This window comes from Curcuma longa, chromosome 8 (genome assembly GCF_044706935.1).
Source record: "Curcuma longa cultivar G26 ecotype Majalengka, Jawa Barat chromosome 8, ITB_CL_G26_1.1, whole genome shotgun sequence".
Lineage (NCBI taxonomy): Eukaryota > Viridiplantae > Streptophyta > Magnoliopsida > Zingiberales > Zingiberaceae > Curcuma > Curcuma longa.
In genome coordinates, this window is record NC_133868.1 from 14,471,272 (window position 1) to 14,543,360 (window position 72,089).

General features: G+C 37.3%; 2 protein-coding genes and 1 pseudogene across 2 annotated transcripts; 2 read left to right on the top strand and 1 right to left on the bottom strand.

Moving 5' to 3' along the window:
- Window positions 1–7,878: 7,878 nt before the first annotated feature.
- LOC141833268 (protein SMALL AUXIN UP-REGULATED RNA 51-like) lies at window positions 7,879–9,066 on the top strand (annotated as a pseudogene).
- A 7,093-nt stretch (window positions 9,067–16,159) lies between these two features.
- On the top strand, window positions 16,160–19,472 carry LOC141834175 (F-box protein At4g35930-like). Its single transcript, XM_074721625.1, has 6 exons — window positions 16,160–16,235; window positions 16,332–16,402; window positions 17,370–17,783; window positions 17,893–17,967; window positions 18,871–18,980; window positions 19,067–19,472. The coding sequence occupies exons 3-6, from the start codon at window positions 17,427–17,429 to the stop codon at window positions 19,323–19,325; spliced, it is 801 nt and encodes a 266-aa protein (XP_074577726.1). The 5' UTR covers window positions 16,160–16,235; window positions 16,332–16,402; window positions 17,370–17,426; the 3' UTR covers window positions 19,326–19,472.
- Window positions 19,473–36,833: 17,361 nt separating this feature from the next.
- On the bottom strand, window positions 36,834–58,873 carry LOC141834156 (la-related protein 1C-like). Its single transcript, XM_074721609.1, has 6 exons — window positions 58,363–58,873; window positions 57,684–58,242; window positions 57,441–57,591; window positions 57,259–57,349; window positions 37,913–37,984; window positions 36,834–37,655 (listed from the first exon to the last, which is right to left on the bottom strand). The coding sequence occupies exons 1-6, from the start codon at window positions 58,666–58,668 to the stop codon at window positions 37,326–37,328; spliced, it is 1,509 nt and encodes a 502-aa protein (XP_074577710.1). The 5' UTR covers window positions 58,669–58,873; the 3' UTR covers window positions 36,834–37,325.
- Window positions 58,874–72,089: the final 13,216 nt, after the last annotated feature.

Consider the following 72,089-nt stretch of genomic DNA (forward strand, 5'->3'; position numbering starts at 1 on the left):
AGCACACCGGAGCCACGAGAAACTCAATCGGAGCAAGAGAAGCCAGGGAATCCAGTAATTGCCAGCTGAAAACGCATCGTACAGTGTCTGACTTGGCCGGAGAGGGTTTTTCCGGGCAATTCGTGGTGCTGGCGGCGAGCGAAACACTCCGGAGACCAGAATCAAGCTCCAGAGGGATCAGTGAACCTGAAATATTGGTTTACCAGCTTGTTTGACAAACAAGTTGTGAAGATGAAATGGAAAATGAGAAGGAGGGATGAGTTTCTGATTGTTTCTGTTAAATTTGGTTTTTCTGATTTCGATAGCTTTGAATTTGCAGCTATCAAGTTCTTTCAATTCCATTTCTCAGCAACTTAGTTAACATGGTTATGGTTAATGCTTAGTTTTGTTTGAATCCAAATTTGCTTTAGGAATTGGTGTGCCTTGTGTTATCCTTTTGTTCTAGCCACTGAAACTTAGCACTGTTATGTGCCAAAGTTGCTGTCCGTATCAGATAACCACTTAGCTAGGTTCAAGCCCGTTAAAAACCTTTGAATGCCGTGTGTTTTGGTTAATGCATGATGTTAGTATAGTTAGTTAGTGTTGTGCCAATTTGATTCTTTACTCAATCACTGTTCCGTGCCACATTAGTGGTGTGCCAATGTGTTGATTTAGGTTAACCTAGTTTAAGCCTTTTCCATTGCATTTTAGGAATTTCCTTAGAGTATAACTAGGGTAGGTTTCATTCTCTTACGGTGCATCGAATTGCATTTTAGGTTTACTTTGATACCTTTGTTTTATAGTTTCATTTTTTGCATTTTTCACTTATTTACCGATTTTAATTTGCATTTCATTTCAAAAATACAAAACCCCCATTTTTATGTGAAAACCCCAAAAATACGACACTTAAGCTCAATTCATTCAATTTTCTACTAGTCCTTGGAAAAATACGACTCGAGGCCCCTATACTTCATTTATTTGCATTAATTGTGGGTTTTCGATAATTATAAATTCTAATTTGCAACCCTACTCGTGACATTTCCATAGCAAATCTAGGGTTGTCAAATTTTGGCGCCGTTGCCGGGGAATAACTAGTAGGAATTGTTTGATTTGAGCTTATGAATAATTTCCTTTATTGTTGCTTTGATAATTGTTGGTTTCTAAGATGTATGGAAATTCTTTTTATCAACAACCATCTTACCAACAATCTGATCAACACAATTTTTATTTGCAGGAGCCATATCAAAGTTTTCCAAATGTGGATCAACAATTTCAACCTCAGAACCAGAATTTTCAGAGTGGGCAGTTTCAACAAAATTACAATAATTTTCAGCCCCAATTTCAGTATTCACAGCTTCAATTTCAACAACAATTTCAGCAACCATTTCAAAATTTTGAGGAGCCCATTCAAAGCTTCCAAAATCAGAATTTTCAATAATTTTCAAGTAATTTTCAGCAGCCCCAAAATCAAAATTTTCAAGGAAATAATTTTCAGCAACATTCATGGAATTTTCAAGGGAATTTTCAGCATCAAAATGCTTCTTTTCAAGCCCAAAATCAATGTCAATCATCATTTTCTCAAAGCGGTCAGATTTGTAATCAAATTCAGCAGCCCACCTATTTTCAAGATCAACAAAACTCATACCCAATCCAAGAAGACTATGAAAATTCTATTGAGTTTATTCAACAATAACAACGGCTTGAGGAGATGATGCAACAAATGCTACTGCAACAACAAGCTCAACAAAGGGCTGCTACAACATTGCAAAATCTTGAGAGGCAACTTGGACAGCTTGTAAGTAGCATGAACCAAATACAAGCTCAAAGATCAAGCACTCAAGAATCAGAATTTCATGAAGAAATTTCAGCAACTCCTTCTCCCATACAAATTAGCCTCGAATTGGATTTTACAGTGTCACGGGTTGAGTTTAGTTTGGAGGATGCATTGGTTACTGAGGAAGATGACATATAGCTTATTTCTGATGCAATTGCAGTTGAAGATGTTAAAATGGGTGTAGGGGATTGCACTGAGCCCCAGGGACCACCACTTTTGATTGAGGTATCAGAGGATTTTGAGGATAATTTAAACATGTTCAATTTGAATTTAACACTACACCAACACCACATTACCATAATAAGTTGAGAAAGTTTATTACACATCTCACATCAACTAAACAATTTCCATTTTCCATATGTACAACACTTAATCCTATCACAATCGAATCGAAGATAACTAATTGCACAACCAGCCAACGGTCAGTTGGCGCCGCCAGTGGCTAGCAGTTGCCGGCAGTGGCCAGCCCCCGCCAGCGGCCAGCCCCCGCCAGCGGCCAGCCCCCGCCAGCGGCCAGCCTCGGCTAGTCCCCGCCAGCAGCCAGCAGCGGCCAGCCCCGGCAAGGGCCTCCCAGCATCGGCCAGAGGCTGCCAGCGCCGGCCAGCGGTGGCCAACGCCTGCCAAATGCTGCCAGCGCCGGCCAGCGGTGGCCAACACCGGCCAGCAACGGCCGTGTGGCCAGCTGCCAGCGCCGATGCAGCCAGCAACAGCCGCGTGGCCAGCGGCCAGCGGCCGCGCAACCAGCGTCGGCCACCGCAGGCCAACAGAGGCCAACACGGGCCGCACGGCCAGCCACCACGATCCGCATCGAGCATCCCCTGCAGTAGTCCGTCGGCGAAAACAATAGAGAAGAATGAAGGAAAAAGGAGGAAAGCAACTTACCACACCCGAGGAGGGAGGCAAGATCGGGCTAACAATGAGAAGGAGGCGAGGAAGGAGACGCAGACGGAAGGAGGTAGCGGCTGGTTCTCGAGAGAAAGAAAGAGTAAAGGAGAAGGGGTATCAGATCTAGGTTAATGGAAATTTGGTGATGAAAGTTTTTCATCACCAATTTCGTTGTCAAATTGGTGATGAACAATGTGGTTCGTCACCAAATTGGTGACGAACGCACTGTTCATCACCGATTTGGCGACGAACGCGTTGTTCGTCGCTTATTCATCGCCAAATTGATGATGAACAGCGCGTTCATCATCGATTTTGAAGATCATATTTTGATTTGGCGACAAAAAAAATTTTCGTTGCAAATTTACGACGACTATGATTTTCGTCACTAATTTACAATGAATTTGGCAACAAATTTTTTTTTCCAACGAAATTTATGATGAAAATAATATGTTGCTAAATTAAGTACATATTATTTTTCATCATAAATTTCATTGCAAATTAGCGACGAAATATAAGTTCATTGCAAAATCTATTGCAAATTTGCGATGAAAAAAATTCGTCGTAAAAATTCATCCCTAAAATCTTATTTTTTTTGTAGTGTAGGCAGGAAATCCTAGTAGGTCAGATAGACCGAGGGGCAGGAAGTCCTAGTAGGTCGGGTGGACCGAGGGACAGAAAGTCCTGGTGGGTCGAGAATTAGGGTGCAAACATAGTCTCACATCTGAAACACATGAAAAAGATCATGTGTTTAAAAGGATGAAAGATATCTCCATTGAAATGAGGTCTTTTGGGTTGAGTCTAAGAACAAAATCATAAGAGCTTAGGCCCAAAGTGGACAATATCATGTCATTGTGGAGATATTTTGATTCCTTCGATTCTAACAACTTCCATCTCCAGGTTCTTGCAAGACAAACATACAACAACAAACAAACAACCTAGTCTACTCCTGTAGTCTGTCTAATCTATTAGACTTACCTAAGTCTTAGTCTGTAAGTTTAACCTATTAGGCTTCATGCTTGGAGTTCTTCCAAGAATTCTCACCGCCTAGGGTTCATTATGTCATATTTGGATTAACTCTTGGTCAAACTAACCAGACATAGGTATACTATTAAACATCAAAATTTCACAAGTTGATTGCACCCACAGGATTTTCTCAAGTTGAAATGCTTAAGGAAGAAAATTCTATGTTAAAATTGCAAGTGGATAAGTTGAAGAAGGAGATGGCATGATTCATGTTGGGTTCCAAATATTTAAACATGATAACTTGAAAGTCAACATGCCATTTATTGCATAGCTAGTGTAGGGTATAGGCAAGATTAAAAGAAAACTTATATCTATTTGGTTGATAGAAACTCATCTTTTTTGTATAAGAATACAAATACATTTAGGGGTGTTAGGAAGGGAAAGGTTGTTAAGAAGGGAAAGGTTGTTAAGACTTAGGTACCTAAAAAATTTTTAGATAACACTTGCAAAGCCAATGTTTGAGTACTAAAGAGTTGCATTTTTCTTGTTTAGGTACATGGTTTGGAGGAGCTCATGGATGAATGGTTGGTCAATAGTGGATGTTCAAAGTACATGACCAGGAATATAAATGGTCAATAGTGGATGTTCAAAGTACATGACCAGGAATATAAAAAAGTTCACCACATTCAAACATAAAGATAAATAAAATATCTTATTTGGTAATATTGGAGAACTCAAGGTACCAATATAGTTAATATTGAGCTAATTTCAAATTTTATTATTAAGAAAGTTTTGTTAGTTAAACGTTCAATGTTCAACTTATTGAGTTTGAGCCATTCATGTGATGCTAAGTACAAGGTTTAGTTTCACTAAACTAAGTGCTTGATAAAGTACAATGAGCTCAACACTATCATGTTAGTAGGCTATAGAAAGGATGACATTTATAATATAAATCTTCCTTGTGTTACTAAGCCTTCTACTAAGTGTTTCATGAGCAAGGAAGAAGAAATTTGGTTATGACATAAGTGGTTAGCTCACACCAACATGAGGCAATTGACCAAGGTGGCAATAGGAGAGTTGATGAAAAGCCTAGCAAAATAGAATCACATTTATATGTTAATATTGCTATTCACCCTCCTAGCTTGCCCATCCGGTCCTAACATGTTAGATCAATGGTGATGTTAGAAAAGGTGAATAACTGATCACTTTGAATGCTTGCTCAATTTTACAATTAGAGCTAATTTGCAATGGAAATAAAATAAAAACAAACAAACAAACAATATTAAGACGGAAACTTTACATGGTTTGGAATCTTGGCTCCTACTACATTGCTTATGATTCATCGGTGAGTCACTCCTTATAATACACTATCTTTCTCGTTTTAGAAAATCTTTTAGAGGTGGTAAAATCTCTTACTCTTTTCTCATGAGTTGTGTGGGAGAGATGGGAGTGTTTTCAAGATAGAAATGAAGATGAAAAAGAGGTACAAGATTGGAGTAATTGAGCACAAAGAAAATTGAGACAAGAATTTGTGAATGTGAGCACTTAAATAGTTTGCTTGTTGATCCTTTTATTAATATTTATAGGCAAACAATTCAGCTAATGACTTGATTTCATCATCCTTAACCTCAATTGATTGGATCAACAATCAGACTACTAAAGTGTTGTAGTTTCTCCCTTTAATTGACTGGATCATCATCTCAAACCATTTCTAAAATGAAATCCTCACATAAGTCTAATCACATGCATAACCTTTATATAGGTGCACTCAAATCTCAACTTCACAAGAAATTACTTACCAAGAGGTTGTGGCTCCAAGACTTCATGTGCTAAGAAACGTTGCTTTTGAGTCCTCTACGACAAGAGACTTTATCTCTAGTCTATCAAACATATAATCAATCTCAACCTATCAGAACTTTCATTATCAAACCCCTAATCATCCTTAACCTACCTAAACTTTCATGTGTCAAGCATCCAATCGACTTCTACCTGCTAGAACTTTCACTTGTCAAGTATTCGATCCTTGACCTACTTATATATTTTTTTGCTAAGTGTCTAATCGACCTCGACCCACTTAGACTCCACCCATTGAATCTCAATATCAAGTTACTTGCACCTACATACTTGACATACCATATCAATAATCATAATATAGTCCAAATTTACATATTTACTCAAACATCAAAAACTAAGGACATGATTACACCAACAAACTAGGCAATATCCTCAATTAGGTTTAGGCTATTGTTTTGTTAATTGGTTGACTCAAGCTAGAATAATAAGTCCAAAATTGAAAAAGTCAAACTTTAAGATTAAGATTTGATTATTTAGAAAAGATCTAAGAGAAGTTTACTAATGGGTTTAAGGGATTGAATATGGCTCTAGGAAAATAAGATACAACCATGATAGATTTTATTTGTGATACAAATCATCAGCACCAAAGGCCAATGACCCAACATATGTTAAGGTAGCATTTGATTGTAGTATAGATAAACCATTTAGGTTTAGAAAGACATTTGAACTTAGAAGAGTGACTAGAAATGCTACCTCTAGTGAATTTTAAAAATTGACACATTTATGTAATTTAGAAGCAAGTCAACTATCTTAGATACAAGTTGGTTAGCTTTGAGTTGAGGAGACTAGTAGTAGGCAGAACAATGTTTGCCTTTGTTAGTAAATCTTTTTTGATGCGTGTTAAAGGGGGAAAGGGGAAGATATTTAAATTAAAAATCTCACCATTGGGAGAAGGGAAGAGATTTGGAAACCACATCGCTTCTTGGGAAAATTTCAAATTATAGGGGAACTTAAGTGTAGAGGTGGTCTAATTTAGGTCTTATTTCATTTACTAGTTTTCTAATTTAAACAAATTATCAAATATCAAACAAGAAAGTTTGTTTAGACAATCATGTCTTAAGTGATCGTACAAAATCTTGAGTTTTGATATTTGAATAAAAAGTTTAAATTATGTCTTGCATATGTGTGTTAAGTTGTATGAAAACTTAGAAGAACACACATTGAACATGTGGAGCTTCTACCTAACCAAGTCGAGTATGGATGATGACTTGACATAGCCGAGGCATACATTCAATGGTTTGGAGGTCCGATGAAATTTTGAAATTGTATGAGGCATCCGAGGGACCATAGGACAAGAAACATTAAGGTGGTATTGGAGTAGATCATGAAGCTTGACTTGGTGCAACTAAGTTTGTTGACTCGATGACTTTAAGGTCCACTTGAGATCAGAGAAGGATAATATGAGATATTCAAGGAATCATAGGACGAGATGCATTGAGGCACAGCGTTGACGATAATTGAAAAAAAGTGAGTCATGAGCTTGATGCTTCCGAGGGATAAGTAACCTAGAAGGAGACAACATTAGTGGTGAAGTCATGTTATGAAAGGTGCACTCTTGTGTGAGCTATGAGAGTTAAAAAAAAATTGTATCCATGGGAGACAATAAATCTCTACTTAGTCAAATACTCAATGATTAGGAAGAATTGTAGCTATGATTCTAAATGACTAGAGTTAGTTCTAATTGATTAGTAAGCTAAGTTAACTAAGAAGTTAATTTAGGTTTGGTGGCTGATGAATAGAATATTTTTGTTCATAGTTAAGTCAATTAGACATTCGATTCATCGAGTTCAATTAATTGATGATGGACTTCAATTAATTGATGACTTAGTAAAAATACTAAAATGAGCTATTGATTGGTTGACCTAAGATCTATAGGAGAAAAGTTGATTGATGATGAAAATCAATCAACTTAGGTAATCATCGATAGGAGATAGATTGTAGGCAAAAATGATTTTAAAAATAATTGACTGATGATGAGTCGAGTGGATCCAGACAATTAACGAGTGATGAAATAGTAGAATTTTAAGTGAAAAATAAAAAATAATTAAAAACTACAAGAGAATTAAAAAAAACGGTTGAAAGTTAACAAAAATATTAATTGTATAATATTTAGAATCTTTCTATAAGAATATTGATTTAGGGAAAAAAAACTTGAATTTTGATCTAACATGATCAATTAACGTCATCATTAGATCAAACAGTGTAAGTCATTTGGACCCCATTGGAGACATTTGCTCAGGGCATTGGATGATCTACTCGAGAATGATTAATACTATTGTTTTTTTCTTTACAACAACCACTAGGAAGAAGGCAGTGAGCCCACAAAGTTAAAAGTGGACATTGCATGGGGCTGCCTTGGTAACATGGTGGTGAGAGGAGGGCCAGCCTTTGTCCTTCCCAGGGCCAACACCGGGAGTCAACCTTCAGCCCGCATGTTTCGGGAGCCCAGCACGCTTCCATTACTTCTCAACCTTCCACATGCCTCTGTTTCTTCCCTCCTCTATTTATATCTCCAAACAAAGATCTTCGCTGCATCCACCCCCACTCTTCTTCTTCTTCTTCTTCTTCTTCGTCTTTGGAGACGTACTAAACATGGGGAAGCCTGCCATCAAGCAGATTCTGAAGCGGTGCTCGAGCCTGGGCCGCAAGCAGGGCGCGGCAGGGGAGGCGCCGGACGTGCCGCGGGGGCACTTCGCGGTGTACGTGGGCGAGAAGCGGAGCCGCTTCGTGGTGCCCATCTCCTTCCTCACCCACCCGGAGTTCCAGCGCTTGCTGCAGCAGGCGGAGGAGGAGTTCGGGTTCGACCACGAGCGGGGCCTCACTATCCCCTGCGAGGAGGTCGCCTTTAGGACCCTGTTCACCGCCGCCCTCCGGTGAACCGAGGCCGTCAATTCTTTTTCGTTATCTTCCTGCTAGATTATGTACATGTGTTCTGGTTCTCTAGTGTACATGAGATGAGATGAGATGAGATGACGAGGAAAAAGACAGCCAAGTCGCCACAATGTTCGCAACCTCTGTCCATCTTCGGTTAATTCTCCATCTTCTCAAGATGAACTAAGCATCAATAACTTAAATTGCTCGGACCATCAGAACCACTGTTTTCTTTTACAGTGCCCAAAAGATCAACAGCTACTTTGCATGTCTTAATTAAGATCAAAGTTTTATGAGGGTAAAAAAACACAGTGCAGCAACAAGGCCTCTCTGTCTGTTGGCACAAAAGTAGCTTTTGGACTGGGGATCCTGTGGCTAAAGTTCCAATGGGCAAAGAACAGACGTCGAAAAGAGAGCTCCTTGATTGGCGGTATGCACGACTTCAAGCCTACTCTAATCCCTGAATGTGGCATCGTTTGACGAACTTTAGTCCAATAAAGAAGGGAAAGATAGATCGGATGACGTGACGCGAGACGGCGACGCAACGCTGATCCAGTAGTGGAATTCTTGCATAACTAAATCCCTTTTTTTTGTGTGTTCCAAAATTACTGCAACTTTTCGGCGCTGAGTTTTGTGGATTTATTTGGTTGTAATTTGATAGCAAGTCCATGTTCTGCTTCCATTAATTTCGATTAAGACAATTAGTTGTGTTTCAAAGAAGTAGGGCCAAGGGGTTTTGTGTGGGGAAATATGAGAAGGACCCATCTAGGCTTCATTTGTCAACTTACTTTTAGTTGGCTGTTGACCTTTTTGCCTAATCATAATTATTATACCTTGAATCATTTCGTATAGTTTTAGCAACAGTTTTATTTCAATTTACCTATTTACATATGGTTATAGGATCGATTATATGAAATTGCTAGGGTAGTAGATTTCACCTAACAACCTTATTAATTCAATTGACCAAATCACTTGGACTTTAGAAAATTTAAAAAATATTTTTAATTGAAAAAAAAAATCTAAATAATATCTCATCTTATTTTTCATCCAAAATTCTTTTGATTCAGTAGTTTTATAATAATTTTGACCAAATTATTATAATATATAACAATTTTAATCAAAATTATTACAAACAAATTAAACTCTACTATAGTTAACAAAATTGAAAGTTTAAGTTAGAATTCTTATAACAATGTTAAAATAAATTTAACAATATTAGAGTGCCTTAATTAAATTGGAATAGTTTTGATCAACTTAAATTAGTTTTAATAAAAATTAAAAAATAGTTTTAAGTAACGTTATTTGGAATATTTTTTATTCTACGTGCACATTTGACCAAAATTAGCATTTTTTAATGAAAATATAAAAGAACATTTTGATATTTTTTTCATTTTACATGCAACATAATAAATAAATAAATAATTCTCAAAATTTATAATATAATGAATTAATTAGTATAACCTTTGTACCTTGCTTTAAATCCAACATAAAATTTTAAAAAAATCACTTCTAGCTAGCTTAACATTTTTTTTCAAATATTTATAAATTAAATTTTCATCATCTAATTAATTATGAAAATGACAATGCAGTGCTAACGTGTCATTATGTCACATCTGCAAAAAGAAAAAAGTGTGTATATTGTGTCAAATGCATAAAATATAATCTTCCTTGCGATCTAATTTGCTTTAGATCTGATTACCTAGAAAATCTATTTTTAAACTTTGATATTTGAGTTTTTGATGTGCATGCAACCTATTTGTTGATACGATATAATGTCACATTAGCACCATATTGTTACTTAATGTTTGCTATATTCAAAATTAAAAAAATACATTATAATGTTTTTTAATGCCCAGTTTACTTGGAGGTGCGTGAAAAGGGAAACTGAGAAAAGTTTTCCTTTGCATGTATACATCCACTGTTTACTTTTTTTTAATTTTTATGAGAGGAGAGAAAACTAATCCATCTGTTGATGAGTTTTCTGCCAAAATTGGTTCCTTCCAAATCGGACGGAAAGCAAAAGATGGAAATAAAAATGACATAAATGTCCTCTGTCTCTCTCTTCCGGGCTCTCGCTTCGTCCTGCTCCAAATCGGGCGGAGCACAGCAGTTTCGAACTTGAGGAGGCGGAGGGCGGCGTGAGACTTCTGTTTGTTAGCTGGTGAGCACGGCGGAAGGATCGGAAGGGTTGAGGATAGATGACGCCGAAGAAGAGGAGAAGGCGCGAAGGTGCAGTTGGCGCCGGAGCTGGCTACGAACTAAGGCGGCGACTGCCATGGCGACCCCAGAGAGAGAGAGAGGATGTCCTCTGTCTCTCTCTTCCGGGCCGTGCGCAAGTGGAGAATCGGACGAAGCGAGAGTCCGGAAGAGCCCTTTGCAGCAGCGTCGACCACCCGCCGCTGGCTTCGCCGAAGCTCTGGTCGTCGACGCCCTTTGCAGCAGCGTCGACCACCCGCCGCGGCTTCGCAGAAGCTCTGGTCGCCGACGCCCTTTGCAGAGGGTGGCTTCGACGCGAGAAAGAAGAAGGTGGCTTCGACGCGAGGAAGAAGACCACCCGCCGCCGACGTCTTATTCCGTGTCAGCGCCGCTATTCAGAGGGTGGCTTCGACACGAGGAAGAAGAAGAAAGAGGAGGTATTCTTTACGGGTATTTTGGATAGGGATATTTTAGACAATAAAGATAAATTTTATTTTCCTTCCTTACTTGAGGTAAACAAAACAATTATAGGATGGATTTTATTCACCTTCCATTCCTTTTTCCTAGGTTTGTGTCATCCCTAGGTTTATGTCATCCCTCCATCATCCACTCCTCCAAGTAAACTGACGTAAAGGTTGTGCTAGATCATATAAACATTCATTTCATACTTGGATTAATTATTCTATCCTAAAACTTATTTGATGTGCATGTTTTGGTGTTCTTCCTTTGCCATAACATAATCAAATTGGATCTCATGCTCGCTTAATTTAAAAGGTAGAAATTGAACATGTAGGCTTATCGAGTCACAAGTTTCGTAAGCTCCGTGTGCATCCTACCAAGTCTTACACAACTTCATGACACATTAGTGACACTATAAATTCTAACTTTACTAATAACATCATGGTTGAGCACAACCACTTAGNNNNAGTTAGAGGCTATATCTGCTTGTCCAATTTGTGCTTTAAGTTTACCTATATAGTCTAATTGATAAAATGGATTGGCTAACAATTTAACCAAAGAGCTCAACTGTTAGAAAGAAAACTTTATATATATTTATATCCTTAATATTCGCCCTTCATTCATGCTTAGGTAAATATACTGCAATTGATTGATCCAAATGGGCATATACATTCAAGAGATAATATTAGTGTCTGAAAAAAAAATTGAAGCCATAGCCTCTGATATTAATTGGCTAATCACATTCAAAAAGCTTAAGCCATATGAAAGAGATGACAATTAAATAGTCCCTTTTGTACGAGTGGTCCCTTTCTTACAAACTAAGGTTTTGGAATAAAGTGACACAAAGTCTATCAATTCTTATATATGAGATGATAGTCTCAAATCAAGGATTGTTTGCAACCGCCTGTATGAAATTTCCATAGACAGTAGATAATTACCAAATGAGTTTTTAATAGCGAGCTACATTCAGTGAGTTGTTCACCAATCACCCCACCAAATATGTCTAACCATTACCATGCCCATAGACATGAGAACACTTACTGCTATCCAATAACAGAAACATAATATGTATTTATTTATTCGACACCCAATTTCAACATTTCTAATCCAAGAGATATTTAATATACTACTTAGATGCATTAGTATCATCTCACACTTTTTGATTTTGAATACACTAGTAGACTAGTATCATTTGGACTTGTTACAATTACGAAAATATATATAATAAAAGGCTAATTCTATTCATTCATAGTGGAATTACAAAAAAAATTGTGTATTCATACAGTATAGTATACAATATGATTGTCCTAGGGCACTCTCAAAAAAAAATGTTGGCATGAAAGTAGAGAAGTTTGATTGATATATTTATACAACCTCATTTCTCCATGAGTAAATGCTAGTAGATGCTTCAACCCATTTTCCTGTGGGGATATGACATAAGTTTTATAATCCACAATTATTATTGCTCCAATAGATATGCAGGTTAGATACCCATTCGTTAAGGTAATGTATGAGTTTCTCATTATTCTTTAGGTAATGTATGAGTCCTAATAATGAACATATAAGACCATATGGCCAACCAAATGTGACTTGATTAATATTGATTTAGTTATTAAATTTAAATTTAATTTGGATTGATAAATTATAACTATTAGTTTTTTTTAACACAAATTAGTTCATTATATCTTATCCGTGACCTTGATTTATTCCAAGTTCATAGCATTTGCACACATGACCTAGTTATTAAAGCATATGGTGGTGTTGAGTTAGTTACGCATAATTCTTAAACTCAACTAAATTAATAAATCTAGTAAGATATACCACCATAATAACCAATATGTATAAATATATAGGATGATACTAGTTAAAGATGTTGATTCAATATTTAATCTATAGGGAACTCAACATAAATTAACCAATCATTGCTATTTGATTATTTAACACAATATAACTTTATGCTTTTATTTATACCTTGATCGACCTATGATCTTCATAATAGAATAAAAGAACATGACCACTATGGTAAATTGATCGTAACCGACTTAATGCAAGATCTAATGATTAAGTCATGACTATTGATATTGTACTTCGTAAACTATACAAACACTCTTGAGGTACGATAATCTTAATTGCTACTCATGGTTGTGTTATAAGTCGGTGTAGTAACTCCTTAATAGTCCTCATTATATTGTCTTTAACCTGAACACTTGATATTGCTCTTATTTGACTTATAATAATGCACTCAACTTAGCATGCTTGAACAGTACTTGTTTTATGCCACAATTTTGTGAACTAGTATTAGTAGCACCATTATAGCCCCCATAACAAACTCTTTTATTTCCTTGTCTGCATTATTTATTTCCTTGTCTACATTTACATCCTTTAGGGAGATTAAGGAAAATATGACTAAGGCTTATGTTCTAAAACATTTTGACCTCTCTAAACGTTTTGAGGTGTTCTAAGTTGTCTCTAGGATATGGATAACAGGAACCTCAAGCCAAGAAAGGCATCTCATTGTATTTTTAGCAAAAATCTCTGAAATTTAAAAGTGATACTTAAGCTACGATAAAGAGTTTTGTGCTATCATTTAGGCCTTTAGGCCTTGACATCACTACTTATTACCTCTTGAGTACTCATCTTGTACTTTGAGCATAAGACATAGAGAATACTTTAAGAAAGCCTGTTATCTACCCTTAAACCAGCCTATTCACAACCCTATTTTCTTTTTACATGGGGAGGCCATATCTTGGAGTGATAGCATGAAGTTAATCCCAAATTTCCAATAGCACACCTTGAGAGCACGGTTGGTTTAGGATTATCATGATAACCTTAGTTATCTATCCAAGTTTATCAATAATAATCTTGTTTGATTTATATTATCATCAATTCGCAAGTAATGTAGCATCCACCTCGTGAGGGTTGGATGGAGGCATTACTCTCATCAGAGTAACGCAGCGGAAGCGTGAGGACGACATGTGCGCCAAATATCTTTGTGTTTCTTAGGTATCCATTTTCCTTAGTTATTTTAATTTGGGGACCAAATTTTTTTTTGTGGGGGAGGATGTTATAATTGGTAAAAAAAAATAATAATAATAATAATAAAAACCCCGGTTTGGTCGGTTAAATAAGGAAATTAGGGTTTCAAAAATTGTAATTGGGGAGGGGGGTGTGCAACCGTGCGTTGAGCAAGAGGTGGCTACGGGTTGTCTTCACATGGGAAGCAACAACCAAAGGAAGCGGATGGCATGGGTTGATATTCAAGGAACTTGGAGGCGTCAGAGGAGGAAGGGGAGCTCTTATTCTCCAACATCGTGGGGTAGAAGAGGTGTTCAGTGGAAAAAGAGTCTCTGATCGCAGAATCAGCTATCGGTGTGGCAAGGAGAAAGTAAGCGGTCTATGCAGCGATAAGCACCAGTTGACGTTTCGCAGACAAACAGAGGAGCACAAGCGCGGCGGAGATAAATCAACCATAGAGAAAAATAAAACTTAATCGGATGAGGGTTTTTGCCACCGTTAGGAGGTTCGATGGAAGAAGATTTAGAAAGGGGATACTTGAAATTGGAGAAGGGGATTTACGTGTTAGGATTTTACTTAAGGGAGAAAAAGAGCCATAAGGTTTTAATCTAAAGAAGAGAAGGATCAAAGATTTTCTTGGTGCCAAATCTTAAGACAACACCCCTAAAAATAAAAAACCAATCAAAATTTTTTTTTCTAATGTCATAGTTATTACCTCGTCATAGCTTTTCTCTCAGATGGAGTCGTGATTATCATTAATTCTTCCGATGCTAACCATCGTAGCGTCTCAGCTCAGTTTTCCCACAAACAGCCAATAATATACCGTGGATGATTCAGACACCGGTTCAGAACTGCTGACGTACACACTCTTCGAAGAGAATCACCCAGAGAGATGAGAGGACCTGAAAAGTACTAAAAAAAGAGTTAGAATGACACCGAGAGTGGATCCCGACAAGTCACTCTGACGCTCAAGTTAGTGTTCAATGGAAGGAAAGAGTTTAATGACTTGGAGAAATTAGGATAGATGTGTGTATCCCTGTGCCCATGGGTATGAGCCACCTTTTTATAGTAGTTGATTTCTGAAATATTAGCGTCCGTTTAGGAAATATTCCATGATATCCGTTCTAGTTTTTTTAGAAAGATTTCTGAAATATTTGTTTAAAATATATTTTGAGATATTTTTCTTATTCTTCGGGTTAAACGGTGTTAGAGTTTCCTAATCTTAAAGATGAATCAGTTTTATGACTTTATCCCGCATGACACGTGGGGGTAATATATTTTCGTCGCATCACAAGCATCCCCAATTAGTCTAGTCGAAGGAGGCGTAGTCCGACTAACTGGACTGTGTTAAGTTGTCGTTGAGATACCTTGATGAGGTGTCATCGTCATCGCCCCCCTATCAATCTAAATAATAAATATAGTATTCAAATATCAAAATATAAATCTTGATTTGTTGATATTAATTTAGGCCTGATTACAAAATTCTGATCTTGAGAGGACTTTTGAGCTATCAAGCCAAAACTCTCATGATCGTGCTAAGTCAAGTTCGACAAGCTTGAAAAGATAAAAAAAGATTGTATTTCATAATTAATTATAGAGTGGCGGATTTGCTGCAAGAACATTTCCACTGCTTCGCCGCCAGATGCCCTGTTGCTCCTCCCGTCGCCATCCCAGTCTCATCTGACCCTTACTTTTCCGTTTTAAAATTCATGTTGAGAATATCCCTAATACGGGAACCTCTCTCCACAACTTAGTTTTAACGAGCGCGCCCTCCATTTTTTTCCCGCTTTAAAAAAAGCAAAAAAAAACAACGTTTTGGGTTCCGGGCGTCCGACGTGGCGCGATGCTTAACGGCGTAACTTCCACGACATCGACTAAGCTGCAGCCCGTCAATGGGCGCTTGCCACGTCAAATTCCACCATCGTGGGCGTCGAGTCCGTTAGGGTTCTGTTTCTGATCTCGCGTCGTTCCCAATCTCGCCGTTCAACCCGCGCTGCTCGCTGTACGCCAAAATATTGGCGCGTATCCTCGACGAATTCGAAAAAGGAAGGATAAAAAGTTATCGCTCTCGATCTTTTGTTTTGCCTCCTCCGTGGCAGCCGACTTCCTTTGGCTTGCTACTGCTTTGTCGTGTTGGTTCGGATTTAGGGTCTCGGGATTTGATTTCTCGCAGACCAAGGTTGTGTTGTGTGGCATTTCGGCTGTGTTGCTTCACTTTCTCCCATTTTTCTCTTTCGATTTCTTTGTTGATATTGATTTTTGTCAGCTTTAACAGGAGTTGCCAGCTCTTGATGTTTTTAGTTGCAGGTGAAGGAGGCTGGATTTGTGCTAAAGCTATTTCTCATTGTAAGCCATTTCGTTGATTTCTCTGTTCAAGATCGCATTTAAGCAGTCGTTCTGGTATTACCTGTCTTTATTTATTTATTTTTTGATTCAAGCGTTTCGTGGTTTAGAAAATGCAGAATCACATGAAAAATGTAATTCTGACCAGGGTTGTTGTAGCTAGTGCAACTTGTTTACGTTTCGTAGATGTTGAAGGTTTTTTTTTTTTGGTAGATCCACATACGGGAGGGATTTGAATATGGAGTACTTGTTGCCAAATAGGGAAATGGTTATTGGTTTTATTTAAATCTATTATATTTTCTGCATGAAATTTATTGTTACACGCAGTTTCATGCGTATTGATTTGATCATAATATACAGATCCCAGATGCGTAGATGCATATGGTGTTATTATTTACAAAATAGTTAGCATTAACTAATATTCATGCAAAGAAAGTGATTGAAAAAGTTGTATACAGTTTGTAATACATATCAATAAAAACGGCATGTGATACTTTTGCCAATATTTATTCTAGTATGAAATAGTTATTTCTTTTTTATTTATTGGATTGATAAGTCAAAAAATCTCTTCGTTAGTGATATATTAGATTAGTCTTTTGATAAAGGGACTAGTATTGAACTGTATTTTAAACATATGCACCAGTTGATTGTAAGGAAGCAACAGTGTTGAACAATTGGTTATGTAGGAAGCTCAAGCCCACTGCTTTGTCTTCATTTTGGTGATGTAGTAATTTTAGTTTGTTCAGTTATACTGCTTGATTTTAGTTTTAGCCACTGTAGATTTGATTTGCTGCTATGAAGAAACATGATATCGTTGGTTGGTTTTAAGTTACTTTCTTACCTATTCCAAATTCTTATGATATTCTACTATATCATAAATTCATTATAGAACTCTTTACTTGTCATTCTTGACCATCCTATCTGCTTCTATGTGTTTGTGTTTGAATACTATCCTCTTTCAAATCTTTAGGAATCACGGAAGTCAGTAGCAGCAGGTGAAGCATACTTACATTTCTAAGTTAGGTTTATGAGTTTGGAACCTATGACGTTCAAGCAAATGCAGAAAGTGAAGAAAAACAAAAACAAGTACCTAAAACCCGGCGCACTTGCACAAATGCGTCACAGAAGGATGTCAAACAAATTGTGCACTGTTATAGGAAAGAAAAGGATAGTATTGGAGACTGAGATGGCAAAGATTAGTCTGCTGAATCAGGCTGATGTTACTCAAGGTGATACACCAATGACCTCTCCAAACAGAATTCCACCTCAGCCTAATATTGTAGATGAGGTTAAACAGCAGAAACTTCCAGCAACACCTAAAACACCACAAAGTGTTGAATTTGACAGCCAATCAAGACTTGAATCTCTTCCCATGGATATCCTGGTATGTCACCAACGTGGGAGCTTTTTCCTATGACATGTTATACTTTGGTCCAAAGGTTTATGGTTTTTATTTCATAAGTAATCACATTTTTCTTATTTTCTGTATAAAGATCAAAATCCTCTGCCACTTGCATCATGATCAGTTAAGAGCTGTTTTCCATGTTTCCCACCGAATTCGAGCAGCTGTAAGTGTATTATTGTTCTTTGTATAACTGTTTAATTATGCTGTCACAATAGCAATTGATAGAAATATATGGAAAATTGATGTTAAGAATTCATTTTTTTCAATGAGTTCTATGGCATGGCAAGATTTAAATGTCTCGTTTTGATGTAGGAGCTGTTGTAATTTTGGTAATAATGGTTTACTCATGCTTTGTGATGCTGCATATCCTTGATCTTTGTTACAAGTAATATATGACATTTATTTATCTATTTTTTATCTGAAGTAGGGCAATGATCTAATGACATTTTTTTGAGAATTCAATTCTGAACCACAAGCCCTGATTTCTAGGAGATTTCACCACAATATAGCTGTGCTATTTTAATAAATAAGCAAGCTTCTAACTTTGGAAGTAGGCATTTGCCATGTTCACGTCTTTAGTGATCCCAAATTAGCAATAACATTTTGATCTTCAATGCACATGGGTTAATTTTACTTTTTTAAAAACAATTATCTAATAATTCTCATGCATATAGAAGTAGAAATATCTATAAATTATTATCTAATAAAAACAATTATCTAGTAACAAAGGCCCTTTAACTAACACATAACCTGATTATTTTGTCCTTTGCGTCGTGACTTTTGTGTTTATGCATATAACTTGTCTTCCTTAAATATGTACTTTAGATGCTTATCTATATTGTGCCCTGAGTAGAAAATTCCCTCAAATTGACCAATATTAACATGTGTCCTAGAAAAAGAATCTAGTAATGAGTTACCTGCCTTTGTTCAACATCAAATTTCTCAATGTCTGAAATCTTCATTGTCTTGTTGTTGTTTTTATTTCAAAAGTGGATCCAAGGCCCAACCAAAATGCTCTATTTCTATTCATTATTCTCTTTCACCTTATGTCTGCTCCATATAACAGGTTATCGCGGCCAGACAGTATCATTTCAATTACACTACTCCAGACAGATCACGGCAAGAAATCCTCAACACCAAGACTCCAGTGCCAACTGAACATTGGCCTTTTGTAAAGTGCATATTCTTGATCACATATCTTGTGATTATGCTTTTTAACTCACTTGCAATAATTTTCAACCCACCACCCTGTACATTTGCAGCAAGGCAGAAGGAAAACGGATTTGGGGATCTATCCCACATACACCAAAGGCTCCAAAGCATGGTGGTCCCCGCTCTCGCCTTCACTTGCTTGACATAAAGCAGATTGCAGCTGTTCTATTCCCAGATTCAGCATTACCTCAACCAAACATATTGCCACCAGGCTTGCCAAAGCCCATTCTCAAGCCTGTATCTTCTACAAGGGTTCTGTTCTATGAAGATGAGCTCTGTCAGGCAGTAGCTCAGAATAAGCTTCGCTGAGCCACCAGCTTCCAAGTTCTTGGCCATTCTGCATGATTCAATCCATCTGTTACTGTTATGTACATGTCTTTTTGTTTTTCAAATGCAGTAGCTTGGTTTTGCAGTCCGTCTTTAAAGGTCAGAATCTAGCAACCTGAACCTGGTTATAAGTCCTTTACATGTTCTATGTATAGTTTCCTCATATATAGTGTATGTTAGCTCAGATATAAATATCTTTTATAAAGTTCTACTTGTTGGCATCGGTGTCAGTTAGAGGCGGGGGTCAATAATTCTTTTTGCATTGATGGATTGCGTAGTGAAATTTTGAAATACAATTGATAATATAATATAAATATGGTCGGTTTACTTAGTTCATAATCTTTTAAGATTGTTATATTCAAAATTTAATCTTAGTGAATTATTATTATTAATCTTCTTTTCTCAAATATGTGAAGTTCTTATAATTTGTTTCTTACAAATAATATAATAAGAATTCAAAATATAATTATAAATAAAAGTGAAATAATTTTATTAGTGAAAATTTTACTTTGGATGTTAATTTTATTATTGTTTTGGATTGCTTTTTTTATAGTAGAAAATATAGCAATATTTCATTTTCAAACTATTAAGAATCAATTTTTTCAAACTTTTTTAAAATCTTTTTTTATAAGATTGCTATCAAGTTGATTTTTAGCTATCAGTTGATTGTTGTATTTCATAAGTTGACTATTGATTGTTGTAGAGGTTTGATTGTTGAACGGTTATTGAATTTTGATCTGTGTTTGATATTTGAACATCAATCGATTGCTAATTTGTATCAATCGAATGTTATCTTAACAATCAAATTTTACAATTGAGTTTCAAATCTTCTATAACAGCAAGTCATAGTAGTCGATTGATCATGAACAATTGAGTTGAACAATGTAGTTTCAAACTTTTTATTTATTGTTATAGTTTCATTAATTGATTGTTAAACTCTAATAGTCAATTGATGTGCTTAATAGTCAATCGATCAAGATCATCAATTGATTCATTGTGTAGCAAATCCTTTTTAATCCTTTAAATTTTGAATTCAGAATTTAAGATTTATCAATCAATTGTTACACTTAACAATCGATGGATATTGTTGTTTCAATCTTTCCAAAGCGGAAATCTCGTCTTGTCTAATATCCAATTGATTTCAACCTACTATGACTTTTTTGATTTAGTATTCGATCAATTTTGACCCTTTGAGATTTTTCGTTATCTAATATCTAGTCAACCTTGATTTGTTGAGATTTCATATGTTTAGCATCCAGTCTTCTTTGATCTACAAGGACTTCTATTCTAAACATTCGATTTTTCTTGATCTATTTAGATTTCTGCTCTCACTTAACATCTCGTTTTTCATGACCTGCTAGAACTTTTTATAGTTGTCTAACATTCAGTCATCCCTTATCTGTTAGGGCTTTTATCCATATGTTAAGTGTTTGATCTTTTATGATTCATTTGAACTTCATCCATCTCGTCATACAAAGTGTCTGGTCAGTATTAACCAACTTCGATTTCGCTTTTTATGCTTAGTGTTCAGTCCTCCATGATCTATTTAGATTTCGCTTCTCATGCAAGTGTTCGGTTCTCCATTACCCATTTGAATTTTCTTTTTTATGTCAAGTATTCGATCCTCCATGATCCATTTGAATTTTTCCATCATCAAGTATCCGATCAATGTTGACCTTCTTAATGTCTCACTCAACCAATTATTATATTGTCAAACATTGAAACTTAATACGAGTTAGTTCAAGCTTGATCAATCAAGTTTAGTCAACCAAACTTATCAACTCGATCAATCTTTAACAGTTGTAACAGTTGCATCCATACTATCCTTCGTAATACGTTGTTTTTCTTCCTATACTTTTCTAAGTTGTGGTTGATTTGATTTTTTTTTGTATAGTTGCCTCCTTCTTGTAATTCTTCTAATGCCAAAAAATAACAATTCAGTAATACAAATAAAGAAATATATCCGAATTCTCGCAGCTAAAATATCAAAATAATGATGGAAGAAATAAATTAATAATTACTCAATTTGGATAAAAAGATATCTTCTTTTCATAATTATTTTATCTTTCATTTGACCAAAAGAGAAAACACATTGATATTTTATTTTATTTTTTTGATGAAGATAAATATATATATCATTAAAGTAAAATGCACAAGCATACAAAAGAACCAATGACTCTATCTCACATCATGTCCGACGAAATGTCAGATTTGAGTAAGCATCAATGGTGCATCATAGATGTGCTCACATGTGTACCAACACTATCTGTATATCTCACACATTATTTATCATGCAGGTGCAGCTGCAAGAGCCTCCATCCTGCCCATGTCCGCTGCGCCCCTCTGTCACTAAGGCGCTCCCATCAGGTGTCAAGCGCCACCATCACCGCCAGATGGACTTCCCATCATTTGTCATCATCCCATCGCAAGCCACCAGCATCTGAAGACACAAGCGTCGCCAAGGGAAACATCACGGTACCCATCGGCAGCCCATCACATGCCACCAGCATCAGGTGTCACAAGCTCCGCCAAGGGAATGCCATAGTACTCATCAGCATCCCATCGTATGCTACCAGCATCAGATGACACAAGCATCGCCAAGGGAGCTTCACAGTACCCATCAGCATCCCATCACATGTCACCGTCGTCAACCGTCAGCAGCATCTCCCGAAGGTTGCCTCGTCCTCCTCTACAGGTCGCCACATGCCGCCTCATCCTCCTCCCGAACGTCGCATGTTGCCTCCTCCTCTACCAGCCCGCCCATGTTGCCAACCATCATCAATGTCCCCTACAACCACCATGCTCACCCACCTCCAACAAAACCTTGCACACTTTTAGCAAGTGGCCAGCTATGAACGGATTTGATGTGTCTTTACCGTAACCGTTACTACGAACTAGATGAGCCAAGTCGGAGGGCTCATTCACTCTCTTAGGCTTTTTGGCAAAGCTTCAGCCATCAATGGATTTGGAGCGTCTTTACCATGAGCCGTTTGTTGTGGATTAGATGGATCATTCAAGATAGATCCATTCACCATTTTTGTATGACTATGCATGTATGATCATGAATGAGAGATATGTATGTATGTAATGTAATGCTCTATGGAAGAAATAAATACATAGGACAAGTAATGTATGTGTGAATGTGACTATGTACATGTGTATGTGTGGGTGCATGATGTGACTCGCTACCTCTACCACTATTGATCTCCAATGCATGAGTGAGGTTAGCGAGAATGTATGCATACATAAGTAGCCCAAAAAATGCAAACGCTCCGGTGGATGCTACCCTTGTCGTAGCTCTCAATTTGTGTAGACGCCAAGTGACCTGTAGACGTGCGTCTGAACCCTCCGAAACAGCGTCTCCTCATCCAGTCGTCTCCCCTCATGCACACAGGCATTCCTAGCACGCTAGAGATGGTGCACTAGGGTTGCCATGGCCACATGCCTCGCTGAGGATGCAATGGAGATCCTCCTGTACAACCATCTGAATGTGTGTAGCATGCTCTAATATGTGGTCATCGTCGGTCTCATCTGTAGTCATTCTCGGGTCCTCCCCCATAGTCGGTCTGTGATGTCACACTGAAAGAAGAGGTGCTCCAACGTCTCCTCTACCTAGTGACAAAAGGTGCACTGACGATCAGGTAGGTAGTTCTGCCTAGCCCTCACCGGTAGGCGCCCTCGTGCCAAGAGCCATAGGGTGAATGCATGGCTCGGTTGAATGAAAGATTGTCAGACTGTTTGCACCCAAGGCTGAAGAGGTCGGGTACCTCGAAAGTGATCATATGCCCGTGCAACGCCCCTAGGCTGCTGAAACCAATCTGCCAGTAACTGCTCTGCTGCCGCTGGACTGCCTGTGTCATAGGAATGTTGTCGCGTATGTAAAGCAGCTGCTTGATGAGCGGTGAGTCACTATGTCGAACTGTCCATCCCGTATCCCTGTCCGCTGCAGATACGTGTGATGAACCCACTGGATCCAAAGTGTGTCCTGCTTGTCCTGGATACGCCACAGAACCTTTACCAGTAAGGCACGATTTCATGTGCTTAAGTTCCTCAAGCCAAGACCACCCTCCCTCCTCGACCGGCATAACTCAGCCCATGCAATCAACGGACGCGATGTGGTCAACATAAATGATCTGCAGATCTCATAAATACGATTAATAACTCCACTGGATATTGGCAGTACGAACATCCAATAGCACTCCATCTCCTGAAGAACTAAAGCCACCAGCTAGGCCTTCCCTGTATAAGACAATGTCGCCTTAGGCCAGGAAGTAACTCGCCTAGTCAAAGCATCCAGAAGTGTAGTATAGTCAAAAAATCGTAGCTTCTGAGAGGCGATGGGGATCCCCAAATATCTAAAAGGCATCTTCCCCAGTTGAAAACTAGTGATTTGTAGTAGCTGTTGTTTAATGGTCTCATCAATCTCCGCCATGTAGATGCTCGATTTGGCCAGGTTAGCCGTGAGGCCGACCATCTGGGCAAATCACTGTAAGCACTCGACTAATTGAGTACGATACATCCCCTTGAGAAAACAACAACAGATCATCGGCATACATCAAGTGTCCTATCCGTAGACTCTTACATATGGGGTGAAAGTGAAAATCAGATCTGACAGTGCAGTGCGCTAGTGAGCACGACAAATACTCCATGCAAAGCCCAAATAGATATGGAGAGAGGGGATCCCCCTATCGAAGTCCTCGACCACCTCAAAAAAATTCATACGTGCTGCCATTAATCACTATAGAGAACGACGTTGTGGTGACGCATTCTCTGATCCATGTAATAAATGTGGCAGGAAACTGAAGGGTAGTGAGCATCCTCTAGAAATCCCAATGGACAGAGTCAAAGGCCTTTTGCAGGTCTACCTTGAGTGTACAACGTGGTGAAATGCGCTTCCTCGTGTATCACCGAAATAACTCCTGTGCAAGGTAGATGTTATATGAGATGGCATGACCTTTAACAAAAGCTGTCTGAGCAGGGTGCAGGAAATGATCAGATATATCAGCTAGTCTACTAGCAAGAAGCTTTGAGATCACCTTATAGAAAACTGTGCAGCAGGAGATAGGTCTATATTCGGTCACTGTGGTAGCATGGGCTGTCTTAGGCACCAAAGCAATGAGTATGTGGTTCTAAGACCTGAGTAGTCTGCCATTAGTGAAAAACTCACGTATGACTGCAATGAAATCTTCTTTGATGATGCCCCAAGCTTGCTTGAAAATTTTAGAGTTGTACCCGTCTGGCCCTGGTGCTTTGAGATCTCCAATATCAAACAAATCTCTCCTGATCTCCTCCTTTGATGGTGGCCTGATGAGGCTGGTCTGCTGCTCACTAGTAAGTACTCTGCCAAATTGTATGCAATCTGACAGAAAATCAGAGTGGTTCACCTGGTGTTAGTGAAAGCCCTAGAGCCAATCATATGATGATTGTTGTATGGACTCATTGTATCATATTTCTATTTATAAAGACATATTTATGGTTATTATACTTACTTTTATTAGTGTCATATAACTAAGTATAATAATATCCTTGAGTAGATGGTTCGTATCTATATCAATCGATTGGTTGAATCGATAGTGAGATGATATAGAGAACACTACTCTAAATGATTCCTAGTCAAGTATTAACATTTAAGGACAATGTTAATGCGATGAGACTAGTATGTAGGTCAACATGATGACTTGATCTCACAAGTTATGGATATGAGATATCAAGTTGACACATGGGTATGCATTGGAGAATGTATACTGAATGACCCGCTATGAGAAAGTATCATGGATCGTTATATGAGTGTCATATACTTTCTCATGTGGCTATTGGTATGACTATTAGTCCTTAGACCTGAAGTCACCATGGTTCCCAACATAAGGAGTTGCATACTTTGGCTTCGTCAAACGTCACCCGTAACTGGGTGGACTATAAAGGCGATTACTGGGTGTGTAACAAATTATGTAGTGGGATGTGAGTGATGTAGATGGGATCTATCCCTCCCATATAACGGGAGTGATATCATAGTTCTTGATAGAGTTAGACCACTAAAGTGCATGACCATGCCCAAATGAGTCAACATGTGATGTTGAGCTCTTTTGATTGTAGTGAGTCTACTTGGAGTTCAAGACATAGATTGATTAGAGGATGACACGGTCTATGCCTCGGTTTAATCAATCATGATATCATGGATAGAAGGACATTGTCACATATTGTGAAGAGTCACAATTAGTAGTCACAATGGTGATGTTGGATCTCAACATTCTTGTAACTTGGGTAGTAGTGATGTGTTGCTAGATACCGCTCACTACTTATGTTTCTAAATCGGTTTAGAAGCATTGCCAACGTTACAAGAACCTATAGGGTCACACACAAAGGATAATTAGGTGGAGATTAGGTTCATATGATGAACCAAGAGGTTTAGATTCATGTGATGAATCAAGTTGGGTTAAGTGTAATCCAAACTAGACTAGTGGAGTTGATTTGATCAACTTTGGGAGATTAGAAGTCAAGTTTGACTTGACTTGAGAAGGAGAATTTTGGGAGTCAAGTTTGACTTGACTTTGTGCCATGTCATCATCCATGTTGACTTGACTTATGCCACCTCATGGTCAACGCTTGACTTGACCATTTGATTTTGCTGTGAGGTGGCATAAGAGGTGACCAATGGTGATGCTCCACATCATCATGGATGCCACATCATGGGGGTTACAATGTGAGTTTGTAACCTAAGGCTTGAATGACTTTAATGAGATTTAATTAGCCTTAAAATGCATGGATGTGACATGTCACAAGATGACAAATAGTGTGGTTTTTCATTCAACGTTGAGCACACTTTTATTCTCCCTCTTCTTGAGTTTTCTCCTCTCCTTCTCCTCTCCTCCATTGCCAAAACCTTCTTGAGTGCTAGCACACTTGTGGTTTTGGTTCTCCACAATTTTGTCCGTGTGGATACTTGTTGAGGAGCGGCACTTGACGCTCTCGAGATCCGGCCATCTTTTGGACGAGCGGGATACGCGAAGGGCACGCATCGAGGGTAAAGGTCCTTAAACATCGTAGATCTAGAGTAGATCTAGGAGTAGAAATGTGTATGTAATTTTTATTATTTTTGCACGGATCCGGTGGCATGGGTTTCGGGGTTTTCGCAACGTAAAAAGTGATTTTTACGGCCCGAAAAACCCAACACCTGGACCCTCAACTGAGCCTGAAAATGTCTCACAAACTCCTATGCAATATCCTCCTGATCTATGATGATGCTGCCCCCATGCTATGCTACTGCCACTATTTCTCTTCTCTTATTGTTTCTCTTAACCAAAGAGTGAAAAAAGAAGTGTTCTGGTCAACCTTCTTGAAATAAGTATGCTTGGCACGCTGTTGGTAGAAAAGATATTCTGCTTGCTTGAGTCTATCTGCTACTTTCCTCGCCGCCTTGTACTCCTCATCCGCCTGTCCCTAATCGAGGATTCACTGTTGGACCTCCTCTAGATGAATCTGTGCATGTCTGACCCTCTCTTGAATGTGCTGAAAATTCTGATGGTTGAGTTACTTGAGTGGATGTTTCAGATGATGTAGTTTTTCCATGAGTTTGTATTGGGTTGTCCCAGTCTCAATCCCTGCATCTGTGTGCTCCCAAAAGTCCTATACAATCTGGAGGAAATTCGGATGGCTAGTTCACATGTTGAAAAATTTGAACGGCTTAGGCTTCCTTCTACCAACATCCATAATAGAGACTGTGTAGATAGCATGATCGGAGAAAATTCCTGGGGGATGGAACTCTGCATAACTGCTCCTGTCCTGACCTAACCATAAGACATTAATCATGGTTCGATCTAACTTGCATACTACCTTTTCATTCGTCCATGTAAACTGACACCCAATAGAATGCAAATCCTGCACACTTGCAGTGGAAACAAAATATTGAAAATCTGCTGTGGCATATGTAGTCACATCAAGGTCGCTCCGCTTATCTGTTGAGGAGAGAGGGGAGTTAAAATCCCCTACCAGTAGCCAGGGCAAGCCCATGCCCTCTAAGATGCGTTGTAGCCCCTCCTACAATCGACGTCGACTCGTGATTGTGAGCTGCCCATATACGAAGGTCACTATATAAGAGGTCTGAATTCTCGTTGTATTGTCGTCTAAAATGAGCATATCAATTTAATTAATATCAAATTTCCTAAATAAAGCAGTATAAGGTAACTCGAGTCGTCTCCCAATGATTGTAGCCAGTGTACGGTAATCCTAGTGGTTATTAGATAATTGGAGATTTGGATTTTCTATTTGGATTGGACGGGGTATATTAAGTTCTAAATCTAAATAATGAAAAGAATACTAAACATTGTAAACAAAATTGCTAATATGAAAGTACTATGAATAAATTGCATCAACAAAGTAAAGAAGTGCATCAACAAAGTAAATAAGTGCAAGCTAGTGACAATCAACATCTAAAACTGTAAGGAAAAATTATACAAATATTTGACATGCAAAATCAAATCTATACTCAGAAATGTAAAGTAGAATAAATTTAGTGAATCTCCCTATGTCCCTAGCCGGATGTGGATGCGAAGCGAAGCTCAACGGAAGATGCAGGGAAGGAAGGAATTTCCAACTTTGATACAATCTCCGTAGATGATGCGGCTGGTGGAGAAGGGAATCCCCTTGATTCCTTGGTGGATGGAAGATGACTGGATGGAAGAAGGGAATCCCCTTAACTTCCTTCTAATGATGGCAGTCGTGAAGGTGAGCCCAAAGGGAAGAATGAGTCACTCCAAGCAATGTCAAGCTATTTTCTCCTCAACTCAACCCAAGTTGCCCCATGACCCTCTTGAACTTGGCCCAATTTCATGGTCCTTTAGGTGTCCTATAAAAATACATAGAAAATGTTAGATTCAACCCAAAATTTGTAAGAATAATCAATATAGTCCAAAATAAGTTCTTGCTCATAAAATGTATTAATACTCAATAGTTACACAACAAAATGATCAAAACATCAAGTATTAGGGTCAAAATAAACTATAAAAATGAGTGTTGTCAAGGTCCCTGTAACCTGGTGCTTTATAAGTGTGTGAATGTATTGCTCCGTCCAATCCTAGATCTCTAATGTAATGACTTTGCCATCCCAAAAAAGTAACATTCTGCTCTTACCAATATCTCTCACACGGTGATCACTATGCCACATCTGAAATCTGAATGTTTTAAGAGTGTGGTAGTACTCTGCAGTTAGCTTGGCTTCGATAATGCAAAGTGCACTCAATCTTTCTCTCAAGAGGAGATCCACAACCTTCTTCTGTTTGAGGCCTTTGTTGAGGCCTCGTATGTTCCATGCACCAATCTTCATGTGGGCAGAGCCCTCCGAGCAATAGCTTTTGTCTTCCTCTCTTGTTGCCCTCTCCTATCATGTGTTAGATCACCCTTGTGATGTCTTAGGGATGTACCGTCTCCGGATTGTAACCCGCTGCTCATCTTTAGTTCTCCACTGCATGTATCATGAGCTAGTCCATGAGTCCCTATGGGCCATTTGGAAGTTGCAAGTCCCACTATTATGGGTTTGGACTGTGCAGGGTCTTCATACAAAAGGCCAACTTCATCTTCACTGTTGTTAGGCTGTGATGGTTCCTCAATTGGTGATGTTATACCTTGCATAGAAAGCCCACCCGAGAGCTTGTTGGTATGTGAATGCCCATGTTGTTGTTGTGCAATTGACCTGTTTCCTACTAATCCTAGCTATGCTGGTGGGACAGTGGCTGTGCTACTGATGGAAATAGGAATGTTGCTTGGTTCTGTTGATCCAGAAGCCCAGATTTTCCCTTGATTGGAAGATCTAGCCCGAGTTTGAACTCTTGTGACAATGGAAGTTGGTTTGTCTGTCTGCTGATGGTGATTTCTAGTCTCAATTTCTCCTTCCTTCAATTTTATATTGATTACAAAACCTTGTTGTAAAGAAGGGGCCGATCTTGAGCATGAAGGGAGAGAAGTGTCATGGAGGTTGGCCAGAGCTCTCCTTCTAACTCTTGCTTGAGTCTGGACTTTAGCAAAGCTGTCTTCCAAGGCTTTCCCTATTGGTATGGCTGCTGAGAGTTTGTCAGCCCTTCTTCAAGTCCTTGGTATCAGGTGGTGTTTCAGTTTGGTGCTTGGCTTTGGTTGATCAGATCTTACAGCCTCTGCTAATCTGTATCTCTATCTGATCCATAGGTTGAATTTGAAGTGCAACTCATCGAATTGTTGGATTGATCAGAATCTTCAAAAATTTCAATAGCAGTGGTTGTATCAGAATGGGCTTGTTGATCCTCTCTAATTGGGGCTGAACTTTCCAATACTAAAAAGTGAGTTTCACTGTGATTAATGTTCTAATGTTGCTGATCTTTGGTTCTCAAAGGGGGGTTCTCAGACTGCAAAGGTTGTTCTAATGACTGTGTTAGAATGGAGTCATGTTTCCCATGCTGCTGTTATGCCATGGAAGTAGTCAGGAATGTATCATTCGTGCTAGGGATACCTCTTATCAGTCTGGCCTAAGCTTTCCAACTAGTCCTTTCTCTAGTCTGTACATTATCAGAGATGTCATCCTTGGTTGATTTGGTTGGTGTGGCTGCTGTAACACCAACCAAATAAGCCCTCCTGCAAAATTTGAGGTGGACTAGTTGCTGCTTGTTACCTACATGTGTCTTGTTTGCCTCAGTGCCCTCCGATTGATATGTGTCTCCATCTGAGCTAGAAGTTGAATTTGAATGGTAGTTCATATCAGTGTTAGAGTGAGCAGAAGGTGCAGAAACTTCCTTATTAGAGGCTGGCTCAAAATGTGGAAGTTGCTTCTCTACTGCAGGGGCTGAATTTTCCAAAACTGAGTGATGGCCTTCATTCTGTTGAAATTGGTCTGTGACTTCCTGAGAAGGGTTTCCAGGTTGCAATTGATGCTGGAATGGATGTTGTAGGGTGGAGGCTTGCTCCTCTTGCTGTTGCTGCTGTGCCACAGGAGTAGGCAGAAATGTGCTAGTCGTGCCAAAATTATCTCTTGTTAGTTGTACCATAGTGTCCAAATGTGATGTGTCATTGGTGCCAGTTCCCATTGATGACTCATTAGGGCAATGAATGGGTGGATGAGGTTCTAGTAGCTGTGTCAATTCAATTGAAACTGTCCCAATTGTGCTAGTAACTAAAAGTGTGTTGGGGGCCTGAAATTGCAGCTGGACTGAATCTGAATCTGAAAGTTTGGCATGGATCAGATGGCTAGCTGGGGCCTTCAGTGGAAACAACTCTAATCTATCTTGTTTCTGCCTTTGGGTGGTGCTAGTGCCCAGTTGTGTGTGTGTCAGAGGTGGCTAACTGAGCCTGCAGCCTCTGATACCTGCTTATTAAACTTGTTGGAGTTGCTGGTTGTTGTGCCTGTTCTTTCTAGCCAGTAATACAAACTGTTGCTGCCGCCTGAGTCCCTCCAACTGTCAGTAATGCTACTGGTTATGCTACTGTTGTATTCATTGGGGTGTTATGTGCCTTATTTGCCAATTGTGCATCCATGTAAGGTTCTGTTGTTTTCTTTTCATGCCGTGAGCTTAGTTCATGTGTGGCTGCTAATGACCTTGTGCCCTGAAATTGTGTGTAGTAATGCAGCTTTTAGACTCCAATGCTGATCCCTGATTACCCTGTGATCTCAGATTCAATAAGCTTCCACACTGTGCCATATCAAATTGGTGCAGATTTGTGGTCATCTGTTTGGGACCCGGTTGACTCTGTGTGGGCTGAGAAGACTTAGATTTAGGGTTGTTGAGGTGCCTAGTGCTTGTCCCCATGTGGGATTCACTATTGATCGTACTTATGCACAGTGTCTGTTCTTGATTTCTCTGGGTCTGGGATTAATTTTGAAACTGATTATCAAGTTGCAAATTGATGTTTAATTATGTCCGAATAGCTGATGGGAGTCTTCCAAATGCTACCCTCTTCCTTATAGACTGAGGTGTGTTCTTCAAAGGGGAGCAGGGCAAAGGATCGATGGCTGAGGGCAGCGTGCCATTTTCAGTATTACGTAACTGATTCTGCATGCCAGTTATATGTTTAGTATCCGCAGCTCGTGTGTCGCTAAACCTAGTTTTAGGTTGTGTTGATGATGATGATGCCTTCGCCTGGCCCTCAATGTCTGGATCAGTGCCGGTGATTGTGACACAGTTTGTCAGCCTTGACGCCAAATTTGAAAATTGGTCCTGCATGGTAGTAGGGTTATCAGAGGTCGTGCATTGCTTCTGTCCTTGCTTGATCAATCCGGTTGCTTGCGATGGGTTGTGACTGGCAATGGTTGGGTATTACTATCGCGAGAAGTGTTGGGTTGCAAGGGTGCAAACATAGTCTCACATCTAAAGTACATGAAAAAGATCATGGGGTTAAAAGGATGAAAAGTATCTCCATTGGTATGAGGCCTTTTGGGGAGAGCCAAAGAACAAAGCCATGAGGGCTTAGGCCCAAAGTGGACAATATCATACTATTGTGGAGATATTTTGATTTCATCGGTATTAACAAGTGGTATCAGAGCGTGACCGCTCTTCACCGGACTAACCGCCGGATGAGCCATGATCCAGATCTAACCATGTGGTTTAAACCTTAAACAAAGGAAGTGGGTACTCTCGTATCTGAATCAAGAGGACCAGACACCAACTGAGAAGTCTTAGTAGGTCAGGTGGACCGAGGGGCAAGTCCTAGTAGGTCAGGTGCATCAAGGGGCAAAAAGTAGCTGCGGCTAGGTGGGAAGTCCTAGTAGGTCGAGTGGACCGAGGGGCAAAAAGTCCTGGTAGGTCGAGGATTCAGACATCAAAAACGATGTTAAGGGAGACCTGTGGTCTTTTGTTTGAGGGGGGGATTGTTGAGTTGCAAGGGTGCAAACATAGTCCCACATCTAAAGTACATGGAAAAGATCATGGGATTAAAAGGATGGAAAGTATCTCCATTGGTATGAGGCCTTTTGGGGAGAGCCCAAGAACAAAGCCATGAGGGCTTAGGCCCAAAGTGGACAATATCATACTATTGTGGAGATATTTTGATTCCATCGGTACTAACAAGAAGTACTTCCAGGTCCCGACGCAGTCACCGGCGCTAAAGGTTGTCCTGGTGCTCAGCCACCTTTAGCTGGGCATTGCTGCTGGTAGTGTCCCAACTATCGGCAGGCTATACAGAGTCTCAGCACTGTTTCAAAATGGAGTGTTAAGGTAACCTCTCGGCCATCTGGTAGTGTGATAGGAATACTTGCCGGCGGTGCTTTAGTTATGTCAATCTCCACCAGCATCCGCGTGAAGTTAATCCGCTCTTCGCCTTGGTGAAATGATCTGTATATAGTGCCCGCCCAACAGCAGAGGTAATTTTGCTTAACCCCGAAGTGGACCAACAGTCAATAGGCAGACAATATATCTACATCCAAAGCGACAGTTGATCATGGATCACAGATTCAAAGGTGAAGCAGGCCGGCATTATCTTGAGATATAGGGGTAGTCGAATGCAATATAGGGTCCTCCTTTCAAAACCGTGTCGGAGCTCTGTTTGTCAGGGAATTTAAAAACTAGCCATGTGGAATCATGTGTAAGCATTTTGTGAGGTTTCCCCCACCTAGACGTTAGTGCAGTTACAGCTTTCCAACCAAGGAATTTGCCCAGAAATCACCCAACTAAACAATAGCCAATAGTGTCCTCAAGGGCCTCCTTATCCTCCACTGTGAGAGTGGTAGTATGACCAGTTGGCTCTAGAAATCATAGCACTGTGTCATCCATACAAATTTGATTTTGAGTGAAGAGCGTGGACCAGCGGCCCAGCATCCTTCACCGGTCATCTACCCTCCCAAGCCGGGGGGGGGGGGGGGGGGGGGGGGTATTTGTGGATGCAGTAGCTCTTTGCGGGTGCACCCTTGTGTCCATCATTGATGGGGGAGCAGAATGGTTGCTGAGTTCACGGCCATGTGTGTCACCTCCGTCCTTGGTCGTCGTCGTAGCCCTACTGGCTGTTTCTCGCCTCATCGTCGCATGTTGAGCCACCAAGCCCGTGTCAGATGGTAGCCCTACCCCAAAAGGTAGGGTCGTCCAGTGCCTGCCTCGTGGACGAGTTGTAGCGTTGCGAGCTAATCGGAGAAGATGGTGAACAACGCCAAATTCCTGATCGTCATCGTACGGTTGATAGCTCACGTTGACTAGGTGTGGCAATCGTGTCCGTGTGCCAAAGGTCAAAAGTCAAAGTAGCTGTGGGAGTCAAATTCACGCAACAGGGACTTCGTAAGTGGGATCCCTTCACGTAGGCTGATGACGGTAAGTTTAACAGGTTGCGGATCTCAATCTATCAACATTTCAAGATTGTGCACACCTGACCCGAAACCCGCTCAATTCAAATCGATCACCGTTTTTGTCTGTCTCGTGATTAGGGGGCCAGCTCAGCACGATGCTGCAAGGTGATTGGGATGTCCAAGTGTAATAGCTCCGCCCTCAAACGGCTCGAAGTCAGCGTTGTCAATGCCGCCACGCACCACTGGGGTTCATCTTCTCCGGGGCCAATCAGGGCTTTTTCTAGCAGGCCCTTCAATGAGATGGTGCTAGCCGGCTCCGACAAGCACCACAGTAGTTATCTCGTTTTACTGAAAGCCCCATGATGATCACGAGATACTCCGTTGCTCCGCTACCAACCGTTGTAACAACAATAATAAAACTAAAACTACGCACAGTTTCTCCAAAAAATCGCCGCCCGGTTCCAATATCCCTATGTGCCTACCGATGACTCCAAGAACTAGAAGAAACCTACCCCTCCCGTGTGGTCAGCCGACGCCCGTAACTAGCGGTATCTGTCACCCTCTCGGACAGAGGGGAAGGTGCACTTCCAGAACAGAGTCGTCCAGTACAGGCCAGCGTGTTTGTCGGGTAAGGGGAGGATTTGTCGATACAATTTAATGACATGGGTCCACTGAGATTTTTGAATGAATGGGCTAATTAGGTTCATGGATGATTGATTTGTTCTTGTGATTATATTCTTGGATACATTGATTCGATCTTAATTTATATATGGAGAATGATTTGTTCTTTATTCAGTAATTACAGTCTGAGAAAAGCCAACAAGCTTATTATTCTGTTTCTGTTTCGTATGAGCAATTGATCAAATGATATGCCTTGGATTATATAATTTTAAGAATTTGCTATTTGTAAGGGTTTATAAAAAATATGGCTTGTGTCATTTTAATCTTCTAAAAGCTTGAATAATAGATTTGAAATTAATTAAAAATGTGATTAGTAGATTTGGAACTAAAATCTATGTATTGTGTAAAATTTTGAAAATATAACAATTGATTTATGGAAGGTGTTGATTAATGTGTTAATTAATTATGTCCTTAATTATATGCTTAATCCCTTTATTTTCCGGTGGGATTATCCTAAATACATTCTCCCGTTTGAGGATGGCGGTATGGAGTGCTCGGCCGAGAGCGAGATCCTGTCGGTTGCCGGTGAGGCGGAGGAGGTGGCGCTGAGGCGAGAATCAGAGGATTAGGTGGCGCGGAGGCCGGAACTGGAGGAAAAAAATTCAACGAAAAAAATGATAATAATTTTTAAATTTCTTATTTTTCTATATTCAAAACTCTATGTAGAATATATTAAATATACAAAAATGATTATAACACCGACTTTCCTCGCTCTTTTATTATTATTATTTTTTTGCATCTTCTCAAAATGTTGAATTGCTCAGACTTTAATTTCTCTATTAAATTGTTTTTACTAGACTGAGAGTCTTAATTAGAATCTCTCATCTAATTCTCAAAATATTGCATCATTGGTTACACTCAAAGAGATAATTCAAAATATGATTTAAAATGTAGAATATACGAATCTTTTTATGAGAATTTCATTTGATATCCCTTGATAAATGGTGTAAAGATTAGATTATTTAGGTGATTTAAAATTTTATTTAGTTATATATAGTTTGATTAATGGTTAAGTTTACTTGGATAATATAAATAGTGTTAAATGAATATTATTTCTTATTAAGAAATTTTTAATATTTTAAATTTATTTGAAATTTATTATTATTTTTTATAAAATAATATGTAGATGAAAAATATAAAAATAGATTATAATATAAATTTAATGATATATTAATTTATAAATAGAACCGTTAATTAATCTTCTCACGCGGAGTTGCTCAACATCTCCATCTGATTTGTTTTTCTTTTCTTTTTATAGAAAATCTAAATCTATATATTAAATAGTATTAATTCGTAATCTTTGGAAATCTGGAATTGCATGATCAAATCTTGGGAAATAAAAATGCATGGTCAAAGCATGGAATCCGAAGAGGTACGTGTCACTGCATGCTGCATCACATTTCGGTGAAGGGTGAAGGTTAGAGCACTTAGAAGTTGATGAAGAAGCCTTGGTCTTAGCTTCTTTTATAGGACATGATCAATATACCGATTGCCTTGGGATTCAGATCCCAATCCGCTTGATCGGTGTACCGATCAAGTGAATCAGTCTACCGATCCGACCATCCTCCGATCATCGGTCACCATATCACATACTTGATAACTTTTTCTGCCATGTTAGTCAGTCAACAGTTATCTTTTCCCACATCAGCAAAATCGTTGTTATCTTGTGCCATGTCGAATGTCACGTCACGGTTGGTATACTGAACCTGCTGATCGATATACCGTTCCTATTCGGTCTACTGATCTAGCCAATTAGTATACCGATCCTGCAAAATTAACGTTAACATAAATCAAGACAGTGTCAGCATAATAATACAAAATTTAATGCATGAGTTTGACAATCTTTTGATCATTTGATCTCAACATCGGAACTCACGTAAATCTCTTAGTTAGATGAATGGTTAAGGATGTCCTCTGATCCCACCTAGTGTCCTCTGATCTACTAAAACTTTCTTGCCTAATCTCTGATTAAGACTTTGTATTGCCCAACTTCTAGTCAAATTTTTTTTTGTCTAATTTTCAATTATGACTTTATATTGCCTAATCTACAATTAAATTTTTTCCTTACCTAACTTTCAATTAAAACTTTTCTGACTTAACCTTTAATTAGGACTTTTTTAATTGTGCTATTTACACTTAATTTATTAGATCACAAATAAATTTAACTTTGACCCTTTACCTCTTTATCATTATTAAAACTTAGATTCAATTCTGATACTCCCAATACCAATAAACCTCCTAACAGTTAACTCCTAGTGAGTTGTGAGAGTTTAATAAACTTGTAATTAAAAAATTTAGGCGATGGCATCGACTTTATTTAATTTGTAATCAATGATCCAATCAACCGGTGGTTGATTTCAGTGGACTAATGTGTTAAACCAACTAGGGAGTTGGACTAAGGATGAATTGCTTAGAAACATTTCTATTTTATTTTATTGATTCCATAAACAAAATGTAACAGAAGGTGCAAGTTTTGTCAGAGTGGTCTAAAAACGAAAACCTTACTAATGAATGATTGAAGCTCGGTAAACATGCACCTGATACCTGAGTGCATGAGCTCAGGTTAGTTGATGCATCTAAAATTTGCTTGAGTCAAGATATTTATTAAAACAGATCCATCACATACAACTGTTGTATACCACAATCGACAGCCATAAATAAAAAAATACAAAAAACGAGAGAAAGAAACATAATATGCAGCATGTTTCTACGTGATGAAAGAGTATAGACAAATATGAAATATTAAGCTGAAGTCTAGCTTGGAGCCAACGGTTCCATCCCTCGGAGCACAACAACTGAAACCAATTCAGGCCCTCAAAAAGTAAAAGATGAAATGGTTTGAACCAAAAAAAAAGAGAACGAGGCAATTTAAGAATGTGCTAATGACCAGAGATAGACAGCAGTGGCGACACCCGTTCACCAAAAAACCTCATAATTATAGCTTGTATTGCTTTTTATCTTGTTTCCTTTTGCTATTCAAATTCCTCGTTCTATGGAATTTCTTCTTCCTATTATTCAGTCATAAAAGTCCTGCCATGGCAAACCATACTCATTGTTTGAACGAAGAGTGCACTTCAAAATGTGTCATTCCTCAGTAGGCTCCGTCCAGATGTGGTCTGATCTGAATCTGTGAGAGGACCATTCTCATCCCAGTTATGATTTACTGCCACTAGTATCTCGTTATTCAAATTCCCTGATGCTGATCTGCTAAATAAAATCCCACTATGATTTGCGATCCTCATGTTGTTCTGGTAAGTAGCTCCTGTTCCAAGAGTCTGAAAACGGGCTGCAAGATTATCGATGTTTGGTGATGCTGAAAATTGACTATCAGCATTACCAAACTGAGACTCACTTGGTGGCAAAATCCAATTCATCCAATCATGACGCTTCCTTATTTTGTCACCCTGAGATAAGCATGTATTAGAACAGATGAAAAATAGTAACTACATAAGTTAAAATGCTTGCAAACAAAAAACACCTCTAGGAGAATAATCTTCAGTTTCTTATCAAGTAGGAAATATATTGATTGAGAAGGTAATGGTTTTGTGGTCAAAATTAAATATTTCATCATAAGCATACAAAATGATTGAAAAGTATTCAGAGGTTTATATTGCTAACTTATAGTAAGCATCATATAAGCTGAGGTGCCAATAGAAGATACCTGCATTTCTACTACACTCGACAATTGCAGTGTATCCAAAATGAATTCTACGCTGTTAGTTAATTTCTTGACCTGCAAGACATGAAATGATTATTTTTTTCAGTGTAAGAAAATAATCAGGCAACAGAATGAATGAAGAGATATGAAACAAAAGATCAAATTCCATGAGACCAAAAATTGGTGGCCAATGACATTGATCCCATTATTGTGCATATTGGTACGAAAGCACAAGTAGTTTCTGAAGTAAAAAATTGTTAGATAAAGCAACACAATAAATACAAATAAGAGATAAGAGAATAAGAGACCACGTGAGGGAAGTATCAACTTTACCACGATGCTATTTAGTTGCCTATAGATGTGTTTGCAAATCGAGATTGCAGCAAATAACCTAGTTGCATTGGCTTAATTTCAGACAGTATATAATTTCATTTGCAGCTTAACCTTGAGAAATTGTAAATGCAACTTCTCACAAAGTGGCTACATGGCATATTTCAGTCTGTCAGAATAAAAATGTTAAAATATATCATTATTCTAAATATAGAAAAGGTAATATATTTCTACCCCATGTATTTTTATTAGTTTAATAAAATTAACAAAATACGATAAATTTAAGTAAATATTAAAATATATTTAAGTAAATGATATTAACAAAATATGATAAATTTAGGTTTAGCCTACTAAATGCAAAATTAGTATTAGAGAAGCAACCTTATCATGATAGAACTATTATTGCACTAATAGTCATTTTAAAAAGGGATGTCCTTGCATATCCATTCAAATAGTACTTATATTTGCATGCAATTAAATAATTCACAAATGTCATTTGTATCTGCATGCAATTGTTATTTGAAGGCATCAATAATTGTACGAAACCAGTTACTCCATTAAATCATTTCTGTAATAATGTCATCTTATTTTTCACAAAATATCATATCCAATGATATGAGCTTTGTATTAGCAAAGGACCTGACCAAATCAGTAACAAGGACTCAACAAGATGAACTAATCTGAAGAACTCGACCATGAAAGAGAAATCAGAGTAACTATAATTTCCATGAGACCCAGTTGTAAGTTTCACTATAAAATGCCATGATGTACCACTACAAAGAGCCAGAAATAACATTTAGTTCTCTCCTCACTATGACCCTTCTCTATCTTCCTGTTTCTATTCCTATATAAGTGGGGTATGTGAGTGTGTTCTGTGGGTCACTGCACCGTCATCACCCATCTCAACTCATCGCCTGCAACTCTATTTCTCTTAGTGTTTGTCTATTGCCCATTGCCGTTAGATGCAATAAATCTGTCTATGACTTCCCTTCCTCTGAACCAGACAACAGGAAATCCAGACAAAGATAAACTACCAGTTCTGTTTCCACATCATCTCTGAACCTGATTCAACACTAATGAATTAACATTGGAATCAAAGCTGTCAAAAATTAAAAATTGTATTCACTCAAAACTTATCAAATACATAGGATTCTAACCTTTTATAGATTAGGATGACTTATTCTTCATAAAATAAACCACTTTTCTAATAAAACTAATTATACTAATAAAGCTTGAAAACTAGCTATGCTGTGTTATCCCATAATTACCAAATCATGATCCTATAATTTACGAAATGATTTTGGCCTAATTTTTAGAAACATATATGAAAATTATGTTTCCCACAAAAGCCAACCATGAATGATGAAGTTCATGAAGAAAGTATAGGAAAAATATACCATAAAAATGGCGGAATGCAACAGAATTGGAAGAATGTATCACCATGTGTATGACACATATTAAGCAGTAGGATGACTAGAATGACACCATGTGGATCAAAATTCCTGGAAGGACAATGGTAAACTGAGATTGAGCAAGCAACCCAAGGTCAGGAAAGCTTATCCTAGGGTTCTCCCCCTTTTGATCACTCCAATGGTAGGTGCACGATTCTGAGCTCAAAGATTCAACTTTAATTATGAAGTGGAAGACCCACTTACATGACCATCAAGGTGTGACCACTTATTTAAACATCAAAGGACCCAAAAGGTTGAAAAGATAAATATTGCCTCCAACCACCTAGGAGATGCACAGGTATAATTTTTGAAAATTGAAAGAGATTTATTTGAACTAACACAGGCGCAATTTAAGAAGCTTTGCCACGACTATTTCAAACCAATGGATAGGGATGGGAATTCCTAAAATTGAACAAACTCCAACAAGCACACACACTCAACAAATACCTATGCAAGTTTCAAAGCCTTATTGCTTACATTGAACCATCGATGGCACACCAGGAGGTGGGTTTCTTTATCATTAGACTTTTACCTTCACCAACAAGCATAAGTGAAGGCAAAGGCACATTGCTCACAAGATCTGAGGAATCTGGCATGTCTAGTGTGCCTCTGAAAATAGAAATCATAGGGGCCCAGGGATCCACAACTATAAATATAATCACAGTCCAATCCACAACCTCACCACCTACACTTACCCAAATGGCTAGAAGACATGTCAAGGGTCTTTGCTTCAGTATCAAAAACTATTCTCAAATAGCTAGAAGAGCAAGTGCTTGTTAATGCTAGATGGAGTTGATGAAACCAAAAAGGCATAAGAACCTCTTGAATACTGGCTGATTGTTATCCATAAAGTCACACAAATTCCAACAATAGAAGTTCTGACCACCATCAAGTTACACACTGTTTCTATCCTTGATAGCAATTTCATTAGCGAGGACCTGTTCATCAAACTGAAGCTAAAACAAAATAAGGATGATAACCTCTCAGTTGTCATTCATGGGGAGCAACTAAGGCTCAAGGATCTATTGAAGTACCTACTACAAAAAACCCAAGGTCTAAGGCCTAGTATTCCATTAACAATTTTGATTATATACTAGGAACTGAATAGTTGAGCATGTAGAATCTCATCCTATCAGATGTCAATACCATAAGAATGGAATTCACTAAACAAGGAAGACAAGTCAAATTGCAAGTAAGACGAAGTTAACAACCTTTAAAGAAATATAACACGAATAATCAAATGAATACATCAACAAAAGAGCTTGATCACCTACTTGAGAGCTAGGAGGATTAACACTAAACAGAAGACCTCATGGAAGGAATAGGCTAAGTGCTAGTTGAGAAGCAAAACCATGTGGTTGAGAACGAGCATAATTTTTATGAGGTGAGACATGAGCTTTGAATCACTAAGGACCCAACAAATAGGGATTTGGTAAGACGAGCAAATCCAAAAAAACTCAATAATGGAACAAATCAGCAATCAGAATTTTGTTAAAGATAGAATTGCAAAAGTTCCCTATAAAATGTCACAATGTAACATACAGAAGACATCAAACACTAATAATTGCACTCAATTCTCTCTTCTCCCCGTTACTGTCTTTCTCTACCTTCTCTCTCCCTCAACTTTGTTACATGCTCCATCACACCATTGCCACTTATCTAAACTAATCACCCATAGTTATCTCTTCAAATGTGCATCTCTTGCTCACTTCCCTCCTCCAAACCGACCCAACGACATGGGAAATCAGTCCCAATAGTTGTTAGTCCCCATCATATCTAGTGATGTACCATACCGAACACACAACGAACAAACCTTAGAATATCGTTGTCACACAAAGGAAAAAAGGTTTCCAAACTTGATCCATCACCTAGACCCGACCTTGGGTCGGGTCTGAACCGGACCCCGCCCGGACCCGTAACCGAGTAAACGGGCCAGTTTGTTGGGATGTATACAAGAATCCTAGCTATCTATGTAAATAAACATTCTGAAATGAGAATTATTCTTTGGTCAATGTTTGCATTTAGTTTTTATGCAAGTGTCCACTTAATCTATATTGTAGATAAACATGGTGTGCGGAGTCACACACAGAACACCATGTTATCAGTTCCTTGTAGATTATAAACAGTGTTCACAACCAAGATGGATTGGACAAACCATTGGACTGGTTGTAGTGTAATTCGGTCTTAGTCTGTCTTGACTATAGAATTACACTAGTACACTTAGTGTGTATTGAGCAGGACCACCTGAGGATTGTTCGATTTATACTGACTATATAATCGAACTAAACCTCTGTTACTAGCGATGTACATGCTCTTAATCCCGATATAATAACAAATACATATACTTAGTATATATTTCTTTGATTCATCAACGGGTGAGATTTAGAGCGATAGATCAAAAGGCCCGATGAGTTGGGAAGTAGTATTATGTACATGGTGTGTTGTTGATTATAGAAGGAAACTGTGTCCTATAATCTAGGCTGATGATGTCCCCTTGAGGAGCTCATAAAGGATTATCATGTAAACCCTGCAGGTGGACTTAGTTCCGCATGATAACAAAGGTTGAGTGGTACTACTCTTGGATTAGAAGTTGATTAAATTTGAGTTGTCAGTAACTCATTTAAGTAACGGACATACGATATCTTAAACACAGGGAGATTAATGTACTTATAGTAAGAAGGAGCTCATATTATAATATGGATTGGTGCGGTAGTGCAATAATAACTCTCTAGTGGAATGAGTTATTATTGATGGACTTAAGCTGTGTGTTCAGAAGGAACATGGGAAGCTTAAGCCCATCGGAGGCCAAAACCAATTCCTCCTCGAGGTCCCTACTGTAGCCTCTGGAAATCCTCGAATCCACCTCAGGAAGAATTCATGGAGACCTTCGGAAGAATTCTTGAAAACCTTCGGAGACCTTCGGAAGAATTCTTGAAGACCTTGGAAGACCTCCGGATGAATTCTGAAAGAAAGAATTTTGTGAGAAATTTCGGATAGGAAATTCTATTTATAAAAGAAAATTTCTGAAATTTTATTTAGAATTTTTCCGAGAAAAATTCGGATAAGAAAGAAATTTTTTATAAGAATTTCCGCTAAGAAATTTCGTCTCTTCTCGTACAAAATTTTATTATAAAATTTTGTGAATTAATTTTGTTAAATTAACAAAATATTAATTATGGAATCTCGCTAAATATTAGTGAGATATAATTAAAAAGATTTTGTTAAAGATAAGAACAAAATTAATAGAATAGAAATTTATTAAAAAGATAACTAATCTTATCCATTAGATTTTATTAGATTTATTTCTAATAAAATCTTATTAAAAGATTTATTTCTAAATAAATCTAGATAAGATAAGATTGTTAGATTCTTTCTAATAAAATCTTATAAGAGATTTATTTCTAAAATAAATCTAGATAAGATAAGTTTATTAGATTGTTTCTAATAAATTTTTCTTAAAGATTCTATTAGAACTTTTTTAACTGAATCTGGATAAGAAAATTTATTAGAATCTTTCTTAAATTTCCATGATGGCTTGGCTATATAAAAGAGGGTTTAGAGGAGGCGGAAAGAACACAATTCTAGTTTCCTCCTCTCCTTAAGGCCGGCGGCAAAGATAAGAGCTTCCTCTCTTTATCTTTTTCCACCGCCCAACCCTAGCCTCCTCCCTCTCTAAGGCCGAAGCCCCTCTCTTCTTCTTTCTCTCTAAGGGGCGGCAATTCCTTGCCTCTCCTTTGCCTCTTTTGTGGCCGGTGTTCCTAGCCTTTTCTTCCTTAAGGAGCCGGCGGCAAGAAGAGGAAGAAAGAAGAGAAATAAGGGAAAGGAAAGAAGAGGAAGATCTTGCTTTCTTGATTGCCATCGGAGAAGAGTTTTGGTGGAGATATCTCGAAGGATCGTTGTCCACACAACGTTCGAGAAGAGGAGAGGACATACAGCAGAAGATCAAGGGGTCATCTACTCCTTCTAGACATCCCGAAGAAAAGGTACAAGTTTATTGTTTCCGCTTTAAATAAATTGTCCCTTTTATCTTGGATCCTGCAAATCAAACATAAGAGCCCAATGATCTAAATGCGTCGATCAAACTTTGTTTGATTGACTATGAGGGCAACTTAAATCCGTTTCCGGAAAAAATTTTGTTCTGCAAGAATTTACCGGAACGGGTTTCCTAGTGTTTCCCAACACAGTTAGACCCTAGTCGGGCCGGTTACGATTCAAGCTCCTGACGGAACCGTAACTAGCGGTTCAACAATATTTTTTACAAATTTATTTTAATGTTCGAAAGACCGTGAAAGTAAGGAAGGAGAACTCGGTGGCCTCGGCTAGCTCCGACGGAGTTCTTCGTGGGTGGCCTCGGTTAGCTTCGGCGAAGCTCTTCGTTGATGGCCTCGGCTAGCTCTGGTGGAGGTTTGGTGGCTGTTGCTAAGATGCAAGCACCGCAAGGAAAGAAAAAGTGGTTGTGGTTTGCTTGAAAAACAAAAAAGAAATGGGAGAGGATGGACTACAGCTCTTGAGAAGAGAAGGGAGGCTGCCATTGGAGAAAAGAATGAGAAGAAGAAATGGGGAAGAAGAAAAGGAAGAAGATAGGGAGAGGTTTTGCTGTGGTTGGAGGAGAAAAGAAGAGAAGAAGAGATGGGGAGAAGAAAAGGAAGAAGATAAGGAGGCCTTGGGGCGTGTGGAAAAGAAAAGGAGAACAAGCGTGAGAGAGAAAAGGAGAAAGAGAAAAAAAATTATTCGAAAAATTTATATCTTATTTTAAATGGATGGATTTTAAAACTTGATTCTTATCTTAATTTGACCCATATTCAAAATGATCTCAATGTAAAATTCAAAATTTTAGTTAAAAATTGAATTAAATTTTAAAATATTTTAAAAATAAAATATAAATAATAATCTTGAACCATGATAAACCATGAACTAAACCATGAACTGGCGGTTCTAAACCATAAACTATAACCGTCTTAGATGGTTAAGGTTAAGGGTCGACCTATCAAGAACCGTAGAACCGACAGTTCTGAACCTTCAAATCGTTGGTTCTGAATTGTGTCGGGTTTACCATCACCCTCATAAAGATACAAGGAGCAATCAAAAATTCAAAGGGCATAATTAGCCATTTATAAAGTCAAACTTGTGTCTTAAAGGCAATTTTTCATTTGTAAAATTTAGGCATAAAGGATTTTGTGAAAGAAAATATGGCACAATTTCCTAATCCAATTAATCTTATATATAATAAACTTGAGAATGAAAGGAAGCCTTGGCACAACAATAAAGTTGTTGTCGTGTGACCTTATAGTCACTAGTTTGAGTCACGAAATTAGCCTCTTACAATGCAGGATAAGGTTATGTACAATAGATCCAATATAGTGCAATCATTTCCCGAGACCTCGCATTAAAGGGAGCTTTGTGCATTGGACTGTCTTTTTTTATATAATAAACTTAAGAATAAAAAATTACAAAAATATCCACACTAGATCTCTAAATAATAACTTGTGTACTCCTATCAACACTCCCTCTCAAGATGGTGTATGGATATCTATCATACACATCTTATAGACAAAGAAATGAAATAATGTGGTATATAATTATTAATCTAGCTGATTCTTAGATAATGATCTATTCTTTTTCTTTAATAAAGATTCAATCAATTTATGCTTGGTACGATCATAGTGAATTGGATAATGATACAATGTGTGATGCCGATAACTGCTTTATTGTCATAATGTAGCAGCAGACTCCTTTAAAAGATGAATATCTTGCATAACAAACTTATTGTCATACCTCTACCTCAGGATTCTGCTGTAGCACTTGACCTATAAACAATTGTTTTTTTTTAATTCTTCAACTTACAAGATTTCCACCAATGAAAGCATAGTATCCAGAAGTAGATATTTTACCATTAGGAGATTTTGTCCAATCAACATCAGTATATACGATTGTTTTTTTTTACTTCTTCAACTTACAAGATTTCCACCAATGAAAGTATAATATCCAGAAGTAGATATTTTACCATTAGGAGATTTTGTCCAATCAACATCAGTATATGTTTCTATTGTTTGAGAAGAAAAATCCTTACCTAGAACTAGATTTAACATATTGTAGAATCCAAAAAAAAAAATGAAGATATCCCGCCATAGGGCTATACATAAATTGATTACTATACTTACTGCATAAGCAATCTAAGGTCATGTATGAGAAAGGTAAACAAGATTTACAATCAGTCTCTGGTATCAACCAATTCTCCAATATTTTGTTTAAGTTTATGATTGACTTCAATGAGAGTATATGTAGGTTTAGTAAGTCGAGGACATATTTTCTTTCAGAAATAAATTTTTTTCCTGGTTGAGCAACTTTTATCCAAAGAAAATGTCTTAGTTGACCCAAATCTCTAATCTTACATTCAATAGCCTAATGTTTTTTCAGTCTGGTCATTTCTTCTTGATTGTCACTTGTCATCGCTATATTGTCAACATATACATCATACCATTGAGATATTTGATGAACATAGTTAGTATGATTTGCATTAATTTTCAAAGTGATCATTGCTCTACTGAATCAGTAAACCAACCCTGAGGTCAAGGTGACAGTTTCAAACCATATAAAGCCCTTTTTAAGTGACAGACCATGCCTTTACTTTTTTCACAAAAAAAAGAAATGGGATTTCCATAAAAAGTTCCTCTTCTAACACACCATGTAGGAAGACATTTTTACATCAAAGTGTTGTAGGTCTCCTCTAAGATTAGCAGCACAAGATAAGAGAAGTCTTATTGAATTCATCTTGACAACAGGTGCAAAATTCTTTGGTAATTGATTCCATAGGTCTGAGCAAGATCCTTTGCTACCAACCGAGCCTTTAGCCTCTCAATCGAATCATTTGCCTTATGCTTGACTCTTTGCCCTATGCTTCACTCAGAATAACCACATCCTACTACTAGCCTTTTTCCCAAAGGTCGGTCAACAAGCTCCCAAGTTCCATTTTTGACTAAGGCTTTCATTTCATCTCTTTCACTATGGCATCTTTCCATCTAGGATCATTTACAGCTCCTTCACCTATGTGGTTTAGAGATAGAATGCAAGGAAGATAAAAAAAAAAAAATGCTCTACAAGGAGACAGTGAGTCATAAGAAACAAAGTTAGAGATAAAGAAAGAGATAAGATTCTTAGCAAGTATCGGAAGATCAAGGTCAAGAATTATGGGAAGGTGTTTAGTAGATAAATCACAAAAAGAAGAGGTGACTTTGATTCCATTAGAGTTGAGCCCGAGTTTAATGTTTAGCCACGAAGATAGTTATTCATGATAGCATTAACGTATCGTAGCAAATGAGGCCTGTCCAATCTCTCTATTGCCACATTAGTTTGACTTTGAACTCTATCCAAAATTTTATCATCCCTTTCATACTCCCCTTGACCACCATATATAGGCAACTCAAGAATAGCTTGAATCACCTCTTCTCTTCCACATGTTTATTCTTCCTGAAAAATGAGGAAAATATTTTTCAAGATAGGAGAAAAATATGCTTCTACCTCTCAAGAAATTCCATCCATACTCACATAAACCTTCTAATGGGTGGATGATAACATTTATATATATATATATAGTATTATTCTACACCTACAAAATCACATTTCAAAGCTCTAGGATCAAATTTTCCTCTAATATGTTTCTGCACAAAACAAACACACCCAAATATTTTTAGAGGGATAATTTAAAGGTTAGTGTCTTGAATAAGTTCAACCATATATATGAAATCCAAAGTTCTTAAAGGCATATGGTTAATGAAGTAGACAACAGAAATTACTGCATCCCTCAATAGACTTAGCACATTTATAGTGAACATAAGAGTCCTAACAACTTCTAGAACATGCCTATTTTTTCCATTCAGATACACTATTTTGAGCAGTTGTATTAACACAATTGATTTGGTGTATAATTCTAGTATTTAAATAAGTATAAAAAGGTCTTAAAATTTTTACTTCAGCACTAAAATGTGTAATAATCATTCTATGTATGGACTAAAAACAGGGGAACACTTTATTTTTTGCATCGTCAAATATTCCATCGTACTACTATAACAATCAATAGAAACAAACCATAGCCACATAAGGCAATTGGGCTGGGGCCCAACACATTAGAATCTTGCTATAATGGGTTTGAGAATTTATAGCTCATTAAATAGTTCCAGAACGATTGGTTTTTCTTGGCAGCTCAATATTAAGAGTTTCAGACCACCAAATTTTTTTCCACCTCGACTATGTGGTAGATGGCTATAGAGTTTCCAGTATGTCTTAGTTTTCCACAATAATCACACTTCTTGTTCTACTCTCCTTATAGACTCACATTAGGTTTTTATAGTTATGGTAGAAAAGTCACAAACATCAAAGTTCATTGGTTGGCCAGTAGAGATAATTGACAATATAGTATTATATCTACTCTCTTCCTGCTGCACATAACTATATGTTTGCCATAAGAAGGGAAAAGGATCACAACCAAAAACTAATACTCTAATGTGATCAAATACACCATTCAATCCTGCAAGAAATCACGCACACGATCTATTTCAATTAATTTAGGAAACTTTGTTGCATCAGCCATACAAAATGATTAAAAATATCAACAGTAGAATGTAGTCAAGTTCTTACCACAAACCACTAAGTTCAGAAAAATACTCATAAAGTGTCATCTGACTTTGCCCTCAACTTAAATTACCTAATTGGGAGATAGTTTGAGTAGTTGCATCACAAATCTTTTGAGTTATATCTACTCACTGCAGCCCAACAGGGAGAGGAGAGAACAAATGTCCACTTTTCATCTGGACATCTAAAAAAGAAGATGGATGTCCCTGTGGAAGTTGTTGTTGCCTCTGATACCAGACGTCGCTGGTAACCTTAATCAAGACTGTGCCACCCAAATGACACCTCTCTTGCTGCCACGATCAAGATGCGAGAGAGGAGGCTAGGGTTAGCTGTCCTTCAACAGCCGCGACAGGATGACTATGTGATGTAGGAACAAAAGAGCAATTTTAGTTTTTTTTTTATTATTTTGTGGAGTTAGGGTTTTGAGAGTATTTTGTCTTTGCAATGTTAGGGTCTTGAGTCTATATAAACACATGTTTAGTTGTTTTAGAGTTTTTATTTTGTATCAATAAGAATTTATAGCCGTGTCATTTCTTGCTACATGTCGAGTTTGATTGTCTATCTCCTGGTATTCTTCGAATCAATAAATTGTAGAAGATCACTTTTGGTATTCATGCGTGAGTCAACAAATTCAATAATTATCAACTGCATCAATTGATATCAGAGCGAGATTGATTTTGTGGAGTCAACCACCGTCTCCTTCTTTTGAAACGATGAGCTTTGCTTTCCTAATTCCTGGTATTCTGCTAAATCAACAAGTTGTAGAAAATTATTTCCGGTATTCGTGCGCAAAATAACGGATTCAATAGCTTTCTGCTACATAACACCGAGAAGACAGCAACGTGCCGACAATGCTTCTAATGATAATATGACCATCAATTTGAGGGCGAATTTTTTCCACTATGGGGAGAATGATACAGGAATAAAAGAGCAATTTTAATTTTTTTATTATTTTTGTCGAGTTAAGGTTTTGAAAGTATTTTCGTCTTTGCAATGTTAGGGTCTTGAGTATATTTAAACACATGTTTAGTTGTTTTAGGGTTTTTAATTTTTGATCAATAACAATTTACGATCGCACCCTTTCTTCCCAAATGTCAAGTTTGGTTGTCTATCTCCTAATATTCTTCGAGTCAACAGATTGTAGAAGATTGTTTTTAGTATTCATGCGCAAATCAACAGATTTAATAGTTATCCGCTGCATCATTATGGTATGGAGTGATAACTAGGGTTTGGAAAGATGACTAGAGTCTACTCTAATACCATATAAAATTAGACATATAGAATTTTGTGAAAAAAGGCACAATTCCCTATTCCAATTATCTCTTATTTATAAGTAAGTTGAGGTATAAGACAATTAAAATATATCCTTATTAGTTAACTAAATAGGAAATAATAGCTAAAACATGTGTACCCTTGTCAACATCATTCATCTCTAATCATGATCTTAATTTGGTGGTATTCTATGCAAGTTAGACCTTAGAGAACTGAGTTTCTACCATCAAGTCAAGCATTTCATCAAGCCTAGGTGTGGGAAACTTATATTCATCTTGTTGATAATACAATTATCAACACATGTTTTTCAAAAGTCATCCTTTTGAGGTTAGCAAAGAAAGGGCAACACAGGAATCATGTTTTCCTTAATAAAATGTTAAAAAAAATTCCCTCAACTTTCTTATTCAATTTCACACACTTCAAGGCTTTATATGATAGTGTAGAAGGTTAAGCAATATAAACCCTATCATAAGATCTATGGCGTGCTAGATCATACGCATAGACAAGAGTTCATTGAGTAATTCTTCACAAGTTGTGTCCTACAACTCGTCTAAACTTTCATTGACCTAAAGGGGAAGGTCCCTTGGTAAGAAAAGTCGCCTCTGAGATCTTGGGTCATTAATGCTACTATCACTCCTAACTCCCTTCTTTAAATTGAGATTGCGTGAGAAGGTGTTTGAGGGTTGAGCTTGTTTAGTTAATGTTTTACGTTGACTCAAGCTTGCTAGGCTTGGTCGGTACAATATACTATTCTAGCCATTGTGTATAAAAAGTAGGTATTTTCTTTTTTATAGTAGCGATGAGATCATAAACCAGGCTAACCAACGATGACATAGGCTATGCTCATGGGAAGGACGTGATACCATATTTTGTCTTTCTATAGATATCTCAACAGAAACCAAACACCTTGACTAACTGAAAGGAAGATCTAATCACATATACACCTTATAGGAGCATGTGTAGTGCGGGTGTAGCCTAAATTCCAAAAAAGGTCTATGTGGAAACTACATTCATCTAACTCCTACTATCAATTACGATTTTACAAGACTTCCTTCCGCACTTTGCATATGCATCGAAGATACTAGTGTGTTTCCATTTATCATTTGATGCGAGCGTGGAAAGAATACAACCCACTACACTATGTCTTATAATTTTTTCTTCAAGTCTCTCAAGCTCGTGGTTCTCATAAAAGGGCAGGGTTCAACTTATACATCACTATTCAAAGTTGGAAAGTATGTTACTTCATCCTCAAAGTTGTTATAGGGGAATTTTAATGTCCCGTGGCCCTTGCCATGATAATTGTAGCATCAAACGTTAGAGTTAAGGTTTTCTATTTTCCCAAGAGATTGTTTGGCCTAGGTTGGGTTTAACTATTCGAGAATTAGCCCTCTTCATCAAGGATAAAATAATGATGTGAATGATACCTAGGTAATTGTTGAGCTACATGTGAGGTATAGCCTGCAAGCTCAAGACTCTTTGATTACGCTAGCAATATAATCCCTAACCTGTCCTACGTTTTTCATGCTAGATCATAGTTTGTCTTCCAAAGCTCACACCTAACGTCCATTTCTTTGGTGGTGGGATTTCTCAATGTAAAAGCAAACAAATAGAATTACAAAACTGAGATATATAATAAATTACGAAAAGCGGTGAGGAACTAGATAAAGGTGATGATAAGGCAGAAATCAAAGTAATGTAAGGAAAACAAAGAATGCACAAAAATTAAATAACAATTAAATCTGAACAATACTAATTTTTAGAGATAGATTAATATTAATCGTTAGGTTAATGTGAGCTCTTTTGATAAAAAATGTGTTACAAAATCTACGCACAAGTTAAATCTCCATCACATGTCAAATGGATCCCTAGATGAAATCCAATGAAGGATCTTTTGCTACTATTGCGGAAAAATAATGACTTTTTTATCTCTGTTATTTTTGTTTTGTTGTTGTAATGGACCCCTATTTTTTCAAAAGACTATCATGAAACTTTAAATTTAAATATTTTCTAGACTAAAATGAAAGTGTTAAAATGTGGTTAACAAAGTGATGACCAACTTTGCTCAACCAAATGGAAGCATATGGGATGTCGTGGCAACATGTGGGGCATGTTGAAGGTGAGTGGGCACAACAACTAATTATATGGGGCAAGAGTAGCATTAGGAAGCCAACAACATAAGACCTTTTGACTCAAAAGAGATGAGAAGGTGGCATCAGTTGACTCAGGAATTAATGCCACCGGAAGGAGAGGAGGGGATGTCGGTTGACACAAAAGGTTGCGGCCATACTAGAAGCAACAAAAAAGGAGTCAGTTTGGAGCACTATTACCTTAAGAGTGTTGACGACATGGCAAATCTAGTGGTGGTGGGTTAAAAGAGTTTGCAGCAGTAGATTGCCTTTATCATAGGAGCATAGGAGGTTGTCCTTTGTTGGCAAGCGAGGGAGCCATGGCATCCAAAGAAAGAATGGTGGTTGTAGTTGTTGACATGCTGAGAATAATGTTGGTAATGGAATAAGTGGTGGGTAGCAGTAGTTAGGGCTTTGTCAGTTATAAACGAACCAGAAGTAGTGTGGGAAGCAGGAGGAGGCACTGGGCTAACTAGCCTGAGAAACAACGGGAAGCATCTTCATAGGGGGAAAATTAGCAATCAACTTCTCTTAGTCGGGAGAAAGATAAGGAGGCAGCGAATGGAGATGTTGGGGAAGGCGGTGGAAGGAAGTGAGTGACAACGATGAGAAGGGAAGGAACAAATTGAAGCAGGTATACAATCGAGCCAAGCTAGATTTTGACTTTGATAACTTGATGCAGCATAGCAGATGAACAACAAACAAAAGTCACACAGAGCACCTCTGTCACAGACAAAGTGAACTGGAAGAAATTATTATTGATTTAAAGATAATGATTACAAGGACTCTAAACCTCTTTTATAGATCGACTCTAAAACAAATAAGAAAGTAAAAAATAATACTAAATTCTACACTAAAAGAGAGAATGTGTCAAATTTTAAATTATCAAAGGATAACATCAAATTTAAAATTTATTTGCATATGCACTAATCTTGGATTTTCATTATTTGTAAAAGTATCAATCTTGGATTATTCTCAATTTATATATCAAACTTTATGTCCTTTTCTACTTTATTCATTTCCTTCTACACTACCTAGACTCGATCTTACACTCACCATCATAACATCCACATAACAAAACTAATGAGTTAATAAAAAAAACAATAGGCAATTTTAATTATAAACACCATACACCAAGTTTATGATTCTACATAGCATGAACATACAAGGAAGCATTTGGTATTTATGTATTTATTTATGAACACCATGGAACTGCAATCCATGTAAACAATTCTCTTCCCGCCTTCTCATTCTTTTTTCCTTCCATATATGATACCTTACGTAGCATGCATGTTATATAATGTACATGGATCACCTAGTCTTAATCCACAAAATACCAACATGAGTTAGAAGTTACAGCAAAGGTAGGCTGCAACTGTTAAACTAATGAGCTATAAGATATTGTGCAAATATTAAGCATCCACCCTCACAAAAAAGGTAACTTAGTTAAAGGTCTAACTTATCATTCTAGTGTTAGGGTTATAGAAAGATTAGTACATGTTCAGTGTTGAACTGCAAGTAGCATAAAACTATATTAATACAGCATGGGATGACATAAAACACAACACTGATCAGACAAACTCATCGGACTAGAGATAAGCTATTAAAAAAAAAAAAAAAGTAACTTAGTCAAATTACTTTAGGGTTATAAAAAAACTAGTACATGTATAATGTTGAACTACAAGTAGCATAAGACTAAATTATACAGCATGAGAGAACATAAAACAAAATACTGATCTGGCAACAAGTTCAGCAGATCAGAGATAAGCTGTTATGAAGTTTAAAAAAAACTGAACGCAGAATTTCGAAGTTTTTTCAAGCACTAGAACATATATGAGATAACTAAGGGGCATTCTCACCGATTCATTGCAAAAGAACTTTTTATAGCAACAAAATACATGAAGTGCGGTAACAAACAACAGAACTTAGTATATAACTATGTAAATTAGTCATTATTACTTTCATTAATCCTAATGTGATATTCTTCACAGATAAGATATCTAGTCATCTCATCAGTAATACAAAGAACATCAGGAAAAAAAACATTTTGGGAAGTCTCTACAGATTACCTTGAAAGTATAATCTTTGCAGAAATAATTCATTAATTCAAACAAAAAAGATACTCTTTTGGAGTCACAAAATTCTTGAGTTACCACTATAAAGGAATGAGCCACTAGGTCCACCCTAGGCTGCATAACATTTTGGGAAGTCTCTACAGATTACCTTGAAAGTTTAATCTTTGCGGAAATAATTCATTAATTCAAACAAAAAAGACAGATTCTTTTGGAGTCACAAAATTCTTGAGTTACCACTATAAAGGAATGAGCCACTAGGTCCACCCTAGGCCGCATAGGTTTACCTCATTGTCTATAAGTAAAATCCTCCCCCTAAGTTGCTTAGGTGGCCTCATATTAGGCAATGGAAACCACATGAGATCAAGAAGCAGCACCAAGACAAATGATCTTACAAAGAGAACCAAAACTCACAAACACAACTCAAAGTTTCATTAATTGGAAATCCCATAACAAGAGGGGGAACAATTCTCCTTAAAACATGCTAAAGTTTAACGTATTCCTAAAACAATTTAATCAAACTTGAACCTATCCCCTAAATAGCTTATTCCACAAAATAAGTCTCACTGTTGGAACATCCAGACCTTGTAAGAGTGGATCAATCATGGTTTTGATGGTTATGACAAAGAGTTTAAATTAGGCTCATTTTTGTATTTGATATGTCTGTGAAGACGTGCAGAACTTAGGCAAAAGATATACGTGTTTGATGTCTCAATGGCTCAAGGTGTGTGGAGTTCGGAGAAAGATGGTATAAGACATCCGAGGGACCATAAGATGAAATCATCTAAGCATTATTGAGCCAAGGAAGTGAACTAAGTAAGCGATGGTGAAGGATGGTATATGAAGTGAGCCAAGGGCTCAATACATCCGAAGGATGAATAGCTTGACAGGAGAAGACTTCAAAGTATGGTAAAACTCCATGGAAGTTGCGAGTTGAGTGGCTTACATGCATGAGGCGAGGGTAGCACTCAACTTAGGCGGACCCGGTCATTAAATTGGTGATAGTTAATATATCAACCGATTGAAGGAGTCATTCAATCAACTAGTGGTTAAGTCGACTCCAACACGAACACAATGATTGTGATCCACTATTCTCTAGAGGCTAGTCAAGTAGCTAGTCAACTAATTCCTATGAGTCGACTGGTGAAACTTGGATGAAGTAATTGCTGAAGAGTATTGTAATCCACTAGAATAGATCAGATCGGTCACCAATATATTGAGTCGACTAATGGCATATAGCAGTCAACTGATGAACGGCAACACAACAAGAACATGTCAAAGAGTCACTTCAAGAAAGAGGCTATTTGGGTTTCAAAGGTTACAAAATGGCTAGAACAAAATCATTCTTATACACCAACATTCTGCTATTTCTGTAACTCTCTTATACAGTCATCCGATACTGTTCTGAAAGAGAAAATACAGAGGATTGTAAGAGTAATCCATAAAAGGATCATAAGCTATGCTGAAAGCCTATGTCATCACTTTGTTTTATGTATTTTTATATTTCACTGCATATTTTATTTTAGATCACTAACTTGCAAAACAAAGTGCTAGTCACCCGTTCAACCACATCGGTCATCCAATCACACACACCAAAATTCACATTAATCATAATGTGATGTTCTTCACAAACAATATATCGTGAGATATCTAGCCATCAATCATCACATCCATAGTGACAAGGAAGATCACGGAAAAAAAGGACATTTTGGAAGTCTATTGATTAACTTAGTATATTCTAATCTTTGTAAAAACAATACATTAATTCAAAAAGAAAAGTTAGGCTGACTCTTTTGGAATCATAAGATTATTGAGTTACCACTATAGGTATGAGCCACTAAGTCCACCCTAGGTCCCAATGGTTTACTTCATTGTCTATGATAAGTATAAACCTCCCCTAAGTTGCTTATGCGACCTCATCTTAAGCAATGGAAGTCACATGACATCCTAAAGCAGCACCAAGATAAATGATCCTCACAAACAAAACTTGACGTTTCAGTAATTGGACAAAACCATGAGAAAAGGGGGAGCAGTTCTACTTGAAACATGGTAAAGTAAACCTATTCCTAAACAACTTAATCAAACTCAAACGTATTCTCTAAATAACTTATTCCAAAAAATAAAAGTCAAAATTACCCAACCTTTTGTGATTTGAACAAAAAAAATTACTACAACTTTAAACCCATAAAATTAAAAAATTCCTAATCTAAAGCTCCCAGTTTTACATTTTCTAATTTAACAACATCACCTCTGGTTCTGACCACACATCATGCAAGCTAAACCAATCCCTAATATGTTAACATACAAGATTTGTTCGAGTTAACATTTACTAGATCATACTAACTTTGCCAAATCAAAAAACAAGAAGCAAGTTCTATGTATTTCTTAGGTCAATATGAAAATATGGACAATGGCAAGTATTGCTTAGATTCATACACAAAATATGTAAATGAAATTAAGGATTACTTAGCATAATTATTCTAATTATTAAGTGATAGATATAATTTTTTGGTATTGATTGCTTGTGTTGATCCATATAATGTATCATATGGTAGATGTAAATTATGCACCAACATGAGTCTACATAACATGTGTTATGCAATGGTCCAACCCTATACTGCCTGAAATGATTCAGGCCTTGGTTTGCTGCATAAAAAGGGAAAAAATAGAATGTAATTCAACCCTATTATATAACCATATATGGCTCATTATTTTCCAACATAGAAAAGAAGAGATAAATGGAGCAATGTTTTTGCACCTTCTGATCTATGTTTATTCATCGGACTTTCCTATGGCTCTTAACCTTGTTGAAGTTTATCAAATTTACCAACCATTAGCAAACTCAAGCAAAAAACCATTACCTCAATGTTTATATCACATGCATTACAAAAGTTCAGCCATTAATTGATCCACAGTTAAAAAATAATCATATATACTATTCACATACAGGAAAAGGAATATCATTATTCTCACTTTACAAGCAAAGGATAATTTTCTGCTATTTTTTGTAGCTAAATTTGGCCCCTTAACCGATAAAACCACCACCCAAATCTGCAGATCATGTGATTCCAAAAAAACCTCATGCTAAACAATATAGATACTTGTGGTTTCATTAGATCACAACATTAACATAACATTCCAAGCAAAGACCACTTTGACCTATCAAAATTCAAATAACCAGTAACTAAGGAGCTATTACAGTAGTCTATTATATAGCATACTTATGACAGTCATGCAGAAGAGAACATTTAAACGTCCATAAATTAAGGAGCTACTACAGCGATGACAGCAGGGTTGTGTCAGTCATGCAGAGAACTACTAGCTCTTCAATGATTAACGAGGAAAGTCAAATTTGCAGATGGCAGCGTATGTAAAAAGGATAAAACATAACAGAGACCCAACTCAAAAAGATGCTACGCATGCACATGAACTATTGATAAAAAAAACATGACAATTATAAGTTCACTGACTCTATTAAAACCAGCGATTAAGGATATTGGAACCCATCCTTGTTGATCCATGTTCTGCCTCAAAAAAACATCTCTACACAAGTTTTCTGCACTGGAGGATGAAAAAAAAGGAATAGCATTGAAACCAAACATGTTTTGGATTATGTCAAAAACAATAATCAACTTGTGAAACAAATGTTGACCTGAAATAATAATCTATCTGCTTCAACAAATTAGCACGTTGTGGATCAATAGTTGGAATAAACATCTGAGGAGGCAGTGCTGGATGAGTAATGAATGGCACAGCTCCAGGAGGTGGCTGAGTGGCAATGTAAAAGACAGGAGAAGGTCCATCTGAAGGCAGGCAAAATCAGCGCTGAAATATGTGAATAATACTAGACTTGCAAAGGACAAGGATCATATCCGAGATAACCTGATAAACTTACCAGGGAAGACAATTGGAGGGCCGTAAGGACCATCCTGAGGAGGGCTGAGGAATGGAGGTGCAACAGTTGTAGCTGGCCTTAGGTATGGTTGAGCATTCCGTGGTTGCGAGCGGACATCTCTTCCACCTGGATTCCTACGATACCCATCCTGGCCACCGCGCTCCCCATCACGGTGGTTGCCATAGTTATGGTACGAACTAGCACCTCCGCCATTGTTCCACCTCCGGTGGCCACCATAGCTTCTATGGTCGCCACCATCATAGGCCTGTGATCCCGACCTGCCAGTAGTATAAGTACGGTGCCAATTCGTGTTCTTTTTGACAATTTGGTCTTGAGGTGAGACTTGTGGTGGTGCAAGCTTCTCAGAATTCGCCGTAGGTGACGAAGAAGAAGGTGGAAGTGAAGATGGTACGATTCCACCACCCGCAGCTGCACCACCGCTACTATTGCCGCTGCCGTTGCCACGTTTAAATGATTTCTGACGAGCAGACATCGAATGGTTCCGGGATAGAGACGGATTCGAGTTCGGTTTTGGCGAAGAAGTGGAAATCGCAGGGCTCTAAGAAGAATACAGAATCACAAAATAGAAAAAATAAACAGAAAGAATAGGTGTTCGAACAGATTCCATCAGAAACATGAGATTATGACAAAAAAAAAAAAAAAAACAGCAAAATCCAACCGTGGACACGGAGGGCGGAGCAATAGAAAGGGATTTTAGGGCATCTGACGAGGACGACTTGGGGGAAGCCTTGGCGGACTCAGAGAGAGCAGGCCAGGATGCAGCCCCTCCGATGACGACGGCGCCCGCCTCCGCCGACCCATTGGAAGGCCGCTTCCAGGCGTGCTTCTTACCTCGGGCGGCATCCGAGGACTCGGGAGACACGTCCTCCTGCGGAGTCTTCTGAGGGGATCGATAGGAGGGCTCCGGTAAGGGGATCGCGGCGGCCGGCGGCGGGGACGAGGGATAAGGCGGCACCTCGTCCATGAGGAGGAAGGGGAGGGGAGGAGTCAGTGATGAGGAGGGCTTCGGATGCGGCAGCTTCGCCGGCGATCGGATGAGGAGAAGATAAATCGGGGGGGGCGTTTTCTTCGCCCACAAGACTACGCCCGAGGGTGGTCAAAATAACAAGGCAAAACTTACCGCGGCCAACGATCGAGGAAGGTGGGATTGAGGGCGTGTCGAGTGTGGCGTCTCGCTTCTTCGAAAGCGCAGCTCTGGCTGTATCAGCCGGCACCGTTTTATTGCCTAAGCAAAGGGCAAACTTCCAAACAAGATCCTCGCAATTTTTAAATTTGTCTTTTTAATTTCTTTAAATTTAATTTAATTTAATTTAATTATTGTCCCAAGCTTGCTTCTTCCGCCTCGCATTGCAATTGACATTTACACGTGGTAAGAGGTCATACATGGATGTCTAACGCCCCGTACTGCATAAATTATAAGAGATTTTAACTTAATGTAACGGCCTCTATACGGAGGAGATCAGGAACCCAACAAACATTTTAATATTGAAAATTAACTCCAAGATCTACATGGATCGACTTATGATGGTTACCATCTATTTATTTAGTGTTTATTTTGGAGGATGAAAATGAAAATTATGGATAAAAATTTTTCTAATGAATTATTTTCTATTCTTCTATTTATCAAATGGAGAGATGGATTTAGAAATTCATCTTTGGATCATTTTTCTCACCCATCTAAATCAGACAGAAAGTAATTTTCTTCTCCCAACAATGAATCTAAATTTCTTTCAACTCGCGATCAGGCTTCGCGTGATCTCATACAACAATCCCAACAATCATGGACATCAATCCTACTAGACAGCGATCAACATCCACGGACAACAATCTTACACGATTGCGATTAGTGCCCATGGACAATGACATAGTTGGACCGCGATCAACAACCACATGCATGCCGCCCCATGTGAGATCGCCTCGTACTGCGGCTAGGTGCGGCGGCTCACGTGAAGTCACCTCATGTTGCACCCAAGTGTGGCGGCTCCACGTAAGGTCGCCTCGGTGGCGGTCCCACGTGAGGTCGTCTCGTGTGGCAGGAGATTACCTCGTGTGGCCTAGCGTGGTGATCTTGCATAGCCGCAGTTGTATATATATTTTTTTATTTTATTTTTTCTTATTTTAGAAAATGTTTTCTACTTTAAATTTTCTTTCCTTCTCTGTTCCATTCGAACGGAGTAAAGAGGGCAAAAGTGATGCCCAGGGCTTGTGTCAGATGAAAGAAAATATTTCGATAGAGAAAATAAAGAAGGGGTTCTTTATTCCCTCCTCCGTCGTGGCCAACTACAACTTCTCAATTTTACCTCTTCATAGATGATCGTGGGGCCGCTGGGATGATGAATTCTACCTTTTGCTGAAGTAATTCCTAAAGAAGCCAGAACCATTTACATTTATAAAATTGATTCATCATAAAATGAAAGTCTATAGTTTTTAGTAGAAATAGAGTTGTGGTATATTAGATTTTGGGACAAAGTCATGTACATTATTATTGCGTGGCGTCTAGCTCTTCAATTTTCTCAGCTTCTGTCTTTTTCTCTCTAGTCATTTTCAATAGAGAAATCGTTGAAAAATAATGCCCCAATCCCTCCGTGGAACTAGTTATGCTTTGGCATTATGTTGTTTGGATTTTATTTTCTATTAAAATTGGTAATGAAGATCTACTAGAGATGAACCTATTTATCCACACTATTTAACCAAAGCAAGAAGAAGATGGTTCGATTGGGAGGATACACAATTGTCTATCTAATTTTTCACAACTAAGTTGTGGGTACGCTACATCGATCGAGAACCAAGGAATGAATGTTGATAATATACGCATGAAAGTTTAAAAATAATTCTAGATCTTGGGATTTCTTAAGTCATCCATACCATGGAGATGAAGAACACTCAATATTAACTAATGCATTAAAGGACTTTATTGAACATGTAAAATGATGTAATACCTATTAAAAGTAATGCTAATTAATGAGCTCTATCCATGTGATAAGAGTTGTGCTAATTGATATAGTATGGTAGCATTTCACCCACTAAGAGCTAGAAACTCATAAGTTTTCACAAGGTATAAAGAAATAAGAACCCACATAATTAATTAGAGAAAATTTTTTAAAGGCTATGGAAATTTTTAATATGTTCATCTAATTTTAAAATTTTTCAAAAGGTGCATTTTCCTCTTCCTTTAGATACTCAAATGCACCCTTTACACTGCTATATAGATTTAGCGATAAATTTTAGTGGCGAAAAAAATTCATTGGAAATCTAAAATAAAATTAGCAATAAAAATTAATTCATCATTAATCAATAACAAAATTAATAAAAATTAATTTCGATCGCTATTTTTACAATGAAATTTATGTGCTTTCTGCCACGAAATTGAAATTCGTTGCAAAATTTGCAACGAATGTTAATTTCATTGTAAATATTTTATTTTAGTGATTGAAATTTATTTCAGTCCCTATTTTAGTGATCATTTTTTTATCGTTATTTTAGCAATCAAAAATTTTTATCACTATTTTACAACGAAATTGTGACAAAAATTTTGAAATTAAATAAGAAAAAAATTCATTATAAGTGTGCTTCTGCGAAGAAACTAAAATTCATCGTAAAATTAAATTTCAATCACTATTTTAGCAATCAGAATAAATTTTGATTGCTATTTTATAATGAAATTTTTTGAATTAAATAGGGGAAAAATTGTCTGTGTAAGTGTGCTTTCTGTGACGAATTTAAAAATTCATTACAAAAGTTGCAATGAATTTTTAAATTGTCATAAATTTTGTAATGAATTTTTAAATTATTGCAAAGTTTGCAACAAAATTGAAATTCGTTGCCAAAAAACCCTGAACTCTCCACCCCTGCCTTTTCCAATCTCTAAAATCCTGATCTTTCTCTCCCACGCAACCTCGAGCCCGACATTTCTCTTCGGTGGTTATCTCCGGTACGTGACCACAATCGATTATCTAGGTGCGATGAGGTGTGGGGTTCGCCTTCTTCTCAGCCATGGTCATTGCCTCAACCTAGCCGTGAGGCTAGTCTCCCACAAGGCCAGCCTCCCGTGATGTTGGTCAGCCTCCTGCGAGGCCTATTGGTCACGAGGCTGGCCATGACCTCAGGTGTCGTCTTAGAACGTTCGGATGCATATGCAATCTTGGTTGAGTGGTCGGACACGCTTTGAGACCTCTATTTTTATGATATTCATTTAGTTTACCAAAAATATTTGTGTGTGCACTTTTATATTTGATTGTTCGCTTCATAATGTTATTTGTGCATATCTCTATTTAGCGTAAACTTAAAGAATTTGGAGACACTTATCTTTATTTATTGGCTTTAGATATATCTACAACAATGGTTATTTATTGATAGTGGGTGTTACTTATATTGCTTCAATGTGTAATAAGCAGTATTATTGTATTAATGTTATTATAATATTACTTATTGTTATATCAATTTAGTAGCAATTAATGATGTTACTGTTGTTGAGGTAGTAACTTTTATTTATAGTAGTTTTTATTAATATTTTAATAATTTTAAATTTGAAAACAGGAAAAATACAAAAAGAAAGGAGTTGGATGTATAAAAAAAATTTACCTGAACATTGAGATTTAACTGATGAGTTTATTATCGAGAGGGAAGATAGGCCCTTTGGTGCAACACTCATTTGTTGAGAGGGAAGATAACTAAAAGTTGATAGCCCCTTGCAGATTCGTAAATACTAAAAATTAAATTTTACATGTATTATTTTTTTATTTATAAAACATATTCATTTTTCAACTATCTTATTTATTTAACATTGTTTGTTTATAACTTTATGATAGATTTATAAATTTTGTACATGTTATTCACTATTCTTAATAGAATAGTGAATAACCATTGGAGAGGAATTTCGATGACTTATACAAACACTCCGAAACAAACAAAAGAGATATGGTGGAACGAGTTAAAGGTAAGCTATCCCAATCAGTTTATATATGAAATTAAGATAAATACAATCAATTGCTTTTTCCTATTACAGTAGGCATTCACTTGGGACACAATTGAAGAGTTGGAAATAAGGAGGATTTTTAAGAAAAATGTGGCGATCACATCCGAAACGTACTAAGTCATGGGAAGACCAATGGGAAAAAGCTAAACCGCATCACCGAGGAGAATTGAGATAAGATTGTGAATTTTTGAGAATCTGAGAAGAGAAAATGGAGTGAACAAAATAAAAAAAATCAAGCTTATAATTCTGGAGAATCATCTACGATGTATGCGGGAGACTTGATCAATATCAATGAACATAGACAAAGATTGATAATTTTTTCAAGCAATAATTTTTAAATCTAGTTCAAACTATTTTATAATTTCTTAAGGTCAAGGAAATGGGACCAAGCCATTATTAATAGACATTTTCATGGGTACATTTTAAAAAAAAGACAAGACGTAGAGCGGGAAGAGAGCTAAAGTAATTAAGGTTTGTAATTTTAAAACTTTTAATTATTTAATAGATATTTTTAATGTTGATTTGAACATATTATATTGAATATACTGTAATAATGTAGTAAAATGAATTTATTAGATTAATCTCTTTGAAATTTATTTTCATTGCTTACTAGATTTTCCATAAATTTCATTGCTTACTTGATTATTAGGATAGAAATTCTCTTATTTTTTTCTCATAAATTTCAACTTATTCAATGCTAATATGAATGTTTATAATTTAGATCTTATATAGTCTTATGATCCTATATATGCATTTCTATTATATTATTATTATTATAAATTTATTTTAGTTTTTCTCATCATAATACAGGAGAGATATAATGAGCTAGTATAGAGAAGTTCGAGTGCTAATGATGATGTTGATAGATCTGAGTCATCTATTAGTAATATAAATTTATGGATTGAGGCGATTGGTGGACCGAAAAGGGGAAGAATATTTGGATTGTGTTCTTTGAGTAGAAGTTGTAGAGTCACTTGTACACCTTTTCTTACCCCACCAACAATAATGGTAGAAATAAATCAATTGAATGAAAATGTTAGCCATTTGAAGGAGTTATTAGTGCAAAAGGACAATGAACTTGAAGAGGTTCACACACTACAGAGGCAAAGGGATTAGGGAACTTCATACAAAACACATTTAAAGAAATGAACGAGTTTTGCCAACAATAGATGTTAATCATGCAACATTTTCAGTTAGCCTCCACTCCTAATTAGATTTCCCCTTCTCTACCTCCTCCCCGATGATGCTCGTGATGGTGATGATTTCTTCGATGATGGTGGTGGTGATGGTTGTGCTTGAAATTTTTGTGTATGAATGTTATTCGATTGTTACATTTGATACTCTTTACATTGATTTTCTTGGGTTCTATATGGTTGCTTGATGATGCTTTGCTTTTGTTTATGGTGACGCTAATATGATGCTTTGCTTGCAATTTTTGTTTATGATGATGCTTTACATTTGGTACAACTATGTATGTCTATGCGATGATTTTTGTATGGTTCTATAATGTTTAATTGATACTAATGGTTTGTGATAAATTTTACAATGAAAATAAATTTGTCACAACTTTTGCAATAATTTTGTAGCAGATTTGCGACAAAAAAGATTTTCTTCGTAGATTTGCGACAAAAATAAATTTCATTGTAAATTTACGACGAATGCCATTTTCGTGGCAAAATTTGCCACTAAATTTTTTTTGACAAATTTGCAATGTTTCTTTTTTGTGGCAAAATTTGTGACAAAAAAGTATCTCGTTGCAAAATTTGCAACAAAATTTAATTTGTCATAAATTTTGTGATGAAATTACTTTCGTGGTAAAATTGTGACGAAATTCATTTTCGTTGCAAATTTAGTCGTTAATTTTGCACCAAATTTTAAGATAAAATATTATTTGTAGCAAAATTTATGATAAATTTCTATTTTTTTATCATAAAATTTTGCAACGAAAAAATTTTTGTTGTAAAATTTTCCACAAAGTTTTTTTGCAATAAATTTTTTTGAAATATTTGATGTAAAATTTATCGCAAATGAGGACTTTTTTATAGTGTTATTCTAGTATCCACTTATCTTTTAGATGCCCACATACACTCTTTAGTTCTATGGTTCACTCGTTTTTTAGATACCCAAATGCACATTTTAGTCCTGCTTTCCACTCATGCACCAATTGCAAAGGGACAATCAAGTCTACTAAAAAATTGACTATTTGATCTATTCATGACTAAACCATAATAATCGCCCCATTGGGTTTGACCTACTATGTTAGGTTAATTGGATCAAATCCTATCTTGGTTGACTTTGTAAAATCAACTGTCACCGACACCAAATCTTATGATTAGATCCAAGTTCAATAGTGATGCGGCTAACCCATCAACGAATACAACCAAATTGACTTAGAGTAGGAAATAGTCTAATCATTTATTTTCTACTTAGGCTTGTAAAATAACTCAGTTCAATTGGTCATGGTCAATACGAACTAACCAAATTATCTGACTATTTGATCTCATTATTTAGAAGTCGATTAATTAAGTATTTCTTATGCAAATCTCAAAAGAGTATCCTATTTTTTACCAAATCATCTCATTTTGATTTATCATCAAAAGGATGTTCCACATGATGTTCTCTATTAATTTTCCCCTCTAAACCCACCTAAACTATTGCACCCTCACCCACCCTTAAAAAAAAATATCAAAAGTCTCTTCTGATAGACATGTTGCTCTCAATCATTACTTATTTTTAAAAATCGCTTTCTATCACACTATTTTGTTCTAATTATCCATTATGCCGGGCAGGATAGCGATTATCCCATGAGCAATATTAATTTCATTATTCGACTGCAAACATCGAAAATCAATCGTCTAAAACCTGTTGATTCAAAAGAATACCAGGAGATATGAAAATAAATGACATTGTTGAAAATATTATTAAATCAAAACTTCTCTCTAACATTAACTAGGGAATAATTTATATAGACTCAAAACCCTAACTTGTAAAAGAAATAAAAAATTCTAATAGAAAGGAAAATTTTTAACGAAATTGAAATCCTAAAAATCCTAAGCGGACTTAAAATTCTTAAATATAAAAAAATAAAATTTTTTAAAACTACTCTAAATATCAAAAATTCTAAAAATATTAAAAATAAAAATTATCAAAAATAGTAATAAAATCTTCGAATCCTACTGCATCAGTCACCCTAAGTTAAAAAAAATTTATCCTCGAGTTTAGAGTAGTGTTAGGTGGTCGCCTAGGAAGAAGATCGTCTAACACCAAATCAATAAAATTTATTAGTAGTTGTTGAACTTTAGGAATCCTCATCAATCCGTTGACGAGCATGATATCGTGGGTACTACTCTTGTTCATCTCCGCGTCCTTCAAGCACTTCTTTTTCTTATAAATTTCATCTAACTGTGATGACACCAACTTGTTCCTTTTAATTTCAATGGGAACCTCGATGTCACCAAACATCACTATCCAAGGATATAACAGTGGATCACAAAGAAACTCTCCCATAATGACAACCTTAGTGCTGTCATAAGAAAATGATCATTCTGGAGAAACTTCACATATACTAAATGACATTCCTATGAACTTAAATATGTTGCAAAAGAAGCTTCAAATTGACTATGATAAAAAATGCTAGAAAAATCTATGAAATTTATATTATTTCTAGAGCTATGGGGACAGTTTCAACCCAATCAACTGTTATGCAAAGATCTATACTAACATCCATATCCTGCATAATCAACAACGAGCTCAAAATCCTTTTCACTTTCAAGTTTAGATTCCTTAATTTTTGAAATTTGCATCATAATCATAGCTTCACTAGAGGGCCCCACAGTAGAAGTTACAGAAGCCTCTTTCAAAATAAAAATTGCATCATTGTTATTTGATGAAGAAATAACAACACCTAATAAGTCCAAGCTTGAAGGGGAGTCTTTTATAGAACAAATAAAAGTCTAAGTGCCACTAATGGATTTACTGATTCTATAAGTGAATCCTTGGAACTGTGGGTACAAAAACTTACATTTATGGCGGAAGGAAAAAATTTCATGTTACTTTTTTCAAAATCTAATATTTCACGGGCTATCCCCAACTTTAAAGATTGTGCTAAAGCAAATTGAGTGTCATTCATTTTATCATCTGATCGTTTAGCACATTTTGCATCTGTCCACGAAGGAGAATCTAAGCATAATGGTTGATTTTGTTGTGATTCATGGTCACTATCATAAAGTGTTTGTCAACTTCATCATTGTCATATACTGATGAGCGTAGATCATATATGATTTTTAGCCTTGTTTTAATGCTCATCTACTTGTAATTCATTACATATGCTACTTTGTCACACCTTATTCTTTTATAATTGCATATTTCTACTTTCTTACTCGGAGATCTGCTCTTTGCATATTTTGCTTGACAAGATGCGATCTAAAGCCAAAACGATGCATTATTGATGGTGGAGCAAGAAGTGGAGAGAAGAGGTTCACACTGGCTGTGCTCGTTGTCATGGGTGAGTCTCTTATGAAGCAAACACGAAGAAATGGAGAATAGAGAAGAAGGAGTAACAAAGCAGAACACAGTCGTGCCTCACATACCCACGGCCCAGACACGACCGTGTCTTCTTCACCGGCAGAACCAACACACGACTGTGCCCACCAAGCATGGCCGTGCTTTCCACCAGAGGACCAACTGCCAGGGGTCGTGCCAAACAGGTATGGTTGTGCCTTCGCTCCAGCATCCAGCCAGAGCATGGTCATGCCCCATAGGCACAACCGTGCCAATTATCCAGAGCCGCAGCTGCCCCTGGCCTTGCCTAAAAGGCACGACCGTGCTTCATTTCCAGAGACGCGCCAGGTGAAGGCCGTGCCTATTTTCCTGACTCGAGCCTGTCCCAGGATGTGCCTATAAGCACGGGCGTGTGATGGAAAATTCTGGGAGTGTCTCCCTTTTGGACAGTTCTGTAGATTTAAAGTAAAATGGGCATAACTTTCAGCTCAAATGGACCCACCGGCCGTGCTACATATCGAAATGTAGAGAACTTCAAGATCTACAACTTTGCTTCAGGGTGTATAGAAAGATGACTTCTCTAGGCCGTGCTAAATGGCATGACCGTACCTCCTGACCACGGTCATACTGGGTGCTCTACCCAAACTGCAGACCAAACTTCGAACCAACATAACTTTTGGCTCAAAAGGAGTTGTGGGTCGATCCATCCACCAAATTGAAGATAATTTGATGCTCTACAACTTTAGTTCAGAGTCCAATTGAAGAAAACTGGGTTTATTGGATGAAAAACCCATTGAGGCGGAGCCTTATAAATCAGGAAAAATCTGGGCAGTTTTGGGAGAGTATAAAAGTGGGAAACAAATCCAATCTTGGGTTATCTTGGGACATTCTCTAAACCCTAGGTATTGGCTTGGGGAACGCGCCTCTCCACTCTTGAGGAGGCCCTAAACACTTCATCTCTATCGATCCATCCTACACCGGAGCGAGAATATCTTCAACGGATGCCCATGCTTCAAAGATAAGTATTTCCCTTTCTTGTGGATGACGTTTTTCTTGCGTTCTTATTGTAACCTTCTTGTAATGGAGTAGATCTTTGAGTTTAGGATCTAGGATGAACATCTATGTAATGATGGTGATGTATGAACTAGTTTATGTCATTTTTCCTATTCAATGAAGTGTTTACATTTATTTCATGTATTGTGTGCCTTAAACGTGTTTGATGAAATATTTGTGTGAGCACATATGCATGATTATGAGGGGTAGATTACTATATAGAGATATCCTAGGATCGTATGATCGGGGTGCCTTGTGACAGAAGGTGAACCTTTAATCGGACTTTTCGAAGTGATCCTTATATGGTGATAAACTTCCATAAGGGATATCTAATAGTTGGTGGCCACTAGGACAAGGTCCTTAATAGGGTACTCGGTGACAGAGGATATGGCGTTGGATCGTATGACTAGGGTGGCTTATGACAGAAGGTGAACCTTTAACCGGACTTTCTGGCATCACCTTTATTAGAGGGCCACCACATAGGACTTCAAGGTCAAATGCCAACGAAGCTTGACGAGGTCGAGTTGGTATCTTGGTTAGAATACCTACAAGGTGGTAGACATTGAGAGTAAGGGAACTAACATGAATTAGGGATGTCACCTAGCATTGATGTGAAACCAAAATCCTAGACTTATCTATCTCACCCATAAATCCCCAAGCCAATCTCTCTCTCTCTACCACAAACACACAATCCTCAACTTTTTCGCTTCCTTAAGAGTCTAGATAACTAGTCCTGTGATATCACTATAGCTAATACACAGTCCCTGTGGTTCGATATCTTTTTATTACTTGACGATATTTCATATATTTGCGGAAGGCACATCATATACTGGCTCGTTAATCACCTTGGTCTCGTTTGCATGTTGAATAAAATGGGATGCCGGATCAATGTAAGGCGAGACGATAGAGACTGGGGCTTCATCGATAGAAGAACCAGATTGCTGATTGCCTTCGGATAAAGTGAGCTTCTGGTCTTCGATCAACACTTAATCTAGGTTGATCTCCTCTTCATCAACATCGTCATAAATTGGATCATCAAATATTTCGATCTCACCTTCCATATCATCCTCAATCAATATATTGTTGCCCTATAATGACAGCCGGATAGAATACAAATCCTGAGGGTGAGCTGACCAATAATTTTGTTCGCTCCTAATCATTGGCTTTCAGTTCTGTGACTTTTCACCAATTAGGACACGTTAGGAACTTGCATCTTGTCTCAATGTATGAAGTCGCTGAGATAGAGATTGAATGTATTCAAATGAAAGAAAGTAATCTTTCATTTTCTCCCAATCTGTGATCTTAGCCTTGCCTTGTCTATCACGTGAGTGTTGCAATTGCTCCCACCATGTGGATGCTTGGCCTCTGAGTTTGACGATGACCAATTTAACTTTTACACTATCGGACACTTCCTCATAATAAAAAATTCTCTCTACTTTTTTAAGCCAATCAACAAAATTCTTTAGTCTCAGAAAATTTGGGAAGATCAATTAGAAATCCAATATCTTTATACCGCTTCTTTCAACCATGACTTTCGCAATTGTGATTGAAAATTTCAAAACTAAAAGAATTAAGATAAGAGAACTTACAATCTTTTAGATCTTGCACTGTTAAGTGCTGGGATAACTTTGTAACTTGTCTCTATAGATATTTAAATATCTCGTCTCAGGTGCTACAATCACGATGTGAGACTTCCTCAGCTCGAACCTGTCGCCTGCGAACATCGAAAATCAATCGTCTAAAACCTGTTGATTCAAAAGAATACTAAGAGATAAGAAAATAAATAACACTGATGAAAATATTATTAAACCAAAACTTCTTCCTAACATTAACTAGATAATGGTTTATATAGACTCAAAACCCTAACTTATAAAAGAAATAAAAAATTCCAATAGAAAGGAAAATTTCTTAACGAATTCGAAATCCTAAAAATCCTAAACGGACTTGAAATCCTCAAATATAAAAAATAAAATTTTTTAAAACTACTTCAAATACCAAAAACTCTGAAAATACTAAAAATAAAAATTATCAAAAATAGTAACAAAATCTTTGAATCCTCCTGTATCATTTTGCCAACACTTGTCATTAACCTATTGCAGTGTTAACCAATGATATTTTATCCAACTCTCAAAGAGGCTAAGTTGCAATAAATATTGTTATTAGTTCTTCAAATGTTAGCAACAACCTTGATGTGTTTTATAGTTTTGGCTTTTAGGGTTTTACATCTTCCCTAGGAGTTTTAGAGTTTATGCTAGCCCTCATCATAATGTTGGAGCCCTAGAAAACACTTTATATGTTGATACTAGTTTTAACTAAACTATTACATAGAAGTTTTTCCTCGATCCTAAATATAAGCCCTTATTTCATTCCTTAGACCCTCCAAACTCATTTGATGTCTTCCTTTTCCAATTTAAAATAGCATTAGACCTTGTAGCAATTTTGCCCAAAAACTAATACATGATCTTATGTTGGTCTAATTTTACAAATAAATACCTCTTTGTGTTATTTGGACTATTTAAGCTCATTATATGCTTCCTTTTCTAATTTAGACCAGCATAAGTTCATATTGTAGTTTTGTAAGCGCATATATATGTTCCGATTATCTGAACTTGACCTATGCCTTCCTTTTTCAATTTAGACCAACATAAGACCATTAGATGTTTTCCCTAAAACTATATGTTGATCTAAATTGGAAAACAATCACTTCTTTGTGTTCCTTAGAATATCTAAACTTGTTCTATGCATTCCCTTTTCAATTTAGACCAACATAAAATCGGTTGGATCAATGTTGGAGCTAAGGGGTTAATAGTTGATTGCTAATATCACTCACTTGAGTCTATAAGCAAAGTTAGTATACCTCTAACTTTAAAAAGAACCAGATGTTGTAGGATCGAAGAGAGCGCTAGAGGGGGGGGGGGGGGGGGGGTTGAATAGCGCTATCTATAGTGTTTTCCTGATTTTCGTAAATTCATTTGTTTTCGTTCGTGAATTCGATCAATCAGAGTTAAACAACGAAAAGTATTGTAGCGGAAATAATAAAGAACAAACTCAAAACACAAATACGAAGAGGCATGATAGGCTCCCGCAACCGTGGAATTAATTAATATCCTGGCACAATAAGGGTGGAGAGATTGTTGGAATTGGTTTGGTGTGGGGGAGATGGAGTGTTCTAGAGTTCCTAGACCTTAATTCGAAGATAGAATTCGACTGTGACAATGTATGAGAAGCGACTCTAGGACTTCGAATTCCTCGGGGTATTGATTGATTGACTTGGATCCTCTATCATTCCTCAATTATTACACAATTGTAAGGATTCTAACCAAACTATCCAATTAGACCTCGTCAGGCTTCCTCGAAATAAATCATTGGTGTTCTAATGTTACTTGTTGGGTTGCAAGGGTGCAAACATAGTCCCACATCTAAAACACATGGGAAAGATCATGGATTTAAAAAGGATGGAAAGTATCTCCATTGGCATGAGACCTTTTGGGAAGAGCCCAAGAATAAAGCCATAAGGGCTTAGGCCCAAAGTGGACAATATCATATCATTGTGGAGATATTTTGATTCCATCGATTTTAACAATTGGTATCAGAGCGAGGCCGCTCTTCACCGGACTAACCGTCGGATGAGCCATGATCCAGATCTAACCATGTGGGGACCCTCGGGGAAAACAAAGGAAGTAGGGGAGGTTCGGACCATGAGGGACATGACAGCTGGACCATGAGGACATGGCAGCCGGACCATGAGAAATGGCAGCCGGACCATGAGAAATGGTAGCGGAGCTTCCAGTGGTCCTTTGTTTGAGGGGGGGGGGAAAGATCATGGGTTTAAAAAGGATGGAAAGTATCTCCATTGG

Bases quoted from the DNA above. Each gene is read 5' to 3' on its own strand.
- LOC141834175 (XM_074721625.1), top strand. From the start codon at position 17,427: ATGAGTTTGGAACCTATGACGTTCAAGCAAATGCAGAAAGTGAAGAAA. The intron at 17,968-18,870 runs GTAAGTGTATTA...TCCATATAACAG, and splicing joins CCCACCGAATTCGAGCAGCT to GTTATCGCGGCCAGACAGTA. The intron at 18,981-19,066 runs GTGCATATTCTT...GTACATTTGCAG, and splicing joins GAACATTGGCCTTTTGTAAA to CAAGGCAGAAGGAAAACGGA.
- LOC141834156 (XM_074721609.1), bottom strand. From the start codon at position 58,668: ATGGACGAGGTGCCGCCTTATCCCTCGTCCCCGCCGCCGGCCGCCGCG. The intron at 57,350-57,440 runs GTCAACATTTGT...TTCATCCTCCAG, and splicing joins CAGATAGATTATTATTTCAG to TGCAGAAAACTTGTGTAGAG. The intron at 37,656-37,912 runs GTATCTTCTATT...TGCTTATCTCAG, and splicing joins CGAGTGTAGTAGAAATGCAG to GGTGACAAAATAAGGAAGCG.